At 44.9% G+C, this 68,884-nt stretch overlaps 2 protein-coding genes and 1 pseudogene across 5 annotated transcripts; 2 read left to right on the top strand and 1 right to left on the bottom strand.

Moving 5' to 3' along the window:
* Positions 1-8,462: 8,462 nt before the first annotated feature.
* Positions 8,463-28,749, top strand: SERINC3 (serine incorporator 3). Its single transcript, XM_028122053.2, has 10 exons — positions 8,463-8,615; positions 13,782-13,943; positions 14,565-14,758; positions 15,878-15,957; positions 16,642-16,779; positions 19,255-19,424; positions 20,415-20,505; positions 21,342-21,522; positions 25,155-25,382; positions 26,023-28,749. The coding sequence occupies exons 1-10, from the start codon at positions 8,577-8,579 to the stop codon at positions 26,159-26,161; spliced, it is 1,422 nt and encodes a 473-aa protein (XP_027977854.1). The 5' UTR covers positions 8,463-8,576; the 3' UTR covers positions 26,162-28,749.
* Positions 28,750-31,411: 2,662 nt separating this feature from the next.
* Positions 31,412-46,494, bottom strand: TTPAL (alpha tocopherol transfer protein like). Of its 4 annotated transcripts, XR_003612079.2 has the most exons (7): positions 46,406-46,494; positions 45,847-45,905; positions 42,556-43,015; positions 39,888-40,081; positions 37,922-38,032; positions 33,839-35,686; positions 31,412-32,572 (listed from the first exon to the last, which is right to left on the bottom strand). XR_003612079.2 is itself a non-coding variant. In XM_028121938.2 (6 exons), exons 3-6 carry the CDS (start codon positions 42,998-43,000, stop codon positions 35,408-35,410), a joined length of 1,029 nt encoding a protein of 342 aa, XP_027977739.1. In that variant the 5' UTR covers positions 43,001-43,015; positions 45,847-45,905; positions 46,406-46,494; the 3' UTR covers positions 31,412-35,407. The 4 variants fall into 4 exon arrangements, 3 of the variants coding, with proteins under 3 accessions (XP_027977739.1, XP_027977741.1, XP_027977740.1); XM_028121938.2 differs by having other exon boundaries at positions 31,412-35,686; XM_028121940.2 differs by having other exon boundaries at positions 31,412-35,686; positions 39,990-40,081.
* A 5,708-nt stretch (positions 46,495-52,202) lies between these two features.
* Positions 52,203-52,678, top strand: LOC114223164 (large ribosomal subunit protein eL28 pseudogene; annotated as a pseudogene).
* Positions 52,679-68,884: the final 16,206 nt, after the last annotated feature.

Genomic DNA, 68,884 nt, shown 5'->3' with positions numbered 1-68,884 from the left:
AGAGAGAGAATGAGAGATAGAGAGCACGAGAGGGAAGAGGGTCAGAGGGAGAAGCAGACTCCCCGCCGAGCAGGGAGCCCGACGCGGAACTCGATCCCCGGACTGCAGGATCATGACCTGAGCCGAAGGCAGTCGCCCAACCAACTGAGCCACCCAGGTGCCCTCACCTCATTCTTTTTTAATGGCTGATAGTATATATCATATGATTGCACCATAATTGAAACAGTCTGTTTTCAGCTTTTCAGATAATAAAAACATCATAGTCAATATCTTGCATATTTTCTCATTATGTCTTATGATAGACATCCGGTTTTTTTGTTTTGTTTTTGTTTTTTTACGTGCCCTGTTTCTGGTATCAATACCCTGAGTTTCCCAAACAAAAATACCTCCTCCTTATCCAAACACCCATCTGTACCCAGCGTCCTCCCTTCCAGTCACTCTTGTTCTCTATGTAGCTAGTCTGGGCACATTTATTTGAAAGTTTGTTCCCAGGTATTTATTTTTCACATTGTTATTCTCATGTCTCCTACAATTACATTTTGTGACTATTAGTGCTTATATAAAGCTATTGCTTTTTGTCTCCGTTCTACCTGCTTGTTTACTTAACCTGATTACATCTAATTATTTTTAACTTAATTCTCTTGAATCTTCTCAGCAGATCATCATACCATAGGTAGACAATCATACTGTCCACATAGTGATTAAGAGTAAAAGCTTTGGGCTCAGGCAGACCTGGATTCAAATCCTGTATGACCCGGGTTATGCATTTTACACCTCAATTTTCTCATCCATAGACTGGGAATCATAACAGAAGCTATCTCACAGGACTGTTGTCAAGATCACATTACTAATGGAGACTAGTACATGAAACGTGCTTAACACATATTAGTTCAATTGCTAACAATAATGAAAATATAACTTCCCCTCCACACTTACACCTCCTATTTATTTTTTTGTCGCTGCATTACACCAATGCACTCCTTGTGGGCAACTGCCTGGCTTCCAGAGAAGCTGTCAGACTCCTTGTGAAGGATCTGTGCTGTGGATGTCATCCACTCTTCCCTTCTCAGCAAAGTAGTGCCATTGATTTGCCCCTTTCAACTGGATTTTCTCAGCCTCTCCCCTCTCTATTGGCTCTTTACCATCAGCCTTTCAATCTGCTCACGTCTCTCTCTCTCTCTCTCTCTCTCATGCTTAAGACTTCACCTTATTCCCCAGTCGCTCTCCAGCCTTTTCTCTCTCTCTCCCTTCACAGCCAAACTCCTGTGAGCTGCCTACACTTTGTCTTTACTTTCTCACATCCCACTCTCTCCTCATCCCACTGATATATTACACTGAACTTTTGGAAGCTGCCGATATTCTAGATTCCACCCCCACCATTTCACCAAATCTGCTCAATTAGGTCCCCAGTGACCTCCATATTTATTTACCCAAAGGATACATTTTAATGTTTAACTTCTTTTACTTGAAACCTAAACAGCATCCAGCAAAATTAACCTCTTCCTTCGGCTTTCATCACTACGTTCTCCTAGTTTTCCTCCTACTTCTCAGTCATCCCTTCTTAGTATAGGCGAAATGAATTCTTCTTCCAGGAGTGTGCAACACAGTGGCCTTGAATGATCTAGGCCTTTTTTTCTTTTTCTTCTCTTTTTTAAAAATCTCTTCCAATATTAAGTTCCAGCTGTACTGGATTCATATCTGTACCCCACAAATGTACCTTGGAACATGTCTGGAATGCATGCCATGAGGGCAGGGATCTGAGTCCTTACTGCCCCCACAGTGCCTGGCACATAGCAGATGCTCGGTAAATAAATAAACAAACAAACAAATAAATATTTTAAGCAATATTTTTTGAATCGTCATAAATGAATGGCTGCAATGTGAAAAACAGATTGGAGGAATGAAGGCCAAGAGAGAACAACAAAAAAAACCCCTGATCTTTCTGAAACTATACCTCTGATTAAACACATGCAACATACACTCACTACCTGCTTAAAATCCTTTGATGGCTCCCCAATGCCCCCAAGCTAAAACCCAAACTCTTTAAAATTTACAAGGAGATACAAGGAAAGTCTTTCAGAAGGGGCACCTGCTTATCTCTCAAACATCATCTAGCCAGACCACTTCAGCTCCTTGGAATGGGTCTCTACCCAGCCTATGAGATCCTTGCAGAGGCCCAATAAGCCTGCACTCTATCCCTTGGGCTTTGCACATGCAGCTCTCTCTGCCTAGAACACTGTGCACTTCACCAGCCTCTCATCTACCCAATACACAGGCAGCCTTCATGTCTCATTTTGGAAGTCATCTTCTTCTAGAATCTCCCTTTGACCACCTTCCCTAGCTTCATTCCCTGAAATCTAGGTTAACTGCCTTCTCTATGCATTCACAGTCCCCTGTATGTCCAAAACCATAGCTCGAATCGCAATGAATTCTTACTTGTACTGTAAAACTGTGGAGTTCCCTGAGGACAGTATGTCTCATTCACTTTACCCCTGGCGATCTGCCCAGGCCCTGGCATACAATACATGCTCAATCAAGGACTTTCTTGTAGTAGTAGTAATGATAAAAGCTCCAAGATACTGAGGACTTACCTGCAAGGGTTTTAAATATAGTTTGTCTTAAGAGACAACTATTTTTATGCCCATTTAGCAGATGGGAAAACTGATGCACAATGAAGTCAATCCTCTCTGGCCCCAGGAGAGTCGCACAGACATACATTTTCTGCAGTTTTGAGTTACTCCCTAAACCCTAAACAAGAGGGGCTTTCTTTTTTTTGAAGAAACCTGCAGGTCAGGCTATGCAATGGGCCCAAAATACAGAAAGCCTAAAGCGCACTCCAAGCCAGCGCCGAGCGGGGTTAAAAAGCAGGAGGGGGCGCCGCCCCGGCGCCGGGGAGGGGATAAATGTCTGGCCCCAGCTTCCTTCCCGGGGGTGCCCCGCGCCCCAGCCCCCGACCTGCTGCGACGAGTCGACGCCGGGGCGGCGCGTTTGGGTCACGACTGCCCGCCCGGCCCTGCTCACCTGCCGACCCGCCGCCTCGCCGAGCCCGGGCCGCCGGCCCGCTGCGCCTCCGCCGGGCTGCTTGGCGCCCGCAGCGCGCAGCGGAGCGCGTTGCCTTGGCGACCGGAGCTGCCGAACTCCCGCGGCGGGCGCTACGGCGGCTCGGAAGGGACCAGGGGTGTTCGCGTCCCCTTCCGCGGCCTCCGAGCGGCTGGAGGAGGGAAAAGGAGTGGGAGTTGGGAGTCCTGAGCCGCGAGGGACCAAGGTGGGGTCTGGCAGCCTGGAACTTGGCCCCGGGAGGAGGGGAGAGGAAAGGAATGCTGGGGGTTAAAGGAGACAGTAAGGCGGGGGAGGGGCGGGGACTTGTACCTCGGAGCCTGCCTTTGCCTCAGTTTATCTCTCTGTAACCAGATACGGGGACGGTTCGAGGAGAGAACAGGGCCATAGTCAGAAGCTTGCTAGACTGGGAATATTTAAAGTCGAGAAAACTGATGTGGGAGGAGTGGCGATGCGTTTCCCTTTACTCTCAGACGGGGTCGTGTGGCAAAGAATGAATAAACTTGTTTCTTTGGGCTCAAGGTGAGAATTAGATCATCAGATTTCATTCCAATATGGCAAGTTTACTTTAACTTCTGAGCGGCAATTGTATTTCTTGAAGTAATCATGCAGATATACTGGAAGGTGAGCACAAAGGATATCCATTGCTCCCATAAAATGAATTACTACGGCAAGAATTAAGAGAGACCGAAGTAGACATAGATGTGGATATAGTTTCGATAAAGACCTATCTTCAAGCTACGCTTACGCCAGTGGTCTCCCTAACTAGTCTTTGCTTCTACTCTTACTTCCAACCTTACCCAACCCTGCCCCCATTCTGTTCTCCACCCTGCAGCCAAAATGTCCTTTTCTTTTTTTTTTAAAGATTTTTTTTTTTTCAATTTATTTGACAGAGAGAGATAGAGCAGGAACACAAGCAGGGGGAGTGGCAGAGGGAGAAGTAGGCTTCCCGCGGAGCAGGGAGCCCGATGCGGGGCTAGATCCCAGGACCCCTGGGATCATGACCTGAGCGGAAGGCAGATGCTCAAGGACTGAGCCACCGAGGCGCCAAAATGTCCTTTTTTCAAAATGTGAGCATGATCATGTCCTTCCCCCTGCTCAAAACCTTTCAACAGTCATCCCATCACATTTAAGGGTAAAATCCAGAGTTGTTACCATGTTCAGTTTCATCTCTCATCATTTTCCCTCTTGTTTATGCTCCAGCCACACTGGCCTTGTTTTTAGGTAGCATGTGTTTAAAAACAACAACAACAACAACAACAATAAAAAACAACAACACAGGCCCCAAATGGTGGCATTTAGAATTCCCAAATGGTGCTCAATACCATTTGTATAGATACCAGTGTAATCGAATCGCACTTTCAACCTCCCCCAGAAATACAGTCTTAATCAGTCAGCCAGGAATTTTTCAGTCCTCACCAAAGGGTCGGCCACCGGGGCCCTCTCCATCCCCCGGAAGAAGGACAAGATAATCTGCATGATAAGACAACTTGCTTTTCCCCTAGAAAGTGGCCTTGCCTAGAAAAATCCTTTTCTTTTGCTAATAACTTTCTTGCTCTCACTCTCCTATAAAAGCTTCCATTTTGTATAACTCCTTGCAGTGCCTCTCTACTTGCTAGATGGGTGCTACTGGATTGAAGAATCACTTAATAAAGCCAATTAGATCTTCAAATTTACTTGGTTGAATTTTGTTAACACATGCTTGTGTTTCATGGCCCTTCCTCTTGCTGTTCCATGTTAGGGCCACTCTTCCTCCAGATATCGCTGCAGCTTGCTTTCTCATTTCTTTAGTATCTCTGCTCAAATATCAGGTCTTCAAAAACACCTGCTCTGACTACTCTATTTAAAATAGCAGAGCCCCACCAACTCTGTGTTCTCCTCGCCTGTTTTATTATTTTTCTTCATAGCTCCTGTCAGTATCTGACATTTTATCTTTGCTTATTATTTGTCTCTTTTCACTATAGCAGAAGCTCTTTTAAGGGCAGGCATTTTGTTTTGTTCCCTGCTGCTTTCTCATCACTGGGAACTGCCTGGCACATAGTAAGAGTGTGGTAAATATTTATTGAATAAATGAAAGGAGTTAAGTGAAAAAAGCAATCATGCACCACTATGTGGTTGGAATGCTACCACATGTAAAAAGGGAATGACATAATACATATAATACTGGCATATGCATATATGAACTTTGGAAAGAGATCTGGGAGATGAGGGGGTAAGATGATACATTTTCACTGTATGTTCTTTTATGCAGTATTTCTAAAAACCAAGTACCTGTATTATCTTTTCAAACAATATATACGAATGTAACGAATCAGAATATGCCACTTTGGCATAAGGATTATTTTGAGCTGAAAACATCTGAGAAGTAGACACAGTAAAGTTCTCTGTTCTCGACCTTATGAATTTCTGTGTGTGAAGGTGTTGCTCCCCTCCTCTCCATCCGGAAAAGCAGAAATTAATCACAGATCACTAACTCCAGGCTTTTATCAGTGAGAGGAATCTACATACACACCTTACTAACACAATCCTTATCTTCCATTAGTTTCTCCCTTGTATTTACCTTCCCACAGTCGTCTGCTTCCCTAATAGCCTAAACTCCTTTTCATTGTCTTATCGTTTCTCTACAAATTTAAAATTTATCATCCTTTGTCAGAATACTATAAAAGCCTCCAGGCCTCCCCAGCCCCATCTCTGAACCTAGAGGGTAGAGGAAAACTTTCCCCCCTTACAGGGAAAAAAACAACCTAGTTTTGACAATCAACATGTAAAAATAGGAGGGGCTGCCTTGGTTGGCAGTGAGCTCCCCGCCCTAGAGGAGATGCTGCTGAGGGGTTCCCGCATGAGGTGGGAAACTGGAGCAAATGATCCACTTTCCCCACTTTTGCCACCTAGAGGAGGAACACTCAAACACTTAGGGTCAAAAACCCTGAGAGATGGGCAGGATCCCACAGTGATACAGACGAGAAAATGAAACTTTTTCAGCTGCCAGCTAGACCCAGTGTTCCTCACTGAACTTAAACAGCGCTCACAGGATGTAAACAAATATCAGACAAGGCCACTCTGTCGTTGGAACAAGCCAAGGACAAGGCCACTGTGGAACCACAAATAATGACAACATCCTCCTCTTCTAACATGAGTGTGTCCTGCTTCCTTCTCAATCAGAACTCTGGCCCCACTTCAATCCTCCCGCCTCCTGGGTAAAACAGTAAGATAGCTAACCACTGAATCGCCCCTGCTTCTTGACTGTATCCAATTCAAAACCGTTCCCCACTTGCTTAAACCCTCCTTACAGATACCCAGCACAAACCCAAATCCTACAATAAGCTCTTCCCAACTCTCTGTTAGCAAGATACCTCATGTTTTCTCTGATGTGAATTCTCCCTTGCTGAACGAGCTAAATAAATCTGATTCTTTTTTGAGTACAGAAATATTCCTGATGGGATTTGATCGTGGACTTTATCATAGTCTTAACCTTCTTCGACCCAGTCCAGCAGTACCCAAACAGGAAGACGTAAGGATTTTAAGGGTCATCTGGAAGGGTTACTTCCAGTGATCGCAAAGCAACCTGACTTGGGCAGGCATTTGGTGGTAGGGGTTGGGGGGTGGTGGGGTGAAGGACTCAGGTGGGAATTAGGAAAGCTTGAGTAATTCTCCTTCCTCTGCCATCAACCCTTTCTGTGGCCTGGGGTAAACCATTCCACTTCGAGCCTTTTTCCATTTCTGTAAAAAAACAGACTCAAATATATTTCTAAGGCTTCTTCCAATCTAAATATTCTAGGATTCCAAACTCTACAGGTTCTTATATTCCCAGGTAAATGTTCCCTTCTTAGTCATCTGTTTAACAATCTCATCATTGTTGCCATTATCTGCACACCACCTGCACTTTTATGTAGATATGTGAATCACTTCTCAAAACTTTTTCTTTAAATAGACCCTTAGTTTTTACTTAAATTTACAAAGTAAAATTTACATCACTTCTTAAATGGAAAACCAGCATTGCTGAAGCTGCCTTGGCCCCTCCAGCCAACCCAGTAATCTAAACTTCAGCAAACACCCTGAGCCTGAATGACTGATTAACTAACCCTTCCGTGTGTGTCTATAGATCGTGCATTCTTTCCTATAAAGAACAGCGCACTTCTGCACCTCGCAAAACAGAAACCAGACCCTCTTGCACAAACCCCGGGAACTAAGGAGCCAGACTCCTTTGCACAACCTCTGAGCACCGCATTAACGTTTGTAGCCGGCACCATGGAGTCTGCACGTAATCAAGAAATGTTGGGGCCACCGCACTCCTTTTACTGATTAACTGCCCTAAACCCCTTTATAAATCCTTGGGCCAGGCAGAAACCTCGGAGTTGGACTTTGGACAAGAGTGTGCCTTCTCTCCAGGTGGCCAGCCTCCTGAACAAAGCTCCTATTCCTTTCCAAGCATAACTCATCTCTCGAGTATCGACCTTTGGAGCGACGACGGGCAGCCCATTTTGGGGTTCAGTAACACTGCTTGGGAGAAATCAAAGAACTTCTGCAAGCACACACACAAACCCTAAAACAAAACAATGTTATTTAACGGTAGATGGGCTTACCTTTTGGAGAGATTTGGAAAATGAAGCCTTCACTCTGTCAAAAATGGAGATAAGCAAATGTTAGAAACACGTTAAGTAAAGTACTAGTCTCAAACTCTCTTTGGTTTGAAACAGGGCTTTCTGACTCTGCCGTTCAGTGCTACCTAATGCGTTCATGCACCCCGAGGCCCTTTCGTGTACCCCGAGGGGGGTGTATACCCCTCATTTTCAGAAACAACACCCATCCTTCCCCGATTAGCTTGGACTCGTCTTTCGGTTCTCAGATTAAATATAAATTCCTCAGAACACCCCTCTGGGATTACTCCCCCCGCCCCAGCTACATTATTTTCTCCTCACATAGTAAGCATTAAAGAAACTTTTATTGAAAGGATATTCCCTCATACTACTTCATGGTACTCATCACAACGTGTCGTGGTGCATGTATGTTCAGTGTCAGACTCCTTTTTTAAGTAGGTGGGAATTAGGAAATTTTTTTCTTTAAGTAGGCCGTAAATTCCTGTGCACTTCTGTACCTCAGATGTCGACACATAACGGGCTCCCAAGTGAATACAACTGAGGTGAAGGAATAAAGCCTTCACAGCTCCCGCCCCTCCCGGCCGCTTTAGCCGCATCTCCCACCTCCGCGCGGGGCCGGGCTAGTCCCGCCTCCTCCCTCCCCTCTGGGCCGGCTTAGCCCCGCCTCCCCCTTAGAGCCTGGTCGGCTTAGCTCCACCTTCTCCCTCAGCTCGATGCTGATTTAGCCCCGCCTTCTACCTTTGCCAATGACAGCGGCTCTCTTGGCAGCGGCGGCCGAGGGCGGTGGGCGGGGCCACGCAATGACGCCACCCGCGCGTTTCCGGCCTGAGAAAACGTCGCGTTTCTGAGGAGACACCTCGACTGGCAGTTACCACCGTGCTAGAAGCCTCCGGACCGGCCGCCTGCATCACCAGCGTCACCATGGGGGCCGTGCTGGGCGTCTTCTCCCTCGCCAGCTGGGTGAGTTCGGGATCTGGTTTCTCCGTCGGACGTGTCGTTTGGGCTAGGGCGATAGGGAGCCCCAAACCCAGACGCGATCGGGCCTTGGCCCGGGGCTTGGGGGGGACGGGCCCTGGGCTGCAGAGAGTATCCGGGGGCGCAGACCACAATCAGTGATGCACCCCCCCCCCGCCCTCATCGGGATCGGGCGGCTTGCCTTCCGGGTTTGTGGGGGGAACGTAGGAGGCCAGGCCGTCATTGTTTACAATTTCGATTGCCCCGCCCCCGCGAGGCTTCCTGCCTCTGGGTCCCTCTGGAGCTGGAATCTGGACCGCGGAATGAGAGTTCTGGGGCGAGCGCGCTCTGCTTCATTTCGAAGTACCTTCATTAAGGTGGCGTCATTTAATTTGGGGTGGCTTAAGTGATATTTTTATCCCATAGAATGGATTTCCCGATGCTACAGAGTATGTGGCAGAGCTGGGATTTTAACCGAGGCTTGTGTGCAGTTGTGCAAAGGAAAGAAGGCCTTGTGGATTATTATTCAAAATTGGAAGCCATGGCGTGAACATTTGGGGACCTTGTCCAAGACATTTATCTCTGGCTTCCTGTAACATAAGGCTAATCACCCCAGCATTCCTCACCTTGAGAGCTGCTGTGAGGATAAAGTGAATAAACGGGTTGAATCGCTTTGTAGATTGTAAACGCCGTATTTTAAAAAGGAAATTTTAGGATCTATGGAAGAGAATAGGTGAGTTCCCTCATATACTTGCTCCTGAAGAGCATGATTCTTTAAAATCACTTCTTGTCGCATAACTTCCTCATTTAATTGACCAAGGACTCAATCTCAGTTCGTTCCACTACCATTTCTTAGGGACAGAGTACAAAGTGTATTTTCCGTTCTTAAAGGTTGTTGATCCTAAATCAAAAGGGTGTTTGGTCATTTACAGGTTCCTTGAGAGCTGTGGCTTTCCATTTTTTTGACCTTGACCCAAAGTAAGAAATATATTTTACATGGTTGATTTAATATGCCCATTTAGACACAAGTTTTGTGACATAATTTTTACTTTTATCATCTGCTGTACAATTTTTCTATCACATTAGAACAAATCCTGGTAAGTTGAATTTTACAGTCCACAAGTGGGTCAGACTATTTGCAAAGTAGATTTAGAAAAAAATATATAGTTAAGAAGGGAATTAGTTAAGGAATGAATTTGTGGGGCGCCTGGGTGCCTCAGTCGTTGAGCGTCTGCCTTCGGCTCAGGTCATGATCCCAGGATCCTGGGATCGAGCCCCACATCGGGCTCCCTGCTCAGTGGGGAGTCTGCTTCTCCCTCTCCCTCTGCCTGCCGCTCTGCCTACTTGTGCTATCTCTCTGTCAAATAAATAAATAAATAAATAAAATCTTAAAAAAAAAAAAAGGAATGAATTTGTAATTTGAAACAAAGATGTCTGTCTTATCCTAATAACCTGAAACACATTTTGCCTTTGATGTAAGGTTAATATTTGAATTGATGCCATCAAAGCATTTTTATCTGTAAATCGCTTTTCTATTTTATTAATCCCTTTTGTCAACAGGAATAGCAAGGAATGCAGTGTACCAGAGATGGGATGAGTGAGGGGAAGAATAATAGGAAATGAAGTCAGAAAGGTAGCAGGGAGCCAAATCATGTAGATACCCATTGTATGGTCTTGTAGGCCAATTTAAGGACTTTGGCTTTTCCTCTTAAGTGATGTGGGGATCCATTATAGAAAAGAAAAGAGTGATGTGATCTGACCTGTGTTTTAACAAGGTGGTTGTTGGAGAACAGATTGTAGAAAAGAAAGGGTAAAGCAGTGTAGAGGAGAAAAAATTTTGCTTGTATCCTCTGTGGGGTTAGTGGTTAGGCCTCCTCTGTTGGGGGCCTACGAATTAAAGTGAAGAAAGATTAGCGAGAGAAAAAAGAACTGTGTACACATGCAAAACACATACTTGCAGGATGTTATTCATCATTCGGTGATGAATAACTCAAAGAGATGGTTAGAAAATAGGGCTTATTATATACCTTACTTAATAGGGGAAAAGAAAAGGGCTTCTAGTTAGGAAGAATAAAGAGGAGATAAGAAAGTTTGTGATAATCCTTGTTTATGTGGGTGCATAGGTCTTTTGTCTTTTTCATGTCCATAAAACTCTCTTGGAAAGAGAATTTACGGCAGCCTCACATCCGAGAAGTTGCTGCTTTTAAGCCAGATGAGGAAAGCTCCAAGAAGCCTTTTTTCCCTGTATCTGTTGAATCTCAAATGTCTTCATCTTAAAATAATCTTTATACCAACTCTGGGTTCTGATTGGGTGGCTACAACAGTGAGACAGGAGCCATTGTATTTAATCCAGGTGAAAGATGATAGTAGTGGCTTGGACCAACATGATAGCTAAGGATGCTAAGAAAGTGGTCAGATTCTGGATATGTTTTATTTTATTATTATATTATATTATATTATGTTATATTATATTTATTTTCTTAAAAATTAAATAGGCTCCATGCCAGACATGGGCCTTGAATTCACCACCCTGAGATCAAGAGTCATGTGCCCTACCAACTGAGCCAGCAAGGTGCCCCAGATTCTGGATATATTTTGAGGATAAAGCTGATGTGCTGACAGACTGGATGAGAGTTTTGGAAAAAGGAAAAACGTCAAGGATGACCAAGGTTTTTGGCCTGAGTAAGAATAGAATTGTTACTTACTGAGATAGGGAAGTGACGTAACATATAGTAGGACAACTCTGTTCCACAGATTGCAAGAGATATAATAGTAGGTGGTCCCTGCTAAGGGCACTTACATTTTCGTGATATTTATAAACAAGTAAGTGGTATATTCATTTGCTAGGGTAGATTAAAAAAAAAAATACCACAAACTGGGTGGCTCAAGCAACAGAAGTTTGTTGTCTCTCAGTTTCTGGAGGATAGAAATCCAAGGTTAAGCTGTCAGCAGGGTTGGCTCCTGAGGGTGATGAGGGAGAATCTGTTCCATGCTTCTTCCCCATTTCTGGTGGTTTGCTAGCAGTCTTTGATATTCCTTGCCTTTGTCTTCACTTGGTGTTCTCCCTGTGCTGCATGTCTGTGCCCAAATTTCTCCTTTTTATGACACCAGTCATTTTTAATTAGGTGCCCCCTCTTCAGTATAACATCATTTTAGCTAATTACATCTGCAGTGACCCTATTTCCAAATAAGGTCACACTCTCTGGTACTTGGGATCAAGACTTCAACATATGAATTTGTGGGGTTGGGGGGGGACACAGTTCAACCCATAACAAACAGTAGGCAGTTATTATGAGATTATTTAATAGGCCAGGAAATAAATAGCTAAAGAGTTAGGAGTGTGAGAATGCAGACAAAATAAACATGAAGCAATTACTGTCATTGTTTTTGGCTGTAAAACCTCTGTTTCTGTCTGCAGCCAGCTATAGACCTCTATTATGGTCTTTTGGCCCAGATTGTAGTTAAGAATTGGAGACTGAAGCCGGGTGATCAATTTACCATGGCTGCTGCAGTTACAGATGTTAATGGCTACCATGATATATCGAGAGCCTGTGCTGTGCCAGGTGTTATGCCAGGTGCTATAGATTCCTGACGCTGGGTTGTTCTTCACACAGTAACCGTTCAGGTGGTGTTAATGCCCATTTTTACAGATGAGAAAACTGGGCTTTTAAGAAGCTTAGCATCTTGCTCCAAATCACACAAAACCATGGTAAAGTCCACCCAAGGTACCATCTATAAAAGTAAAGACTGGGACCATACTGTGAGGCCAGCATCCCCCATTATTTACATCTGCTGCTTCTGCTGATGATTCTGACTTAGCCTGCCTTTGTAATGTCACTTAATGTCATCTGTGAAAGCAATTGAAGCACTTTCCTAGTTAAGCTTACATAAAAACAACTCAGATTATGCCTTCATCTGAAATGCTCACCAGAGAGCCAGGTTACTCTCTTTTTTCAACTGAGGTAAAATTCACATAACATAAAATTAACCATTTCTAAGTGTACAATTCAGTGGCATTTAGTACATTCACAGTGTTAGGCTGTCATTGCTGTCATCACATTTGTGTAGTTCCAGAACATTTTCATCTCCTTGAAAAGAAGCCTGATTACCATTAAGCAGTCACTCCCCATCCCGTCTCCCTCCTCCTCCAACCTTTAATGCTTTCTGCCTTGGGATTTACTTATTTTGGATATTTCACATAAATGAAATGCAATATGTGGCCTTTTGGGTCTGGCTTCTTTCACTTAGCATGATGTTTTCTAGGTTCACCCATGTTGTACCATGTATCAGTACTTAGTTCATTTTGATGACTGAATAATATTCCATTGTGTGGCTGTACCACATTTTATGTATCCATTCGTCAATTGATGGACATTTGGGTTGTTTCTACCTTTCGGCAACTATAAATATTGCTGCTTTGAACGTTCATATACAAGCTTTTGTTTGAATACCTGTTTCAGTTCTTTTGGGGAGGAATTGTTTAGGGGTCAAATGGTGATTTTAGTGTTTAACTTTTTTGAGGAATCGCCACATTACTCTTAAATTGAGCTAAACAGCTCTTTATCATCATTTGTAAAGGTTTTCATGTAATGTTGCTTGATGCTATAATACCAGATTTGGTAACTAGGATTCCTTATATGGCAAGTGGAGTTAGGTTTTTATATTGTTTTTAAATAAAATGTGCTCTTTGTGAATATAAGTGACATTTATTGGGCTCTTAGTATGTTTTAGGCACTGTGTTGAGTACTCATTTAATACAGCAATGTCTGAGGGAGGAAGATTCCGTTATTCAGTTTATTTAGCAGATGGAGAAATAAGCTTAGCTTATGTAACTTGCTGAGTTAGAGTGACACAAATATTATTGACTCCAGAACCCATGCTTTTTTTTTTTTTTTTTTAAGTCAGCTCCACACCCAGGATAGAGCCCACTGTGGGGTTTTAACTCATGACTCTGAGATCAAGACCTGAGCCAAGATCAAGAGTCAGACACTCAATTGACTGAGCCACCCGGGTGCCCCCAGAACCCATGCTTTTAACCACTTCCTCCCACCCATAACTTTCTCAGTTACAGCCGTCAAAGCCTGGTTGGCCTCATCTTCTACTCTGTGACCCTTAACGACATGAAGGAGCCCCCTGACAAGGTCTCAGATGGCTGTGGTGTGCTTCTTACAGGTTCCCTGCCTTTGCAGCGGTGCATCGTGCCTGCTGTGTAGTTGCTGCCCCAATAGTAAGAATTCCACGGTGACTCGCCTCATCTATGCTTTCATTCTCTTCCTGGGCGCTGCTGTATCCTGTATCATGCTGACAGAAGGGATGGAATCACAGCTGAAGAAGGTAAGTAGAAGGAACAGTAGCCTTAATGTATGGGTCATTTGTATTATTTTTCTGTTTTGCACAATTTTAGTTGTAATTAACATTCTTATTTCTTTACCATTGTAAAACTCAGTCGAGTTCATTGTAATTGTTGGGTTTTTTAATTACTTTTGGGTACAGTCTAGATAGAGAATATGAGAGTGTTGGTCCTTTTCCAGAAATCAAGGTACTCAGAGTGAACATGTTCAGGGTGTACTCTTAACAACTGAGAGAAAGATATTGAAAGAGTGGCACGAAAACATTGTCTTCCCACGTATGTTCCAGATTTAAACATTTGACCTAGACTAGCCCTTCACCTGCGGAAGGAATCAGTTGTAGCATGAAAATTCATGGCAAGATGGGAGATAACCTCATCAGCAAGAAAAGCAAAGAAGAGAACACTTCACTTTTATTTGCAAAATGCAGATTGTTTATATTATTTGGTGACAAGATTGTAAGCGAATGGGAAGGCAAAGAGAAAAGTCCCTCAGGATAGTCTTGCAGTTGTTGAAGTAGTCAGTTGTATAAATTCAGGCTTTCTTATGGGATAGAATCTTTGTTTAAATGTGGATATTCCCATAACATTGAAATTGCTTTTTCCAGATTCCTGGATTCTGTGAAGGGGGGTTTAAAATCAATGTGGCTGATAGAAAGGTGGATAAAGATTGTGATGTTCTGGTCGGTTATAAAGCTGTATATCGGATCAACTTTGCCATGGCCATCTTTTTCTTTGTCTTCTCTCTGCTCATGTTAAAAGTAAAAACAAGTAAAGATCCCAGAGCAGCAGTACACAATGGGTATGTAAATTTATTTTATTATTTACTTGTTATATTATGGTGTGGATCCTCCCCTTGAACAGTTAATGTTGCCATTCTGATGGAAGCAGTAGAGTATTTGAATCAGTGGCCCACATTTCTGACCTATTGTACTTGTGAAGTTGTTTCAATGTCATTTTCAGTTGGAGTTCTGTAGCACAGAGGGGGTGAAGGGGAAGAGGAGAATCTTGTCTTTTTTTTTTTAATACCTTTGTTTCAAGTTCCTAGATTTTTATCAAACACCTGCGAAACAGTTCAGGGATTGTGCTGGGCACTGCATACACACAAACATGCATACTTTTTATTGTTAAAAGATAAAACTATTCCTGATCTATTAAACAGTGTACTGAAAGATAAACTAGATATATTTGGGCCACTGATTTACAAATATATTGTTTCCCATTCCTGACTGCCCGTAGTTCCCCTTAGACATATAATTCTCATTTGAAAACTGAAGGGAGTTTGTACACTTTATGTGTATTATAATCCTCTTTTTATAGATGCAGTAACCGAATTTCAGAAAGGTTAAATAAAGTGCCTGAGATCTCTGAGCCAGTGAGAGTTGGAGTTGGGATTGAAACTCAGGTTTGTCCAGCTCCAAAGCCTGATTCTTTCCACGCTGCCATACAAGGCAGTCTTTAAAGAACATGGACTGAAAGCCAGGTTTGGTCTTAGCTTTGCCAGTGATGAACTGTGTGATTGTGGGCACAAGGCACTTATGTCTTATGTTGTGAAAGAAGGATTAGGTGATAACTTTTCCCTAGATCCAATAGTTAATTGCTTTATGTGTAGCTAACATTGTTAGTTTAGAATACTCCAGAATTGTAGAAAAATTCCTGTCTTTAATTGCTAAATGTAGGGAAATTCTTAAGTTGTATGTTTTTCTCTTATTATATCTATGAATTATTTGTTCTCTGGGCCAGTGTTTGTCCTTAAATTGTATGAAAGATTGAGTGAAGCAGCTTCATGTCAAAAGAAATAAACACAGACGATCATGTTGGGAATGCTACTGAGTCCTTATTTTTGCATTTCAGAAATTCACTTTTCTCAGTATAAGGGCAAAAATTAACATTTCATAAATGCACTTTTATATTTTAATAGGTTTTGGTTCTTCAAAATTGCTGCCATTGTTGGTATCATGGTTGGCTCTTTCTACATCCCTGGGGGCCATTTCACCACAGGTATGGCTCACTACTAAGAGGGTTAATTACAATATATACACACTCTACAAATGATGGACTTGAAGCGACATTTTCATTACTGGTTTTGCCAGAACTGACAATTAAATGAGGTGGTATTCAATTTTATGACTTTGTAATAATATTAAGGTAGTAATTAATTGATTAAAGTAATTAATTAAATTGATTAATGCCCAGGAGGCATTTAGCCCATTTTTCAGCTGTTCTGGAACGATATGTTGCCAATATTTTAATAGTTTACCTTCTCACTTGGGCAGTACTAAGTTAATCTGAGAGCTTGTCAACATAGGGACCTGTAACTCATATGTGTTCTGCTGTCCCTGCCTTAATATGCTTTCTTACCATAACATCAAGTGACATCTGTGGATTTCCACTGTGATTTTTTTCCCTTATAAAGGAAAAGGCTTGTACCATTTGGAATGTCAAATCCCAGGCTCCCCTTGGCACAAGCTAGAACAAATTTTAAAAGGTCTGAAGCCCAACAAAACACTTCTTAGAGAATGCCTTTGAGTTTAGAATTGGAATAATCTTTTGCTGTACTGCTGGAGACACAATATGTCTTTACCACCTCTCTCTTACTTCAATTGAAATTGTTTTAAAATTGGATAGTAACATTCTGAAATGTTACTCCTTTGGTAAGAATAACTTTGTTCTTTTGGTTTGTAGCCTGGTTTATTGTCGGCATGGTAGGGGCCTTTTTGTTCATCCTCATCCAGCTAGTGCTGTTAGTCGACTTTGCTCACTCTTGGAATGAATCATGGGTAAATCGAATGGAAGAAGGAAATCCAAGGTGCTGGTATGCTGGTAGGTATCTAAACTCACCTGTAAAAGCCATACTGCATTATGCTATATTAAACAGGATGTACAATAAAAATCTCCATTGATTTAAATGTGTAAACTTCCAAATTAGAGCTGACTTTTTAAAAACTCTACTTTCCCATTTGATTCAGTTCTGAATTATATGCGTTACTGGAAGGGGGGAGCACAGATCATAGAAATCATTGGCTTCTCTCAATTAATTTATTTTGAGATTTGTAATGTAACTAGATGTGTTTAGATAAGAAAAAACTGTTGTGTTTAATGATGTAGTTCTGGTTTTGATTTCCTTGTTTCCACGGACAGGGGGCTCAGGTGGATTATACATATGGGTCATGTGCCCACATCCCTCAAGCAGATAAAAGTGAACAGTCCTTACTGCTTTATTCAGAGTATGGCCCACACCCCTTGTAAAAGCTTTCTGGTGGAAAAGGGGCACTTAACATTTCTAGGGTGGAAATAGGACTCATCGCTGGTAATAATGGGGAGGGACTTTGGAATCCTCTACTTATTAGGGGCAATGACCCAGCCATACCTCATTTAAAAAAATAGTTGTTGAAATTCCTAGCCCCTGCACCCCACCCATTATAAAAGTAATAGCTACTCTTGTGTCAAGAACTTGAACAACCAAAAATTACAGAAGAAAACAAATCCCCCATTATCCAACTCTTTAGTAATTAATACTCACTGTTAACATATTAGTCTATATCTTTCCAGTCTTTTTTCTTGCATATGTATCTTCTATGTATAGAAAAAGAGTCATTGAAAACGATGTGTACTTGTATCTTACTAATTTTTTACATGTGTCATACATTTGGATAGCTTATAGTTTAACTTTTTTTAAAACCTAGAAGTAGCCTGTGAATATATGGCTACAGTGCAGCAGTAAATAACCTAATAATATATCTCTGAGCACACTTCTGCTTTTATCCTTAGAATAAATTCCTAGAAGTTGAAGAGTGGAAGGGTATGGATATTTTAAAGGCTTTTAGTACGCATTATCAAACTGTCCAGTTTTCTTTTCATGTTATTTATCTAGCTTGCTTTTTAAATAATAACAAAAGCAAAACCAAAAAAACCCCTGAAAACGAATACTATGTTCACCATAAACACAGTTGATGGAACTTAATAAAAAATAAACATGCAAATCTCCACCCACTTGCAACCCACTTTCCTCCCCAGATGTAATCACAATTACTGGATCTTTATGTATTTGTGCACATATACATGTTTTGTTATTTAAATGTAAATAGATTCATATTAGGTATTGTTCCATGACTTGCTTTTCTCACCAACTATATAATGAGTATTTTCTAACATACATCTTATAGATACATCTTATTCACTTAATGGTATACAGTTCCATGGTGTGGTATACCATAAGTTGTTTAACCATTGCCGTATTTTGTTGGCCACTTCAGTTGTGTGTAATGACTGTTGTAGCATGAGATTTAAGAAATTGTTTTATCGTGATGGATTGGAAATCCTGAAACACCTCCCCATTTCTGACTGATAAAAATTTATTTTTTATCTATTTACTTCCTTTTTATATAATTCATTTGAACCACTCAACTTTAGAAGAATTTAATAATGAGTTGCAGATTTGTTATTCTTTGGAGTAACTAAGAAGTAGAGAAATCTTGCATATTCATATGGAAAAACATTAAGAACTGTGCTAGTACTTTAACATACGTTATCATTTTATAGTGACATAATATACATCACTTAATTTTAAATATGCAGAACCCATGGAGATTTTAAGTAGAAACTGGTTTTCTTAAATAAGTGTGCCGTGAATTAAGTACAAGTTAATTGAGCTCACCATTGCTACAGTTGGTCTGAGTATACTGTTACTCTTTTATGTTTTCTAATTTTCAGAGTTACATAGCTAATTGTTGATTATCCATGTGAACAGAAAGGAATATTATTTCAGGTTTTTGAGAATAGCAAATATGCCACTTTCCCACAATGATGTGGTCTCATCAGACAGGAAGCGGGTTTATATAGCCAGTGGCTGCAGAGGACAGATGTCATAAAAGATGCCTGTCTGTTGTTTCTGCTGACACCATCCCTGGCATTTAGCTTGCTGACACTGGGCCAGTTGGAGGGCCCACAAGTTTTGCAGGTTCCTAAGAAAAGCTTATAATGCACATTGTTTAGCATACAGTTAGAGTTCACTGTAGCTGGAATGATCAAATGTCTGGTTTTTCAACCCATGGAATCAAGGTAGGTAATCTGGAAAGTGAATCCGGTTGCTTGAATTTAACACCGAGCCAGAATTTAACACCGAGCCATCTCTAACGCTGTCTGACCTTGGGTCTTCTGTAATTTCCCTGTAAAATGTTGACTCCCTTCACAGTAAAACAATGTGTCTTTATTTTTATATGGAGTAGAAGAAAATTGGTCTTCATTAGAGAAGTTTGTTACAGTTGTGAGCATTCCTGTTGTTTTCCCTCTTTCTAGCTTTGCTCTCCGTCACCAGCGTCTGCTACATTCTGTCAGTTGTCTTTGTCGGCTTGCTCTACACATACTACACCAGACCGGATGGCTGCACAGAGAACAAGTTCTTCATCAGTATTAACTTGGTCCTTTGCTTTTTGGTTTCTATTATATCCATCCATCCAAAAATTCAGGTATGGTTTGCTGCTTTTTCCTACTGTGAAAAATTTGTAATTAATCCTAAACTGATGTAAACTTTTATATGAGTTTATGTTTATCTACTTAAACATTTTCCCATATTATGATAAATTCTTCATAATTCTAATTTAGTAACTATAAAATGTGCCATTGAGTGCCTGTATCATAATTCAGTGGATGATTTCCCTATCGTTAAAAAAAAAAACTAGGTAACCTGAGAATTTTATAGCTGTTATAAAATAGTTTATGTTGTGAGAATGAGTCTTATAAATCATTAGCCAAGCTGTTTTAGGGGGATTAAACTAGAAAATCGTTGCTTTTAATATTTAAAAACAAAACTCATGCATGTGAGTTTCATCATTTAAATACAAAAATTCATGGAGGTTTTTTTTTAATTTTCTTTTTAAGATTTTATTTTTTGAGAGCGAGAGTGGGCATGAGCTGGGGGAAGGGCAGAAAGAAAGGGAGAAGCAGGCTCCCCGCTGAGCAGCAAGTGATGCCAGGCTTGATCCCAGGACCCTGGAATCATGACCTGAGCCAAAGGCAGATGCTTAACTGACTGAACCACCCAGGCGCCCCAATTCATGAAGTTTTATGTGAGAAATACGAAAAGAGTATGTAGCTATCACCTCTCCTTTCAAAAATGAGAAAACTGAAGTTCCAGAGAGATGATGGGTCACCTAGCTAGTTAGCGCTGCCATTGAACTTAGCTTCTACAACAGCAAGGGACTAGGAAATCAGCCTCTGCGGGATACGCGGGATTCCAGGGCTGTCAAATGCCTCGAGAACCAGTGGTACACGGTCCTCTTTCTTGGTTCTTTCTCAGGCTAACTCAGACTGAAAGGTTACTTGTCCTCTTTCAGCTGTCAAATAGAATCAGAAGGTTCTCCATTAATAACATTTCAGGGGGACCCAGGGGAATCCGCTGGGCTTTAGAAAGTCAGCCCTTGCAGTTCCTGGGGCTTGTTTTCTGTTTGATTCTACAGGAACACCAGCCCCGGTCTGGTCTCCTGCAGTCCTCTCTCATCACCCTCTACACCATGTACCTCACCTGGTCAGCCATGTCCAATGAACCCGGTAAGGGGATGTCAAGAGCACATTCATTTGATGGAGAGAAAGTAGGCAATTACTCCTTTGGCAGGTGCAAACACTAGAGGTAGAGCAAATGTCAAACAGGCAAACAAACAAAAAGCCTCACTTAAATGTACAGTGCTCACCGTATGGTACAGATACTCACATTTCAAGTTTTATTCTCCATGTCTGTCCGTAGCTATTCATAGCTGACAGCCTAAAGGACCACAGTCCTTAAACAGTCTAGGCTTTTCCCTGGACTAAGTCAGACTAGTTAAGAGTTGGACAAGGCAACATTGTTTTGGCCCTTTGTGGCATTGTTGTAATTGAATTTCACTTTGGTGTTACAGGCTCTAGACAAAAAAACTAAAAGAAAAAAGACTGAAATATCCTTTTATAATGACTGCATTGTGTCTCACTCAATAGGGTATTCTCTGGACTTGTTTCAAAACGGTTATTGCAGACCCTCCACCGATGACTCACTTACTGTTAGTGTACTCCTATTTAACTGTACAAACACACTAGGGAAAAATTCCCTGTGCTTAAAGCCTTTGTACAACTACAGACCCAAAAAGATGTGCCAGTTAAACTTCAAAATCAGTAAAATCAAAATTGACATTTATGAATTTGACAGATACTTTGTTGTTGTGTCTTTTCTTCTAAAACTAAGTCACTGATTGCCACACAAATATGTAACTAATTGCTAAGCTTCCAGGTTCTTTTAAGTATAACATTCCCATGTTTTACATCATGACTGAATGATGTGTGAGCACTTCCCTCACATCCTTTCTTGGAACAAGAGGAGTTCTAACTAAGGATAATAAAAAATTTTACACTTTCAGATCGTTCCTGCAACCCTGGCCTGTGGAGCATCGTTAAGCACATGACTGCACCAACCTTGGCTCCTGGAAATTCAACTGCTGTAGTCCCTACCCCTGCTCCACCCTCAAAGAGTGGGCATTTTTTAGATCTAGAGAATTTTATTGGGCTGACAGGCTTTGTTCTCTGCCTTTTGTATTCTAGGTAAGTTAAAAAATACTTGGGACAAGATTCTCATGAAGGTTAGTCGTAGAGGAAAGAAGCTATTTTGCTTTCAAAAAGCAGTGTGAGGAATTAAGAAAAACAAACTCTTCTTTATTGAAAGTCCTCGACTTTCTTCATTCCCTGGCCATGTATATTTCTTAAAGCCTAGTAAATCCTCTTATCAAATAATTCCTTCCAAACTGACATAGAGATACCTTCTCCCTGGATAGGAGGATAAAGTCTTCACCTGACCCTAGATCAGCTAGAGTAGTGGCTCTGAAAATTGGTTAGTTTCTCTTTTTTTGTAAGAAAATCTTAATTTCCTGATCATTGTAAAAAATATTTAAAGAACTACAGAATTCTATACATCTAATTTTAAAATCACTAGTTAATCCAGGGGCTCAGATAGAACCTATGTTAGCACTTTGCATTCATCCTCCTACCTGTTTTTTATTGATATTTTCTATATAATAGCATATATTACTTTAATAATTTAAAAATATGAACTAAAAATGGGCAAGGATATGTTTATATAAATTAATAATGTAAATGAGATAGTGTAAAGTGGGAAATGAAAGTATCCTCCCTCCAAATTTATCTCTTCCATGATTAAACGTTTTGGTACATATTATTTTATGCTTTTTTCCTTTGCTTATACTTAACTGTCTTATCTACAATCTATTTGTATCTATATAATTGTACATAATTTTATTTATGTCCCTTGATAATTTTTATAAATAAATTAGGAATGTACTCTGTAAATACACAGTATTCTCAAATATGAAATTGTCATAATTTGAACAGCTTCCATAGTATGTGTAAATTTACCTTTTTTTTTTTTTTTGATGATTGTTTAAAATAAGGGTTGGCAAACTACAGCCCTGGGGCTGACTGCCTGTTTTTGTAAATAGAGTTGTATTAGAACACAGCTATGCTTATGTGTTTTATATTGTCTGTGACTTTTGTTTGTTTTGCTTTTGGCCTAATATGTTTTGTTTAGTTTTTGAGATACAATTTCCATACTATACAGTTCACCCTTTTAAAGTGTACAATTCAGGGGCACCTGGGTGGCTCAGTCGTTAAGCGTCTGCCTTTGGCTCAGGTCATGATCCCAGGGTCCTGGGATCGAGCCCTGCATCAGGCTCCCTGCTCCGCAGGAAGCCTGCTTCTCCCTCTCCCACTCCCCCTGCTTGTGTTCCCTCTCTTGCTATATCTCTCTCTGTCAAATAAATAAATAAAATCTTTAAAAAAATAAAGTGTACAATTCAGGATTGTGCAACCATCACCTCAGTCCATTTTAGAAGATTTGCTTTTGCCAAAAAGAAACCTCATGTTCATTAGCAATCACCTCCCTATTCCTTCCTGCTGCAACCATTGGCAGAAACTTACCTCCTTTATCTGTGTAAATTTGCTTATTCAAATGTTTCATACATGTGGAATCATAAAATATATGATCTTTTGTGACTGGCTTCTTTCACTTAGTATGTTTTCAAGGTTCATCCATGTTATGACATATCAGTACTTAATTCCTTTTTATTGTTGGAAATGATACTCCATTGTGTTTATATATACCACATTTTTTAATCCTTCATCAGTTGATGGAAATTTGCGTTGATTCCACTGTGGAACTATCATGAATAATGCTGCTATGAATATTTGTGTACAGGTTTTTTTGTGTGGATGTACATTTTCAATTCTCTTGGATTTGTACCTAGTTGTAGAATTGCTAGGCTATGTGGTGCCTCTTTGTTTACCTTTTTTGAGAACTGCAAAAGTGTTTTCCAAAGTGGCTACATCATCTTACAATCCCACCAGCAATGTATGAAGCTTCCAGTTTCATTACCTCTTAATCATGACATCGTAATTGTCTTTTATTGTAGCCATTCTAGAGAATGTGAAGTGGCATTTCATTATGGTTTTGATTTGCACTTCCCTCATGACTGATGACGTTGAGCGTTCTTTTCATGTGCTTATTAGCCATTTGTATATCTTGAAGAAATGTCTATTTAAATCTTTTGCCTGTTTTTAAATTGGGCTGTCTTACTGTTTTTGTATATGGCTTGAGGTAAGGGGTCCAACTTAATTCCATTGTGTGTGGATTATCTAGTTGTCTCAGCACTGTTTGTTAAGAAGACTATTTTTTCCCCCATTGAGTTGTCCTGGCGCCCTTGTCGAAAACCCGTTCACCATAAATGTAATGGTTTGTTTCTGGACTCGTAACTATTTCATTGATCTGTATAGCTGTCCTTATGCCGGTGCCACACTGTTTTGATCACTGTAGCCTTGTAGTAAGTTTTGAAATCGGGAAGTATGAGTCATCCAGGTTTGTTCTTTTTCAAGATTGTTTTGGTTATTTCGAGTCCCTTGCATTTCTGTGTAATTTTTGGGTTTTGCTTGTCAGTTTAATTGAGATTTTGATAAGGATTGCATTGAATCTGTCATCTTGGAGAGTATTACTATCTTAACACTATTAAGGCTTCTGGTTCATAACATAGGATGTTTCATTTAGGTCTTCAGTTTCTTTCAGTGGTTTATAGTTATTAGTGTACAAGTCTTAAACATATTGTATTAAATTTCTAAGTGTTATTTTTGACAGTATTATAAGTGAGATTGTTTTCTTTATCTTTTAGGTTTTTCATTGTTACTGTATAGACATAGAATTTTTGTATATTGATCTTGTATTATGCAACATCATTTATTGATTTTAATAGTGTGTATATTCCTTAAGATTTTCCACGTATAAGGTCAGGTTATCTGCAGATAGAGATCATTTTACTTCTTTTCCAATCTGGATGCCTTTTATCTTTTCCTTTCCTAATTGCTCTGGCTTGAACCTCCAGTACAATTTTGAACAGAAATGGTGACTGTGGACTACTTGTCTTACGCTTGATCTCGGGGAAAGCTTTTAGTCTTTCACTATTAAGTATGATGTCAGCTCTGGGCTTTTCATAGATGCCCTTTATGTTTGAAGAAGTTCTCCTCCATTCCTAGGTTGAGTGTTTTTATCAGGAAAAAGTATTAGATTTTGGTCAAGTGTTTTTTCTGTGTATGTTGAGATGATCATGTGGTTCTTGTCCTTTAGTTGTATGTACTTTTCTATTCAGTCACTTAACAAACTTGCAGTGAGCATCTGCTGTGTGCTCGAAATGCATAGAGGACTACGGTCATTGTTGAGGAGTTCTAGGACTAGCAAGAAAGACAGGAATGGTAAGTGCTATGGCAGAGGGAAGCAGAAGGAGCTGTGGGGTTTTAAACTAGCCTAGTGATGACTTGACGTCAGAGAAGGCTTTCTAGAAGACATAGCACATAGAGAATTAGAAAATGAAGCTAGCTGGGAGAAGGCTGGTGGGTGGTCCATTCCAAGCATGGAAGAAGCTCTTGTGAAGTCATGGAAGCAGACTTTGAGAGCATGATGAAACTCAGACTCCTAAGCAGTTAACCACGTGGTAACTGATGAGCGTGCTCTCTGTCTTGTGATGACAGTCAGCAGTGGAGAACTTGAAGCAGAGCCCTTCAGAAGGCCTTCTGTCCCCAAATAGGGGCAGTTCAATAACCTGCATGTATATAGGCCAATGGCAGCAATTCATCCCGTGGCCCCTTTCTGATTTGCCTTCTTTCGGATCACTTTCCAGCATCCGCACTTCCAACAATAGCCAAGTAAGTAAGCTGACCTTGTCGGGAAGTGACAGCGTGATCCTCCGTGATACGGCTGCCAACGGTGGCAGTGATGAAGAAGATGGACAGCCTCGGCGGGCTGTGGACAACGAGAAGGAAGGAGTGCAGTACAGCTACTTCTTATTCCACTTCATGCTCTCCTTGGCTTCCTTGTACATCATGATGACCCTGACCGGCTGGTACAGGTAGGAGGCATAGACGGACCAGATGGAAGACCACTTGGCCCCCCTTGCTGCCTGTAAAATCTCCATCCATTGCTCAACCTCAGAATCCCTTTCCCTTACCCATACAATGAAGTTGTTGTGTTCGGTGCTCTTTTCTGAATTACTTTTGACTTTTTTCTCCTCTTGGATTTAAAATCCAGTTGGAATTCTTACAGATGAATCATGGAGAGAGTTCTTCCGGACTTGAGTTACTTAAGAGAGAAAATCATAACGTAAAGCAGTCAGACCCATCTCTGTTCACTAATTTTCCTCTGTGTCTAGAGATGGCCATTTAGAGTATTCTGATCAAAGTAATGGTGTGATAAAGAAGGAAAGTTTCAGGGACTCCCATCTCAATCTAGACTTTTGCCAGTATCTAGAACAGCTAGGTGTTCCTGAAGAACTTTGCCCAGCACATACAGTAGTCAGAGTTCTTCATGCTGACAAGAGAAAAGCTTCTTGAAGGCAGAGTCCCCTGTACATAAAAACTAATAATAGCAGCTTTCACACGTTCCTTCTAGAACCTTACTAGAGCGTAGTGTTAGCCAGGTTTCTTGGCTTTGGCTGGGGGGTGCTGCTGGATGCTGGTGACAGGCTCTTTTACCTTTTTCTGTTTTCTTAGCCCTGATGCAGAGTTCCAGAGCATGACCAGCAAGTGGCCAGCTGTGTGGGTCAAGATCAGCTCCAGCTGGGTCTGCCTCCTCCTCTATGTCTGGACCCTTGTGGCTCCACTTGTCCTCACCAATCGTGACTTCAGCTGAGCCTCTGAGAATTCATAAAGGTCTGCTTTGCCGAAAGCCCGTATCTGTTTTACTTTTGCTTCAACTAAAATACTAAGTGAACACTTTGCAAATGTGACTATATCCAAGTTTATATCAGAGAGCAAGATTACGTAATGCTTGATGCAGGATCTGAACTTTTCATTTATATGTATATTACGTTTATTTGTAAAGATACAGCGCGAAGGGAACATTTTGCGTTTTAAAGTGAACTACAGCTGTGCTGTGAAGAGAGTTCTTTATTAAGATCTGTAGGATCCTACAACTTTGATTTAAAATGTAAGAAAAATGTTGGTTATTTGAGGCCAATCGTTAATATATTTCTATTGCAGTCTCCTTAAAAAGCAAAAAACAAAACCCACCATTTCTATGACAGGTTTCCTCTGTGAGAGTCTTTATTTGTGTGATGCAAGCAAGCAGTGTGTTCAGCCCTTCATCCCCCACGAGGTGTGGCATTGGAGTTCTTGGGGGGAGGGGTGCGTGCCTCTGGCTCCTTCCCCAGACGGGCAGGGTGGCTGACCCGGCTAACTGCTTCTGCAGCTTGGGTTAGTTCATTCGGTGGTGGACGCTAGCGCAGTGATGCCTAAAGCAGCTCCAGCTTTGCCAGAAGTGTTCGTCTCCATAGCGCTTTGTAGGTTTGGCGAAAATGAAGTCACTTGGGAAAACAGTGCCACTTTAGTCTTTATGTCATTATCTTGTTATGAGTATGTAAAAGTAAAATGCATGTGAATTTATTATATTTGCACTATAAAGGTATTTGATTAAAATAGAGACTTAAGCTTTTAAGGCCCTTTCTTTTACAGCTTTTATGAGTTAGCAGCCATCCTATAATTTTTAGACATATGTGGGCTGTCAGGTTTATCAGGCATCGAGCAGAATGCGCCTGTCTCTTCTAAAACTTGAGGCCTGGCTAGTAAGTCAAGTCTTGAACTCATCTAAAAATTGTACTGATAATATCTTTCCTGGGTAAGACACTTGTGTAGATGAGACACAAGGCAGGCGCTGTCGGGCAACTTCTTCAGGAGAGGTAGCACACAGGGAGGTCGACTAGAACAGTTTGTTCTTTCAACACACATTTACTGAGTGTCTGTTCTGTACCAGGCCCTGTCACATTCGGGGATCCAACGTTAAACATGACAAGATACCAGCTCTGCCATCTTGGACTTAAGAGTTTAGAGGAGGGTGAAAATGAGCTGACAGGTGTACAGGCGCTGGGATGAGTGCTTGTGATTGAGGAATTGCAGAGAACCCAGGGGAGTTGCCTGGGGTCAGGGTGGGGGGTGGTCCTGGTAGGGCTTCCTGGAAAAAGTGGAGTTGGAGGCCAGGAATTGTTAGGAGTTAGCCGAGAGAGAAATGGGGTAAAGGGCCGGCATTGCTGCAGGGTAGACAAAACTTCATGTTAAAGGAAGGGAGATGCAGACTTGTTCAGGAAAGCTGGAATGGGAAGAAAAGGGCAGGGACTGGGTCACAAAGGGCTTTGCAAACCACACTGAAGAGTTTGAGCCTTACGTTGAGAGCAGCAGGGAGCATATTCATAGTGACATGAACGAACGGTCTTCAGTCACTGCAGCTGACGCGCAGAGAGGCATTTAGAGAAGAGACCAGGGCAGGCCATACACCATTTCAAACAGAGAAGTGAAAGTGAGGATGGGGAGAAACTGACAGCTGAGAGCTACTTCGTAATTAAAATTTAAAAACTGGCAATTGATTAGCTCTCAGGCAGAGGCCGATTCCTGAGTGCTGCTGGGTTTCATCACCTGAGTTGATGGGGGTTCCATTTATATGGGGAGAGACAGGGAGAGGAGCACATTGTATGGGAAGAATGGGGTTGGTCCCTTAAGAATGTCCAACAGCTAAGGACATGGGCTTGGAAGTCAAGACTGGGTTTGTATCCGCATTGCTTTTTTTGTCTGTCAAACTGGTCGGCTAATATCTCTTGAGTACATGACCTTGGGCAGATGACTATCTGTGTGACCATCTGTCTGAGCCTCAGTGTTTTCCTCGTTTGAATAAAAGATAGTACCTAGTACGTATTGTTTAAAGTTACTTTGCAAAGTGCTTAACCCGTTTTAAACACTCTGGTGGTAACTGCTAATCTCACTGTGGGCTAAAATGAGATTAGACAGTATTCAAAGGTCAGAGATGTTCAGCCACAGTCTGATGGAGGCTAGATTTGAGGTGTTCTTACAGAATTAAACAGATGGGACACAGAGGGGACAATCTCAGTTGGGATGGAGGTTGGCGGGGTTGGGGTAAGGAAGCAGGGCTTGATAAGAATCGTTGGAACCACTGTGTTTTAAACCAGTGCTTTATGTCAGGGTACAGAGATAAAGTTACAAGGGAGGTGGGGGGGCAAATAGGGGAGGTTTAGCCCCTTACTTTGCCAGTGTAAAGCAGACACCCCACTTTCCTTAATAGCAGGTAGCCAGATTAAGACCTTTAAAGGTCCTAAACTTCAGAAACAATGAAGGGGTGTGCCATCCCCCACCTTATGTAATGCAAAATAAAACAATACTAAATTGTAAAATAAGTGTAACAAAGTCCAATAAAGTGTTTATTTTTTCTCATAACTTTGATATTAATTTGAAATAACAAATTTTCTTTGAAAATTAGGGGGCAGTATCCCTGTTTGCTTGACTGTACTCTAAGTTGGCCTGTTGCTAGGAAACCCAAGATTACTCAAGACTCAAGCGAACCGTACTCGTGAGTGCTGAATTATACACAAGCATAAATAACATCAGCAGGTCGAATAAGCCCAGGATCACACTTGAAAGCAGGAGAGTATTTTGACTCATCAGATAAGTCATCTGGCGTTTCCTCCCCAGGAATGGGCCTGTCTGTCCCTCAGGATTGCAGATGGACCGCCTGGCTCCGAGGCCAGCAGTATGGCCTAGGACCTCATCAGGGGCAACAGCAGTGGCTGCACCTTTACCTGGTCGGAGCTAGCTGGGAGGAGGCTTGCAGGCCCATGTGGCCCCTGCCAGATGTTTGCTCTCTAAGACTGGTCTAGCAGGGTACTCGGTTGGGAAATAAAAGCTTCTCTTATCCAGCAAGGAGCCTGCCAAAGAATGGCCATGGATCTGGTTATTGCTGCTATTGATGTTCTGGACCAAGCCGTAAACCAGCACGTGTTTTTGTCCATTACAATTCCTTTTCCTTTTTATACATTCCAGCAAAAGCGTTCAGTAACATGAGTCATGCTTTTGAGCTCTGCAACCAGAGCTGCTTGCTCGTGTCTTTTCTCCTTTCGTGTTGTTCTATCCATCCTGTACCTTGGAGCCCAAATCAGGCGGCCTGCTCAGTGGCGTCCTCACCGCGGCTGAGTGACATGAGCTGGACACAAACCGTCTCCTCAGGTGCAGAATAGTGACCATGAAACAATGTGTGTGCCCAGCTGTGAATAGACGCTGTCCATGCACCTAGAAGGTGGGGATTCTCTCCCTTCCCCCCGACAGATCAGACTGAGGCTTAGAGAAGTTAGGGACTTGCCCACAATTAGTAAGAGGCAAAACAGAAATAAACCAGGCCTTGAGAGTTCTTTTTTCAGTTAGGCCCCATTGTCTCTTGGCATAAGGTGACAGGGCACCAAGATGACTGGAGACGGCTTAGGGACGTGCTGTCAAACTACCCATCAGCAGCAAAGGAAGATTAGGAATCCCCTGAAGATAGTAACTGACTAGGGCATTGTATCTCTAAATGGCTGGCACCTTACCAGGTAAGAGGGTGAACATTTGGTTAAAACAGTTTGCTTCCAGAAAAGTGGCAACCCTAAAGGATTTTCTTCCTCACCAGCTTTAATGCAGTAGCAGGACACATTTCTGCATCAGTTACAGGCATGCCGGACCAGTGCTATGTGAGGAAGGGGCATCGCGGAAAACAGGTATTTCAGAAAACAAACCAGAAATAACTCCCACGGCTTGTAAAAACTCTGCTGCCCTGGTTGGAGACAAGAGTCCATTTTTCCAGATGGGAGAAACGGACTGAGTTTTAGGGCCACCGCTTCCTGAGGAAGGCTGACCTCAAGAGCTGGCGTGTTGCGGTGTTAAGAACTTAACCTGCTGCATCATCAAAAGTCAGCGGTAAGTGTGTGGACGTCCTGCATGAGACAGTTTGCCAACTGACTCATCAACACACTGGACCCACCGAGGCACCTAGCTTTTGTCTCCTGTGGGGCAGACCACACGCTCCTGTATAGAAACCAACAGGGAGCAGGTAGAGAGACAGCCAAGCATGCCTGGGACCACGGTCGATCAAGCCACATCTAGTTATCCCTTAAGGAGTCTGGGTTCACTTGTGCTTCCAGAATAAAACGTTCAGTTACAGCCTGGGTCTCAGAGGTTAAGAACCTCCGCTTTGTATTTTACAAGAAGCCAGAAAACCACCTACTTTGTACACTGTTCCCCTATAAAAAAATTCTTTCCTCCTTTCCTTCTGTGTTCTGTTGGAGGGTGAATGACAGTAAAAGGCAAACAGTGTGGCTCTGACCATCAGGAGAAAGTGGGCTAGAGTCTGACTACCGGGCTTTGAAGCCCAGCTCCACATTTGACTGTGTGTCCTTGGGCAACCTGCTTAACTTCTCTGGGCCTCATTTCCCCCACAGGAGCAGGAATACTACTAAAGATTAAGTGGGTTATCATGAGAGACGATGGACTCTGAAAAACAAACAGGGTTCTAGAGGGGAGGGGGGAGGGGGGTGGGGGGATGGGTTGGCCTGGTGATGGGTATTAAGGAGGGCACGTTCTGCATGGAGCACTGGGTGTTATGCACAAACAATGAATCGTGGAACACTACATCAAAAACTAATGATGTAATGTATGGTGATTAACAGAATAATAAAAAATTTAAAGAAAAAAAAAGATTTAAGTGGGTTATCTCTGTGAAGCACCTAACATAATGGATGCCTAGCCCATACAGGCACTCGGAAATTGTTAGCTATGCGAAAGATTCAAGGCCAGTCTAGAAGGGACAGCTGGGCCTTAAGAACTGAAAAAATCTGCACATTGTCTCTACCACTGTGTATATCAAGTGCCATTCTTTGTATACACTGGTATCTTCTAATTGTGCATGATCTTCAGAGGTGGCCAGCCCCAAATCTATAGGTGCGATGTGTTGCCACAGGGCCTCTCCCTGCCCGACCTGGAGGGAGGCTCTACCTGGGCCATCATGTACCATGAATAATAAAACTTCAGAACCTTTATCTAAACGGTCACTATCACAAAAGAACTCCACACATAGCCTTACAGGACTTTTATTAAGACCCAGTCATGCATACTAAAATTACATGTTTTCACCACTTTGACGTAGAAAATGCACTAGAAAAATAAACTTTTGGTCAAAACAAACACAAGTAGATGAATCCACCACCACATGTCCATATACTCAAAGCTAAACTGAATTTCAGTTTGAAGCGAGGAATGTGACCAGTGGCTGAAATGGTGCCCCAATCTGGTCAGAAAATCAGCCTGCCTCCCACCCTGTCAGCGTGGGATCAGAGACTCCTGGCCCCTGAGAGGCCTCAGGCATCTCACCCGTAACAGGTTACCACCTGATGTGCCAAGAGGCGGAGGCATAGCCCAAGAATCCCCAACAGCAGCTGACTTCCTGCCCAACTAAATGTGCCGCCTGGTGAGCCCAAAGGAGAAGCAGTGAATTGGCAAACGGCAAGTTCATCACTAGCACCTCCACGAGTCACACCAGGCCTTCCTGTGGCACAAGCTCTGTTAGGAATATTTGACGACGCCTGTCCCTTGCATTTCAAGCAAACCAGTTTTGAGTCGGGAAAGCAGAAAGGAATTTACTTTAGATTTACAAAATTAACAGGTCCCAATACTGAGAGACATCACCAGATGGACCTCTTTCCTGAACAGTTGAGATGTTTCTGTTTGGTGTCTCCACACATCCACAGAACAGCCACATTTGCATCATTACCTTGGCTAACACTTCACTTCCTCAATGAAAGGAAGGCTTCAAAGGAAAACCTTAAAAGCTAAAGACTTTAAAATGAAGTAATAAATAATGCCACAACAGTACCACAGCTTTTGCCTACCCAAGTGAAAAAGCAATCTGAGAATCCGGTGGCATTTAAAGAAACTGCCCACCCGGAGAATTCAGAAAGGCTCGGTAGCTCACAGGAATTTGGGGGAAAATACCTCTTCCTGTCCTCTGAGTCTGGCAAAAATGTATCTTACAAGCTGAAGTGTTTGTAAACCTCTAAGAACATGTGGCTTCTTGTGAAAACGAGATGAAGTATGGGGAAGCTAAAGCCACTTCTGCCCAAAGCAGGTAAGCTTGGGAGAGGAAGCCAGATTTGCACAGTTGTTTCTGCACATTTCTTCCAGCCTCCCTCCGTGAAGGTAGAACAGGATTCCAGGAAAAGTCATAGTTTTCCAGATTCTGTAGAAGAGAAGAGGAAGAAAACCCCCATGTTACCTAAGCTTACAGATTCATTTGGGAGCTTCAGACGTCAATTCATTCAGACCTACATTTCCTATAAAGTAATCCAGATGGGGGGAAAAAGAAAAAGGCCTCTAAAAGGTAGAGTATAATGTCCCTGTGGCAGTAAAGCCAAATGATGCCTAAAACAGAGGGTTCAGAGCTCAGAATGGAGATCCCTTTTATCATGTGATTGAGGGGTGTTCAGTGGCTCATCCAAGGCCACACAGCAGTGTAAAGCCAGAACCAGACTCCTGGCAGACTCCTTTCCCTTTCCTATACCACAGTACCCTGAATTTAGGGAAAGGTTACTTTTTAGATGTTTGTGAAATAGGCCAGAACCTTTCCCTGAAGGAAAACACTCCCAGTTCTCCCTATGCTCACTTGTTTGTCCCATCAGTGTACCCTGCTCCTGAATCAGGCTCCCTTGGTCCCTTGATCATGCCCCCACCCCGCTGGGGCAGCTCTGTACAGACGCCTGGTGAAGCCGCACAGAAACTGCCTTGATTTTCACCAGGGAGGTCCTGCTTTCACAGCGTGGTTCAAATCTCCTGAGGTGTCCAAACTATTTGCTCTCTCTTTGGAACCAAAATAAAACACAGCAGCTGCAGAAGGCAGACAAATCTTGCCTCTGACTCCTTGGGCCAACCGGAAAGGCCGAGGAAACATCCCGGTCTTGCCCGGTCTTGCAGATAACTTGTCCAGGTGAGCTTACACACACGCAAGCTTTTCAAGTCAAATGGACACGGGCAAAACTGGCCAGGAACACAGCGCAGCGTGTACACTGGGAAACTCGGTGGGGCTGAACAGTTCATTTCTCCCTCTGTCTAGCTTGGGGGGGGGGTGGTTTTGTTTTCTAATCTCTCTTTCCTCTCTGAGGTTGAAGAACACCTCTAACCAATTCCCACATCCAAGCCGTGGGGTTCTGAAGCTTTGGCCCGCCTACTTGTGCTACTGAGATCTTTTCAGCCATGCTGGCCACACTGTCCTTGGCAGATGGAACTGGAGGCTGCCAGGGGGCTGCATGCTGGCACTTCCAGCTCTGCCAGGTCCTAGGGGATCCAGGGTTAGTATCCACGGGGAAGAGCCTTCCCTGGAGTTGGGCACTAATGAGATGAATCATTTTCACCACCAGCTTCTCCATGCATTTTAAACAGTGCTATGAAGATGAAGCGCTTACTGACAATAGACTGGCCTTTGCCTTTCAGAGCACTGTGCTCTTCCTACCTGAGCTGTTGTCCCCTTGCGCGGCGGCCTCATAAATGCGTGGAGAACGTACTTAGACAACACATAGTACTTGTCCATTTTTTAACGCCATAATTTTCAAGGAATGAATACGAAAGGAAATAGGTCAAAAAGCCACCAGCTGAACCACCTGGTTTGGTGGTTGGGCTAAGGCTGAAGTTTTGACAGGAAGGGTCTAAAGTGCTGAAATGGAGAACTAACATTTGGTCTCGCTGGCTAGACTCAAGTCAGTCCGCCCACACCAGAGAGAGAAGTGCAAGCGTATCTGGGAGGGCGGGGGCCCCAGAAGTAATCCAGCGATAACCCGCTCGTGCATTCGTTTCCAGAGACCAAAATTTAAGACTCCCAAGTAATTTAGCCATTCCCTGCTGCCAGGTTTCCAGTGTACCGCCGGAGCCTCGGGGACAGAAGGAATTCACGTGAACCCTGGTCATTTCACCTGCCCTTTTCCAGTTTAACCCTTCCTACAAAAAGGAAGTTGGCTGTCGCCAGGTCCCAGGAATACACCTATTACTTTCCTTAAAGGCAGGGCCAGCTGGTAACACATGCCTCTTGGGAAGGCCCAGGTGTACCACAAAAAAGCAGGATCCAACCACTTGCCTCTAGAGAGCCATTTCTCTAGGCAGAAAACCAGTGTCCAGCATTCAATAACTAAAGCAAACCCCAGAATGTCAGCAGCCAAGGCCCTAGGCGTCATTTCATCCAGCTTCGTTTTACAGATGAGAAGGCAGAGCCCAGAGGCCCAGGTCTTGTCCACAGTCGCACTTCTGGGCTGCAGCCCCGCTCTCTTGATTCCTGGGCCAGAATTCTTTCAGCTCCTCAGGCTTGGCATCTAGCGTTTTGAGTAAAATCACATACCTCTAGGATCCCGTATGATTCTGTTGAGAACCAGGGCTAAGGCTTTATGGGTTTGGGGAAAACTTCAGTTTCTATTGCAAGAGTCAGTCAGTGAATCCCAGAGGTGCTTCCAGGTCGCGGGCCCCCAAATTTGATCAGGAAGGTGCTGCTTCTGTCCTGCTGCCTCCCCGATGATTCGATTAAGGTGCTTTCCAAACCCAGTGTGGCAGCTGGGGCCTGGGCCTCAAACTAGAAACTTCCTGAGGAGCAACGCAAGTCTGTAGTTAGGGTTCAGGTGAAAGACACAAACTCCCAAAGTCTCCTGGTGTGGCCACCTTGCAGGCTCGGCCAGGTTCTTTCACAGGAGTGTGCTGACTGGCCAACCAGGCGGTTTGCTCCTGGAACGTGGAACCAAAATGACTTTGGTCCTGATTTTTCTTGTTCCAAGATCTCTATGAACCAGATAGAGCTTCCAGATTGTGGTTGCAAACTGGGATTCCCAACGTTTGGGAATCACTGGGGACATTTTCCATGTCTTCCATGGATTAATTCAAGAGTCATCAAAGGCTTACCCCATGGCTTACCCTCAGAGCTCTACAGGCTGCAGTTTAATTACCAGGAGCAAGACAGACTCCATGGCACCTCAGACTCTCCTTGCGCCTCTCCAAAGAAAAAGGAAAGGATTTAAAGATGGTGGCACTCATAGGGGACTGGCTAATAGCAGGAGTAGAGCTGCGATTTCACGGCCCTCAGAGAATCATCACACTGCACATCTGGGGTCAGCCCCTCAGGAGGCGGGGCCTGGCCCAGGATGCTGTCGCAGACAGGGACAGGTTGGCAGAACTCTCTCACGAAGTCCTCCTCCGAGGCCAGCAGCACTGCATTCCAGGCGGTGATGTCCAGTTCTCCAGCCGTGCCCCCATACTCCTTGGGGAGAATGCTTCTGGGAAGGCTTGTGTGCAGAGAGTTCAGGTTGGACCCGTGGAGGAAGAACTAAAGGGGAAACAGAAACACATGTGCCCTCAGGTTAATCAGTATCAGTCACCTGCAGGCCAGGTAGGGGCTCAACCATCTGTTGAATGAATAAAGGAACAGCTGATGGCAACGGGACCCTTCCAGTTCCTCGAAAAGCTTGAGGATCCTTAATTCCCTTCCTATACCCCATGCTCTGTTGGCTGCTCCTTCAAAAGACATCCAGGATCCAACCACTCTGCGGCCCACCTCATGGAACCCTGCCACCCCCACTTCTCCCCTGGGTTCCCACGACAGCCTCAGCCTGGTCTCCCTACTCGCAGCCTGTTCTGCAGTCTCAGCTCTTCTCGGCGCCAGTCAGATCATGCCACTCCTTGCCGCGTGGCCTGCCGATGCTCCCACCTCACGCACGCCAGAGGCCGGGGTGCTCCCACCTCACTCGCCCCAGGGGCGGAAGTCGGCACGCTGGCCCCCGCGGCTCCTCCGCCGCCCCTCCCCTCTGCTGCTGCTCCCGCCCAATGGGCTCCCACCTGGGGGCGGTGCCGCTGCTGGTTCTCCTGGCTCTCCGAGATCTGTAAGCGCTCTCCCTCACCTCTGCCAAGTCGGCTCAAAGGCCAGCTTCTCAGCGACGCCATCCCTAACCCCCCTACTGGATGCTACAACCCCTTGCCCCTGTCCTGTACTGGCCCCTTTCTCTGCTTATTTTTTCTCCACAGCACTTACCACATCTTAATACTAGATAATATACATCCACTGTCTGTATCTCTAGCATGTAAGCTCCCCGGGGGGTTGGGGGGGCGGCGGCAGAGGTTTCGGTCTATGTTGTTCTAGAACATACTTGTGCACAGTAGTTGATCGACAGATATTTTTGAAAGAATGAATGAACATATGAAGGACGAAATGAACAAGATTATGGACCACAAATAAGGTCATTTCATAGATAAAAAAGGCCCATTCCAAAGACTGCTTTGGCTTTAAAAGCAGGTTCCAAACAGGATCTCCAGGTACTAAGAGGGGTTCAAACCCAGGCAGGGATGCCACTAAATTAGCAGTTCTCCAACCTGACTGTGCATCAGAATCACATAAGATTTTAAAAGCACAAACTCTTTGGCTCCACCCCTGAACGTTCAGAGTTAAAATCTTCAGGGAGGGGTGCCTGGGTGGCTCAGTCGTTAAGTGTCTGCCTTCAGCTCAGGTCATGATCCCAGGGTCCTGGGATTGAGCCCTGCATCGGGTTCCCTGCTCCGTGGGAAGCCTGCTTCTCCCTCTCCCACTCCCCCTGCTCGTGTTCCCTCTCTCGCTGTCTCTGTCAAATAAATAAAATCTTTAAAAAAAAAAAAAAAAAAACAGCTTCAGTAGAGTGGAGGTATAGATTCTTTAAAAAAAAAAATCTTCAGGGAAAGGGCCTGGGAATCTGGATTTTATTTTATTTTAGTAAAGATTTTCAGTAATCTCGATACCCAACATGGGGCTCGGACTTACAACCCTGAGATCAAGAGTAGCACATTCCACCAACTGAGCCAGCCAGGTGCCCCCGTCTGTATTTTAAATTCCTTGCCTTGCAACTTTGAGATTCTCTCTCTGTTTCCTCTTTGAAAAAGTACAAAATTCAAGACCCAGTCTTTGGAGGGACCAGAGTGTTCCTAGGCCTAGGGAAGAAGGAGAAAAATACCACTCATCACATGCAATCACAGTACTAGCAAAGGTTGAGAAGTGGCTCTTCTGGGTCAGAGAGGAAGACCATCTTTCAAAATGCCATCTCTACTTTCTTAAACAACAGATAAGCTAAAACTCACTAATCTCATAAACCATGAATTATTCCACAAACTTGATACAGCAAGACAACAAATCAGGTAAATAGAAGGGCTTAAAATAGCATTTTTAAACCCCAAGGAGCTGTAATAAGAAATCACCATAACTTTTTAACTACCTGCCCAATACTACCCTTCTCCCTGTCCTCTCACACATGAAATACAATGTTGGTTCACCGTGCCCAGGCCAGGATATTGAAGAGTCTAAATGACTACATAGCATTTTAACTCTTTTGAGAGCTACCTCCTCTGCTCTCTCCTGTCAAATATTATATCCTATTCATTTTGTCTTTTCACAGAAAGGATTGTTCACTTATTTTATCTGTAACTCTGTGCTTTCCAAATTAATCATCCCAGGACAAAAATAATAAACCTAAGAGAAGTTTATTGATCTCACAAATAAGGGAGCAAAAAAAAAAAAAAAGTCAATAGAATCATCACTTACTCTGTTTGCTATTTTCTCCTTCAGAAATGGTTTTATGATGGCAAAAATGCCCTTAAATATTCGAGGTTCATTCACTACATGCACTGCTTTTATCCGAATGGGAAAGCCATCCTGCAGGGGAGGGGAAGGAGAGGTTAGAACATGTGGGGCACCCACAAACTGTCCACAGCTGCCTTCCTCCTTTAAATCTTCTTGAGGGCCCCAAATCAGTTTGGCCTGACTCTCATGGCCTCCTCAAAGCCAGCCCACGTGGGGGCTAACTAGGAAGACAAGCCTCAGAAAGAGAGAGTGTCTTTCTTGGGGCCTAAACTTAGGCCAACAAGTGGAGAGCTGCTCCTCTTGTGGCAAAACAAAACAAAACAAAACAAGACAAAAAAACAAAAACGAGAGCCTATGTGGATGGATCTAGCAACATCAATCCTTCAGGATCGGTGTTGCCAAAGGGTATTTCTCAGAACGGTACTAGGTGTGATGCAAAAAAAGTTCCAAGGTAGGTAAAGAATTTTGAGAATAGCACGCTATGTAGTCACATGGGTTTCCTTCACTGCAGGACTGTCGTCTGCAAATGTTCACAGTCACATTCTCAAGAAAGGGACATGCTATACCACATTTCCCAGACTTATTTAACCCTGGAACTTTCTCCCCCCTGATCACCTTAGAAGACTAGAAAACACTGATCCAAACTCCTTATCCTGGTATTTGAATCTACGCAGTATTTAGCAGGGGCATCGAAAGAAGAGTGGAAGCTAAGGGAAGCCAGAGTATTGGCTCCACATTTCTGATAATGACCAAATGTGATGCTGATGTTTAAATGATCAGCCTGGCACCCAGTTGGGGGCTCACAGGCATTGTGGGATTCACAGAGGAAACCGCTGTATTTCTGGTGCCCCACAGCTCACGAGAGACAGCACCCATGGGCTGGCCAGAGGGAATGAAGAGCCAAAATGGTTAGAGCCATAAGACTCAGGCCAGGCTACCCCTGCAAGGGCTGTGTCCCCATCCATCAAAAAGGAAAAATAATTTGTGCTCACTTCAGCAGCACATGTACTAAAAAGAAAACTTAATTTTTGCCTTGTTTATCTCAGAGGAGTCCTTGTAGGACTGAATGAGTTATAATGACTGTAAAAGCACTTTGCAAACTATTGAACATTGTGCACATATGGGAGGAATGTTCTGGTTCCCCGCACTTTTGTTCTTTTTTTTTTTTTTTTTTTTGGTGGGCAGCAAAGCAAGGTTTATTGAGCAATAGCGAAATGATAGTACAAAGCTCCCGAAGAGGGAGGAGACCTGAGAGGGTTGCCCCTCACCTGTGTTCTAAAACACAGAACACGGGGGTGCCTGGGTGGCTGAGTCAGTTGAGCATCCACCGACTCTTGATGTCGGCTCAGGTCGTGATCTCAGGATCATGAGATCAAGCCCCGCCTCGGGGCTCTGCACCGGGGATGGAGTCTCCCTGAGATTCTCTCCCTCTGCCCCACCCCCATGCACACGCGTGCACAAGTGCACTCTAAAAAACAAAAAAACAAAACAAAAAAACATAACACATGAGATGTGAAACAATAGGCTCCCCGTCCCCAGGTCCCAGAGGGCAGGACAGGATCTAGCATATTAGCCAGAAACACAAATTCTCAGTTTCATTTGTTAGAATTGCTCCTCTGTCTTCTGGAGAAAGAAAAAAAAAAAGAAGAAGAAAAGAAAAAACATGCAGAAAGCATTTTCCTGTCTGTTGGGCTCTTGCCCTAAAGCTGATCTTGCCCAGACTGAAGGGATCTCAGAAACTACGGGAGAACCTGACGAGAATAAGTGGTAAATAGGACATTTACATTTCTTCCCATAATGCTTTTGTATCTGTCGGATCGTAGAAGTGGGGTTTGTGTATCACGTGGGACTGGCGGTGAACAGACAAGTCCCCCCGGGGAAAGCCCAAACTGCCACGGAACAGGCATACGACAAACAGGGGCCATACCTGAAGGATGCCAATCACCTTTTTGGCTATAAAAGGGCCAAAGTGAGATGCTTTTGATAAGCTCACTCCTTTGTAGTCTGCAAGAATTACAATTCCATTCACCTGGGTTTCTTCAGACTGAATGAGTTTTTCTAACGTCAAGTATATGGCTCGGATGTTTTCGGTAATTGGATAGTTGCTCGGTATCCATCTGTCTGAGGTCATAAGAAATGGACAGAATGTTACAGAGGTGAATACAAACAAGTCTTCACAGGCTACGATTTATCTCCTTGCTAGAACTCTCGTTTAAAAATGGAAAAACAGATACTCTACTGGCATGACTCTATTTAGGTTAGTAAATGGGACACCTTAGCAGCAGCTGATGTTATTGCCAAAGGGAGCAAGCAGCACATTCTGAAAAGGAAATGCAACTGAGTGCTGAAGTTAAAAGCCTGAGCTCTGAAGTCAGACACACGGGGAGGGGGGGAGGTTGGAATCTTAATAGCTGTGTGAGTTACCTCCTCATTCTGAGCCCTCACCTCCTCAGAAGTAAAATGGGATAGTAATACTACCCTTAATGGACATCTGTGCCGTCTGCCAAACAGATAATGTGCCCAGATTTTCATACCAATGCCCTGAGCCACCTCTTCCCACGCTAACCTTGCGGTTTGGGTACCACTGACCTGCCTCCTGGCTGCAGGGGTGGGCGTGGCCAATGCGGGTCTTACATCCTCCTGGCCACAGTGTGTGACCCAAGCCTGATCAAACAGAGCCAAGGGGACTCAATTCTGCGACCACGGCCCTTTGGAAAGAAAAGATCCCTCTTCCCTCTTATAGTGGTGAGGCTAGGAGCCTGAGACTCAGGGGCCCCCAGGAGGCGAGGGCTGGTCTGAGAATGAAGCATGTGCCAAGGAAGACAGAGATGGAGACAGTTTTCCAGTGCTGTGCTTTGTGCCACAACCCCTTTCTGGGCCAGATGCTCCCTTAGTATTCCCCATATATTTAAGGAATCCTTCCTTTCTCTGGGAAGAAGATGGAAATGACACTTTTGACTGTAAACCGCTATTGTCAAGAAAATCCCACCAACACCTGAGGGTCCTTTTCTTAGGAAGATAAAACTCCACATGATTGCCACCACCAAGGGGATATGTAACATGCAAAATTCCTGTGAACAAAATCTTGTCCAAAAGCTGTGCCAGCTTGCTGTTGAATGTTCCTGCCAACTAAACCTGCTTCTACATAACTGGATGTCATCCTTTTCAATAACATATGTCCCCAAAGAGGAAAAGCTAATATCCAGTTGAGAACAAAACCTTCTCAGTATGCCTCCTCCTAAAGAGTTGCGTTGGTGCGGAGGGGTCTAGCTCTGCTCCAGACTTATGGGGGAAAAGTCATCTCACAAGCAAAGGGTTGAAATCGTGCAACCAAAGGGCTGAAACCACAGGCAAAGAGGTGAAATCAGTGTGCTAATCTGTTTTGTAATATCCTTATGAGTTGAGTACAGAGGAGTAGCAGAAAAAAACCTGCTGACTGGTTCCTAGGTCTCCTGGTGCTCTAAAATCTCCACTGCGTTGCTTATTTTAAATAAACAACCCTAATTTTGGAAAGGGCCTAAAACAGCAGGTAAAGCAGTTAACACTGTGCCTGGTACACAGTAGAGGCTCAAGAGGATGGTTCAGTCCCCAAAAAGGGTTTGGTAAATGACCAAAGTGATGGCGATGTGGCCTTAAAGGCAGAGGAAACGTACAGGGAGGTCACCACTCCCCATTAGGCGTCCCTTCAAGAGGACTAGGTACAAGTGAGAAGAGGGCTGCCGGCAGGCATGTTCTCCTGCTCCTGGCTTGGTTGGGAGAACACTGCAATTTTAGTTTCATATTTTGTCTCTGCTCTGGTCTGACGGAGAATGTTAAGGCCGTGGGGGTGGGAACCCATGGGTAACGCTCCTTCACTCCTCAGTTGATGGCGCATTTGGCGCCCCCGATTAAAGCTACTGCCAGGGAAATGTAAGATGTGCTGATTACCATCAGTAAGTGCTGAGACTGAAAAGTGAATCAATGGCTTAACCCAGTAGAGGAAAGGAGGGAGAGGAGAGGCACGCGGCGGACGGACACCCTTCCAATCGTCCGCCCAGCCCCCATCGATGGCTGCCTCACCGACTCACAAAGGAGGGACGGGGATAGGCCTGCTCGTACCCTACGACCAGGGCAGATTCTCAACGCTAGAACTCAGGAATTTGCACGGAGGAACTTGACTGGGTGGCCCAGGAAGCCTGGGCACTAAGGGGTATGAGATCTCTCCAGGGCCACAGAGGCAGCAAAAGCCGGTCTACAGGAAGAAGAGTGAAGAAGATAGGATAGCACAGCACAAATGTGTGGCCCAGAGAAATACATAGACTGATAGAGGCGGGGACGGAGGAATGGACTGGACTCTGGCTCTGCGGCCCAGGGCCCCAGGAAAGCGGCTACACTTTCAGCTGCCTGGCTCTGCGGGATGCTCCTGTGTCATTAGACTAACTCCTCCCCTTTTTCCTAAGCAGGGTTGAGTAGCTTTTTGTCATTTGTCATCCAAAGAGCTTTGACTAAACCGGGGAGAAGGCAAAGAGGAAAAGGTGAGGGAGAGAGGGTACGGGGCACACGCATCCCACACAGAGCAGGGCACGCAGGCATCGGCCGACCGTCTCAGGCAATACCTGGGCGCATGCAGAGGATATGGCAGCCCCGGGGGTCGGTGTGGGGCAGCACGGTGAGGAATCCAGAAGCGAGGACATCCTTTAAGGCCGAGGGCTTCAGGTTGTTGAAGACCTCGGGCCAGCTTCTCCTGCAGCTGTGGTAGTTGACCAGGAGCTGCAGGGCCCGGTCGTAATCGAACTTGCGGGCTCGGAGGAAGCGTAGCAGGAAGGCGTCGTCCAGGGAGGTGCTCAGGTTCGGGCACTCCTTCCGCACCATGTCACGGAGGGCCTGCACGTCTCGAAGTCTCCATTCTGGCTTCTCCTGCAGCTCCTCCCTGGCTTTGGTGACCAGGTCTTCCGTCAGCGAGCACACGTAGCCAGGAGGCTCGGCCGGTGGCGGCAGCTCATTTTCCGAGAGCGAGGCCACAGAGGGGCTGGTTCGCAGAGAGTCACTTTCTTCTGACATTAGCTCCCAGGATCCCTGCCAAAACACGAACCCCAAGCCCAGTGAATGAAGCCCAGCGCCGCTCATTTCAGGGCAGCACCATGTGGCGGGGGGTGCTTCTGTCAGCTTGGGGGTTCTTAGCTGGAATGAAGTGGCTCAGAACCCTGTGCCCAGGCCCCACCCCAGACTGAAAGGAGGATCCCCACCGAGGCCCCCGGACAGCCGCAGCACAACACACACAGTCCTCATCCAACACCATGGCCTTGCTTACAGATGTACGAATACTTGTTCGACCTACTCGTAATTCGAGAAATGTGAACTAGAACAACTCTGAAAGTCAGGTTGGCAAAAATACAAAATGGGCGTGGAGATGCTTGCTGTGGGTCAGAGAATAAATTGGCCTAGCCTCTTCAGGGGGCAGTTTGGCAATATCTACCAAAATTTAAAACCACACACCCTTCGGCTCAGCATCCTGCTTCGAGGACACATACTTGTGTGTGCAAAATATACACACAAGGATGATCACTTCAAGTATTGATTATGATGGGAAAAGATAGGAAAGACTTTAACTGCATACCAGTTGGAGACTAGTTAAATAATATGATCCTAAGAATGGGATACTATTCACTCATGAAAAGGAATTAGGCAGGCTTCTATGAACTGACACACTAAGGAAAAGAAAGCAAGTTGCAGAACAGTGTGCATAAAATAATCTCATATTTTTAAAAATATATACCTATATACTGAGTGCACCTAAAATTTCTGTAAGGAAATAAACTGTTACCAGTGGTTCCCTCTAGGGAAGAGTACTGGACAATAGGACATTTAAGGAGGAAGAGAGACTTTTTACTGTGCTGTTTGACTTTTTCACCATATACACACATGACTTATCATGATGGCTGTGAAACCGGGCTGATTGGCTCTCCCTCGGGGATGGAGCATAACTGATGCACGGCCCCAGCTGCTATCCCTCTGGATCCTCCATCCAGTGGATGCCACACTTTCCAGACTGTCCCCAGCCAATGACTGAGTGAAATGTAGGCCTCCTCTAACAGGCAACTTTGCCTTGAGGTTCAGCCCGAACCTTCCGGGGAACTACCCTGCAGTCCACAACTCCCTGCCCAAACCTCCTTCCCGGGGGGCTGGACTCCTCTATCATTGTCTAAAGGCTCGCCCTGACTTCTGCAGCTCCCCTCCCTTTCCTGCTTCACAGGTGCTGCCTCCAATTAATTTCTTGCATGCCTAATCTCATCCTGGTGTCTGCTTCTTGAAAGATCCGAACACACTTATTGAGTAAAAGACAAAAACAAAACAGCTGCTTTAGATATCCCAGGAATAAGGTAGCAGCAGCTGTCCAGTTCCAAAGCCCAAGCTCTTGTCTACAGACTACCACTGGTCCCTGACTCCGAGCTCAAGGAGAGCAGGGACCACCTCAGGAGTTTCTGCACGTAGCCGGTGCCCAGGTCACTCCCCCTAAATCTTAGGTCAGCCCACTCCGTTCCTTGTATTCTAACCTCCAGCCCCACCCAGCTGCTTTCACTTCCTCCCAAAGCTGTGTTTTCTTGTCTTGTTCACATCCTGTTTCCTCTGGCTAGCTTGTTCTTCCTCCAGTTCTTCACCTGATCAATACTGATTCATCCTGAAGTCCCAATTAGATGCCACTTCATGCATTCAACAAATATCTAGTACTTTACTATGTACCAGGCCCTCTTCCGGGCACTGAAGGTACATCAGTGAACAACTACAAAAAATAGTGCCTTTGTTGAACTTAGATTCTAGTGGGAGAGGCAGACTATAAGCAAGATAAACTGTATAATAATCAGCCAGATGAAAGCGCTATGGGGATGGGGCGCCTGGGTGGCTCAGTCGTTAAGCGTCTGCCTTTGGCTCAGGTCATGATCCTAGGGTCCTGGGATCGAGCCCCACATTGGGCTCCCTGCTCGGCCGGGAGCCTGCTTCTCCCTCTCCCATTCCCCCTGCTTGTGTTCCCTCTGTGTCTCTCTCTGTCAAATAAATAAGTAAAATCTTAAAAAAAAAAAAAAGTGCTATGGGGAGAAATAACGCAGGGAAAAGGGTTGAATGTACTTGGGAGTAGGGACTGCAATTTTAAATACGATGGTCAGGGATGATTTGTTCACGCAAATGACATTTGAGGAAAGATGAAGGAGATGAGGGAGCAAGCTCTGCAGACATCTGGGAGAACAAGGGCAAAGCCAGAGGCAGAAACACACCTGGCTTTTTCAAAGAACAGCGAGGAGGCCAGTATGGCTAGAGCCAAATGAACAAAATGGAGAATATTTGCAGATGAACTTATAGAGGTACCAGGGGCCCCACTGGTACAGGGCTTTGAGGGCCAGTAAGAACGCTGACTTTTACCGAGTTTGGTGGGACCCATCTGAGTAGAGTGACACGATCTGATTTCTATTTTAAAGGATTGCTCGACTGTCTAGCAAATGGATTGTAAGGGGTTAAGGACAGAAGTAAAGAGACCATTCAGAGGCTACTGCAGTAACCCAGGTAAGAGATGATGGTGCCTGAGGCAGGAAGCCTTCTCCAACCTCCAGACCAGGGTAGGAGCCTCCCTACCAGGAGCTCTTTGGCATAGCACTCTCCCTCTGTTGTAATTGTCCTTAGGCAATTTGCGAGCAACATCCGTATCTGTCTTGTTCATCACCTTAAACCCATCACCTAACAAAAGTGTCAGACACATAGTCTGCACTCCATAAATATTTGCTGAATGAGTTGAATCCGCTCGGCGGAGGAATGCTAAGTGAGGAATTAAACAACAATCACGTTCACAGGACCCACCCTGGGCTGTTTCCATGGGAGTCACCAACAGATGCCTGTAATCCCAATCCAGTGCTTACCTGGGAGACAGACTGTAGTGTCCATAGGCTATAGGCCTAGCCTGGCACATGACGGTGCTCTGTAAATATTAGCGGACGATAGGAGGTTAAGTGATGTGCCGGAGGGTACACACCTAGTCGAGGATGTGTCTAGCCCCACACTGGGCCCTACCCTCCACCTGGAGCTTCCTGTTTAATCTCCAGGGCCTCGGTAGTGTCAGGCTCAGAGGAGGACTCGGTCTCGAGAATGAAATGATGGATGGGCGTATGGATGGGTGCAAATACCGTTTGTTACCGTGGAGCCTGGACTCTTCCTCACCTGCAGCCCATCATGTTGTGACATCACTTTCCTCCCCACCCCACCAAGAGGCCAGGAAGCCATCGCTCCTGGAGCCCCAGAGACCCCACGTCCCGTCGACAACCTTCTGAGGGCCCCCACTTCCGGCTGTCACCCCTTCCCCAGGTGTCCCCATTTCCTGGGGTCTCTCTCCTTGAGTCCCTTAACTTCCGGTTATTCCTCCCTCTCAGGGGTCCCTCTCCCCGACCCCCACGACACACGGAAGAACTCGTGGGCACTCACCGGCCGGGCTACGGGGCGGAGCGCGGGTCTATCGGCGGCGGGAGCCTCGTCCGGCAGCGCGCACAGCACCGACCCGCACTCCCTGCCCGGCCGGCCCGGCCCCTCGCGCCGGAAGTGACGTCTGCGGGGCGTGGGAAGGCGAGTCGCCGCCCGTGAGTGCGCATGTGCAACATCTCGCCGCAGTGCCGGCGCTGTGTCCCCACCTAGCGGCCAAGTCTGCGCGCTGGAGGAGTCCGGCCGGCGGAGAGGCTAGTTGGGAGGGTCAGGGTGAATGAGGCCCCGGAGAAAGAAGGAAAGAAACTAGAACATGCCACCATGTACTTGGTGTTTTACATCCACTGTCTTACTGAATCCTCGGGGATTTATGGAATCCCCCTCTTTCATGGAAGGAAATTGGCAGTCAATGAGGTGTAAAGGGTTTCCAACCTAGACCTCGGGATTGGCATTCCAGGATTCTTCCCACCGCAGCTGCCATCGGGACAGGGGACTGCAAAGGGGGGAGATGCCCATCCAGCGGACATCTGTCTGTCTGTAGCTGAGTGACCGCAGGCCTCAGTTTCCTCATATGTAGCATGATTCTTGCTTTGAAAGTCCCATTGAATAATTACTTGTGTCCTGCTTTGGGGCTCATAAAGTCTCCTTCAGAAAGTGGTAGCTTGAAAAAAGGTGTTCCTGCCCCACCCCCAGTTCATTAAACCCCAGCACCATCACCCCCACCCCCACCCCAACATGGATTTCATGCAACTAAGGCTTTGAGACAAAGCTCCTTGGTCGCTGTCTCAAGCAAGAGTAAAGACACAAAACCATTTCTAGAGAGAAATTCTGTGGCCTGGGAGGACTGGGAGCCCAAAGGTGTATCCAAGAGATGACCTTAAACAATCCCTTCCTTTCCCGACCTCAGAGGCAAGAGGAGCTCTGGGAGATTGGAACTGACCCATGAGGCCCGTGAGAACATGGCAATTTCTGCCAGATCCCAGATTGTTGAGGAAAGTAGGGGAGCCTGGGAGTTGTAAGTTTTGACTCCTGCTCTGGCTCCACCACTTCTAGGATAAAATACAGAGCACTCAGTTAAATTTAAATTTCAGATAAACAACAATTTCTTTTTAAGTGTAAGTATGTCTCATGCAACATTTGGGATATATTATACTAAAAAATGTATTATATATCAGCACTTCAAATTTAACTGGACACCCTGTGTTTTGTTTGTTTGGGTTTTTTTTCCCCAAAATCTATGTATTAGTTTCCTATTGCTTCTGTAACAAATTGTTGCAAACGTGGTGACTTGAAACAACACAAATTTATTTTTTTATAGTTCTGCAGGTCGGAAGTCTAAAATCAAGGTGTTGACAGGGATGCATTGTCTCTGGGGACTTTAAGGGGGAATCTATTTTTTTTACCTTTTTAGCTTCTAGAGGCCACTTGCAATCCACAGCTCACGGCTCATGCCTCAAATCACTTCAGCCTCTTACTTTTGTTGGCACATCTACTACTGACTCTGATCCTCCTGAGTTCCTCTTTTAAATTTTTTAAAATTTTTCTTGTGGCAAGAGCACCTAACATGAGATCTACCCTCTTAACAAGTTTTTAAGTGTACAATACGTATCACTGGCTACAGATACAATGTGTCCTGCCCCCCTCTTATAAAGACTCTTGGGCCCACCCAGATAATCTAGGATTATCTCCCATCTCGAGATCCTTAACTTAATCACATCTTCAAAGTTCCTTTTATCATGTTCGATAAGATAATAACAGGCTCCGAAGATTAGGACAAGGATATGTGTGGGGTGCCATTACTCAGCCTACCACGATCTGGCAACCTTATGTGCAACCATGTGACCATAGCCAAGTCACTCAAATTTCCAAAGCCTCTAGTTCTTCATGGGCAAAAAAGCTGATTAAATAAGCTCATAAGGGGAAACACCTTGCTCCTGGCCAGGCAAACAGTGTTCTTACAAATGGCAGCTCTCATGGCAAAGGGCAAGGGATGATCCTCTCCAACCCTTGGTGTCCTAGTTACTGGAATAAACGCCTCTCCTCCTCCACCCAGACCCAGGGCCCATTGGTGGTACCGTCCAGGTTGCAATCCCAGATACTGCCAGCAGGAGGAGAAGAATACAGGTCTAGAACCTGCTCTCAAGGGCAGGGGAGGGTTGGGAGGTGATTCAGAGATGCCCTAGAAGTCCCTGCCCCATCCCTCAATTGAGGGCCATTACTTTTGGTTCCTCCTGGTGTTACATACCATGGAACCAAGATATTTTAGGATTAGAAGAGTCTCAGATAATCAGCAAAGAAAGTTTTCGTTTTTTGAGAGATTATATACACTAGGTACTATGCTAAATTGTTTGTATGATTTCAATTATACCTTACTACAACCCTGTGAACAGGAAGCTAGGATTGTCCCATGTACAGATGGGGAAACTAAAACCCAGAAAGGGAAAGTCACTTGCCTGGGGGCTCAAGATAATCAGTGAAAGAGCTGGGTTTGAGCCCAAGTCTGTATGCCAACACAGCCCCAAATTTTACTTTGCCTTGGAGGTTATGTTGCCTCTCTGTTCTTACAGGTTGGGAAGCAGGCTCAGAAGAGGAGAAGAAATTGCCTATGGTCCCATAGTAACTCCAAGATTGAGCTGGGATTTGAACTTCTGTCTTTTACTTTTCTGCATTGGACACTCAGAAGTAACACACTTGGAACTGCCCCTCGAAAGATCCATTTCCTTGGGGGTAAAGGGGGGGGTATGTGTCCCATTGTCTAGGGAGTCCTTAGAAGGATTCAGTAGAATGGCATGTGCAGAGTCCTGGTACCTTGGATCATGACATGTCTGTTAACTCATGACGGGCACCCCACTTGAGAGCAGAAAGGTCACTGGAGGGAGGGCAGCTTGTCCTGCATCTTGGTTTGGAGGGCTTCACACATCCAGCCCTCCTAGCTTCATCCAATCTCTGAAGAAAAAAATCTGGCCATTGGGTATGTTCTAAAGGAGGCCAGAAATGCCTGACCTATCACTGTTTTCTATCTTTTTTTTAAAGATTTTTTTTTTAAATTTATTTGAGACAGAGAGGGAGAGAGACAGAGCATGAGCCAGGGGGAGGGACAGAGGGAGAAGGAGAAGCAGACTCCCTGCTGAGCAAGGAGCTTGACGTGGGGTTCAATCCCAGGACCCTGAGATCATGACCTGAGCTGAAGGCAGATGCCCAACTGACTGAGCCACCCAGGCGCCCCTCTATCACTGTTTTCAGAACATGTGATTCTGACTTTGGACAATCTGCTAGAACCAGTTTTAGTATTGATTCTAAGGTAAGGCTTATTTAAGATAGCACTATGATATAGGGCATAGTTTCTCATCCACAACACTATTGGCTTTTGGGGCTGTGCAAGTCTTTTTTGAGGGGTGGGGGGTTTATGCCAACCTGTACATTGTAGGATGTTTAATGGCATTCTTGGTCTCTACCCACTAGATGACAGTAGCACCCCACACTTACGGTGGTGAAAAGCAAAAATGCCTTCAGACATTGCCAAATATGCACTAGGGAAAAAAATTGCCCCAGTTGAGAACCACTGGTATAGAAGAAAGAAAGTTGGCTTCTGGTGGGACAGACATGAGTCAGCTGGGCAACCTTGGAACAATTACTTACCTTGGCTTCTGCAACCATAAATTCTCTACTAACAGCTACCACTGATTGAATGCCTTTTTTTTTTTTTTTTTTTGGCAGTGACATGAACTCTTTGCTGGAATAATTTCATTTAATTGTCAATAACAGAATCCTGAAGGGACACTGGCTGGTGGAAGCAGGGAGGAAGAAGTAAGGGAGACAGGGAGAAAGTAGTCTGTATTATGCATCTTCTCTGTTCCATGCACGATGGCAGGTGTTTTCACATTTCGTTTATCCCTTGTCATTAGCTGTGTGATTTTGAGCAAACCACCCTGGGGCTCAGTTTCCTCATCTGTAAAATGATAGCAGCTGGGGAGTTCTGATAAGATGATGGCAGTGATGCCCAGCCCAGATTTAAATCCTCCTAAGTCCCCACATACAAACAGAAGCAAAATTCCATACCCACGTTTGCAACAAAACTAGGTGACAAGGTATTTTCAGGAACTCCACAAACAAATGAGTGAGGACAAATCAGCAACAGCTACGAGGCCTGAGTGCCACTAGGGCCTCTGTGGAGGAGGTATAAAAGGGAAGCAGCAAGGTGTCTAACAGACCTAAGAACAGGAGTCCCCAGATTGCAACATCTAGTTGTGGGAATGCCTGGCGGGGCAATTTGGAAAATAGCAGCCCAAACTGGGAAGGGTTTTGCCAGCTCCAGCTGGGGGAGTGCAAGGGGTCTGCCACGAGGCTTAAGGGCTGATAGAGTTTAATGCCCATGAATTCCAGAAATGACCACCAAGCCTTCCTTCTAGGACAGGTCCCATGCTGAGAAACACCTGGGAAGGAGATTGCAATGGAGCAGGATAGGGAAAGTAGAAATCAAGGAAAGAACTGGGCTAGATGAAAGTGGGGGAGGAGAACAGAGCCAGAAAACCTCAGAGGTAAAGCCAGATTTTTGTTAACAATAGGCAGAAACAACAAAATGGGGAGCTCTGTGAAAATACAAAAGTTTTCTTAACCAAGCCTCCTCTTAAATGTTCAGAAAAACTAATTTCACATAAAATGAGCAATGGAAAAGTTTCGAAGTCAAATCCTGGGAAAGCAAGATGGCTTAAAGAAGAAGGAAGAGGAAGAAGAGGAGAGAGAGAAAGAGAGGAGAGAGAGAGAGAGAGAGAGAGAGACTGAGACCGGGAGAGAGGAGAAGAACAGTCCTACAGACAATGAAAGCCACCCAGAAAAACATTAAAAAAAAAAAAGAGTAAAGCAAGTTAAAAACATGAACAAAATGATGTAAGACAAAAAAGAACACTATAAATCAGAACTATAGAAATTCAGAAACCAGGGACGCCTGGGTGGCTCAGTCGGTTAAGCGTCTGCCTTCGGCTCAGGTTATGATCCCAGGGTCCTGGGATCGAGTCCTGCATTGGGCTCCCCGCTCAGCAGGGAGCCTGCTTCTCCCTCTCCCTCTGCCTGCAGCTCCCCCTGCTTGTGCTTGCTCTTTCTCTCTGACAGATAAATAAATAAAGTCTTAAAAAATTTAAAAAAAAAAGAAATTCAGAAACCAGGTGCCAACTCATGAAAGAACCAGAGATAAAGGAAAAATTATCTTTAAAATGAAAAATGAACTGAATGGAATATAAGAGCAAATGAAAAAATAAAATCAACAGTTGAGATAAATAGAAAGTGAAAGGGGGGGCAATTTTTAAAAATTAAAGTTCAGTGAGGATATAAAAGAATTTGAGGGACAGGGACAAACATTGAAGTTCGGAAATGAAAATCTAACCTAGGAATAAGAGGAGTCATTGATGGGAAAAGTATGACAAAGAAACAACAAAAAACAAAAACAAAGCAAGGAATACTTCGTCGACCCAGAACAACCAATACCAAGGCACAATTTTGTAAAATTACTGGTTTTTAAAGAGAAAGAAAAAATTCTTTAGGCGCCCTAGGCATGAAGGCAAAAAAGAAATAAAATGAGATTCTCATCAGACTCTTCAACAGCAATGCTTTAAGGCAGAAGAAAATGGTATAATATGGTATGATATTCAAAGAAAGTACGAACCAAGAATTTATATCCAGCAAAACTGACCTTCTATAAAGACCCATTATTACCTTGCAAACACTCAGTATTTTTTCCATGAGCCCTTCCTGAGGAGTCTACTGAGATCAAGCTCCAGCCCAACAACATGTTTGGAGAGACATTGCCATGAGGACTGGTGGTAAGCCCTCGGTATGTATTTACTTGGAGAAGTAACACTAAAAGAGAGTTAAAAGAGGAACAAGCAGACCTACAGCACTGAGCCCAACAACCTGAAGGCTTGCAACTCGTTCCGCTACAAACGGGCTGATTCACCGCAAGACCGTGGGCGTGGAGCCGGCGGCCGACGGTAAAGGCGTGGTGGTGGTCGTGAAGCAGAGATCCGGCCAGCGGAAACCCGCCACCTCCTACGTTTGAACCACCATTAACAAGAATGCCCGGGCCACTCTCAGCAGCATCCGGCACATGATCCGCAAGAACAAGTACCGCCCAGATCTGCGCATGGCTGCCATTCGCAGAGCCAGCGCCATCCTGCGCAGCCAGGAGCCTGTGATGGTGAAGAGGAAGCGGGCCCGCCCCACCAAGAGCTCCTGAGCACCTGCCCCTGCCTCTAAAGCAATAAAGATGTCAGCCTCCTCAAAAAAAAAAAAAAAAAAAGAGAGAGAGAGAAATGAAGTTTATAGTGCCTACATGCTTTAACAGTGTAGCTATATAGTACAGTCCCCCAAAGTGGTGGGGAAGGGGCACAGTGGATGCAAACATTTTTGTATCCATTTTCAGTATTCTAGTCGGTAGCGGCAATTTTACCATTGTTATTCTGAGACTGTTGCATGTATAAAGTGGCAAATCAGTTATTGTAGAACCTTTCAAGTTTTTCATCTCCTGTGTCGAAAACTAAAGTTATATGTGAGGTATACATATATATACTCTGTAATCTATATTAATAAATACATAATAAAATCTATGTATTTATATAAAATACCTAATTCTATTCACTAATAAGGCCTAGAAACAATGATCATCTAGTAACAGGGAGCATACATAACACTCAGTTTATGAGTGTTGAAATGCCCTTTTCTATTTAAGAAAATAGAAGGACCTCTTGGAGAAATTGATGATTCTAGAGGTGTGACAGGAAATATACAAGATGAGCCTGGAATATCTTGTCATACCAGATAACAAGGAAGCCTTCAAGGCTATCCAGTGGACTTAGAAACCAACCTAATGCTGGTACCATTTCAGCCGCAGCCAAGATTATACTTGCAATCGATTGAAATGCGTCAAATATGTTTCAGTAAGTTCATAATGATACTCAGCAAAAACACTAACTGATCACCTTCTGAAGATAGTTTAGAAACAAATTATACTCTTAAAAAACTACGTAAATAAAACAGAAGAATCGAATATTTGTTCCACCTTTCCTATATGAACTGTACCACTGGGTGACCAAATAATAGATTAAGAAAACATCTTCTTATAAAATTATTACAACTGATACAGGAAAACAAAATGATACAATATTGCCATTTTGCAACCTACTATGAGTTAGTGTATGTAACCATTGTACACAATAGCTGCTAATATCGAAGAAGGGCAAACTGTAGCCACGTATGTGCTTCTTGATAAAAGAACACAGAACCACCTATAATCATGCCAGAGGGATGGAAACTGGGTGACTGAGCTGCTAATACGCAGGGAAATGCAGAGGGCAAGGGCCATGTTGAATATTGGACTGTGAGGATGCAATAGACAAAATCCAGACTTTGAGAAACTCTATGGGTCAAACAGGAGAACAGATAAACCACAAGGAAAAGAAAGAGATTGGGGGTGGGGATATATGGCTTAAAACATATATTAAGTTTTTTTTTAAATGGGCAAAATGGAAATATAATGTCTAGGGATGCACATTCAAATGATTAAGCAAGGAAATAATTGCTATGAAAGTCAGGTTAGTAATTACTTTTGGGGGAGGGGCTATGATTGAGAGGGGGTACATGGAGGGGCTTCTGGGGTCACTGGCAAAGTTTTATTTCTTCACCTGGGTGGTGGTTACCAGGATGTTTGCCCCCCAAATAATCACTAAGCTGCAAATTTAATTTGTATGATTTTCCACATCTGTGATTTGTTTTATAATATAAAGTTTTTAAAAGATGAAAACAGAACTACCTACTTCACAGTGTGTGTGTGTGTGTGTGTGTGTGTGTGTGTGTGTGTGCATATACACATGTTTGAATATCTGGCTTCTGGTGCATAGTAGGTCCAACAGCCTTACTGGTGTGATTTCAGCACCATTGCTAACATTACTAACTTGTGTGACTAATCAAAAATAGTTAATACTCGGGATGTTTGGGTGGCTCAGTCAGTTGGGTGACTGCCTTCGGTTCAGGTCATGATCCTGGAGTCGCAGGATCGAGTCCCACGTCGGGCTCCCTGCTCGGTGGAGAGTCTGCTTTTCCCCCTGACCCATCCCCCTCTCATGCGCTCTCTCTCTCTCTCTCAAAGAAATAAATAAAACCTCTAAAAAAATAGTTAATACTCATTAAGTGATTATTATGTGCCAGGCACCATTCCCAGTACATCTGATCTAACAGCATCCTCATAATTCTATTATTATTATTCCCATTTTACAGAGAAGAAAACTGAGAGTTGGAGAGGTCACCTGTGGCCACACAGCAGGTGGTAAAGCAGCCTGGTTTTGAACCCAGGCAGTCTGCCTCCACAGTCCATACTTGCGCCCACTGCATATATAACTTACTGGTTTTCATTTGGTGTCCAGTGGCCTTGTTTGCAGGCATAACTTTCCCCTACCGTGTGCCTGCCAGTGTGTGTGCCATCTCTTGACACTCATTACCTGAATCTCACAACAACCCTGGTGGGTGGAGGTGCTTGTTAGTTTGCATTTGACAGATGGGAAAACCGGAGCCAGAGAGGCAAAGGAACTTGCCCAAAGCAAATGGCAGTTGGTGTTGGGGGGGTGGTAAATTGTGGATGGGAAGGGTTCATACTCTTTGGCCCTCGGGATTCGAAAGAACAAAATGTTCCATACTCTTAAACAGATTCTCATCTGATGGATCTGACCCAGTCTGAGGTCATGGGTTGCCCAACCAGCCGTCCGGAGCCTGACTTGGCTTGAGAAGTGTCCAGACTAGGGCTGGGAGAAGTCAAGGGCTTGGCAAGCACCAGACATGCCTGACCCCAACCAGGGGATCATGCGAAGCTTGTGACCCATGGGCCTGGCGTGCCTCAAGGAGCCAGAGACTTCTGTTAGTCTCTGTGCCAGCCTTTTTGCTCATAAGCCTTGGAGTCAGGCGGGCTGGCCACATCTCTGAGCTTGAGATAAAGAGGTGAGTGGGGCTGGCTCTGTGGATTTCCCGTAAGAGGCGAGAGCCCAGCTGTGTTTTTCTGGTCACATATTGATTGATTTTTAAATCTGAGTCAGCATGACCGTTTGGAGGTACAGGGTGTCCTCTCTGTTTCCAGGGGCCCTAGATCCCAGCTGGGCTGAAGCATTTCCAAAACAGGGCCTGGAATGGTAGGGGACCAAGAGGGGTGGAGGCTCCACACTCCCTGCCCTGCCAATACCAGCAAAAAAGCCCACCCAGACCACCCTCCACTGTATTAGTAACATGCGGCAGTACTGAATCCTTACCAGATGCTGGGCACTGTGCCACACACTTTATATATACTCACCCCACCAACCTTGTGGAGATGCTCTCAGGTAGGGGCTCTTATGAGTGCCACTGGACAGGTGGGAAAACTGAAATCAGCAGGGGAAAATCACCTGTCAGTGGTCACACAGGGATGGAATTGCAGGTCTGTGATTGTGGGATCCTAGAGAGTCAGTATCTGGTAACACTCTATATATGTCACTCAGCCCTCACAGTGACCCCATGGTGTAGGTATTGTCACCTTCATGAAGATATGAGAAAACGGAGGCTCGGGGAGGTGGATGGGACTTGTACAGTGTTGCTCTAAAGCTCTGCTGTGACAGCCAGCGAAAACTTTTCAAGAGCACAGTCCAAAGCCCACAAGTGCTAAAATTTGGCCATGACCACTTAAAACCCCGATATGTATTATTACCCCTCCATTCACCCACAGTTCTCCTATGGTAGGGAGAGGGGGCAACAATCCTTCGGTGGCCATCTTCTTGGAAGAGTGGAATGGAATGGTGGGGGCTCTTGGGGGGGGGACAATTTGAAGAGCTTAATGTGGGCAGGGATGTCTGGAGGTTGGGAGAAATGGGCTGCCCAGCTGCGCTGGTGAAGGAGCTAGAGCGTGTGGGTGTGCTGAGGTCAGCCTACACTCCCATGTGCTCCAAGGCAAAGGCTGCCGCGGTGTTTCCCATGGACCAGCATGAGCAGAGAGCACCTACAAGGGGTCCAAGCTTACCCCTTGGTCAGTTGGGACAGTGCAGTCGTGTCCCACAGGATCTTGTGGAGGGACAGAGGGGTGGTAGCAGCAAAAAGGTAGAGTTGGATGTCAAATTCCTAGGGCTGAGAAAGGAGTTGCTAGAGACCCCTTGGAAGAGAGGTGCATCCATCAAGGTCAAGGGTGAGAAGGGCCTGTGGCATTGGCCATCTCCATGAGCCCACAACAGTGTCCCATGACAGAAAGGGGCAGCTTAAATCGGGTACTAGAGAGCTCAAAACCAGCCAGCATGGTGGCAGGTCAAGTGAGACCCTTCCTCTCTCCTCTCCATCTCTACCCAGCCCCCTCAGCCCCACCTCTGGGGAAGGGGAGGAGAAAGAGAGGAGCTTCCTACACCACCTCCCCACCGCAGCAGGCTGCCAACCTGAAGCAGGACCAAGCTGGCCCAGGGGAGAAGCTTTAAATGCAAATCAAGCTGGGAGTTGTGATCAGTAGCTTTACTGGACATTCTAATTTCTAAATCGATACTGTGTGTGTGACCTAGAGTAATTATAGAATTGTCTGTTTCTGGAGAATAAGCAGAAAAGTAACGGGGATGCGTTTTCACCTAGTGGCAGAGAAAATGTCTCTCCACTGAATAAATTTTAAAAGGGACGCTGGGAGACAAAAATAAAGGTGTGTTTAGATTACGTCATTAGTTGGGTTTGTTCAACATGCTGGTTGCAGCAGGATGGATGATTCTCTAAGACTAGCCTGGAGGTGAATATTCCCGAATGCCCTAGAGCTTGCTTCCTGAGGCAGGCAAGAAGTGTGGGTGCCTCTGGGGACCTCAAGTCCTTCCTTTATGGGACCAGCGCCCCCTCCCGCCCCCCAGATGCTTCAGTGGTTGGCGTCTGATGTCTTATTGTGTCTCCTTCTCCTGAGCACTGTGACCTCGGAAGTCACCTCACCCAAGAGGTGATCCTCCTCATCCACAGGTGGTTCACAGCCAACGACCTGGAAGAGATACCAAAGGCCAGCCCCCTTGCCGGACTTTACCTGAGAGCAAGTCTCTGCTTGGTCCTGTCCCATCCTGCTTTCCTCCCTCCCTATGGGTTCCACCCTTAATAAATCACATGTGCTCCATCCCTGCCTCAGGTTCTGTTTCAAGGGAACCCGACCGAAGACAGCCCTGAGCCCCAGGAGGCATTCTATGACTGGGCCATTTACTTCATTAGCAATTCTCCTGGATCCCAAATCAGACAGAGGGACCTAGGTTCAAATCCCAGTACAATCCCTTAACTGCTGTGTGACCATGGCCAATGTCTGCTTACCCCACCTCGGTTTTCCCATGTGTAAAAGAGAGGAAAAAAAAAAAACAAAAAACAAAAAACCAACCACTCCCCTCAAGTCTTTATAAGGATGAACCATTCACACCCCCTGAGCACAGTGCCTGTAACAATCACTGCTTCTCTTATTCCTCCGGGCTAGGAGCGCTGACTTCACACGAAGGAGGCAGCTTTTACCATCTGGTTTGAAGGTGTGTGCTGGGGTAAGGCCCCAGACCATGGGATGGCAGGGGGTCAAGCGTAATCAAACAGCCATCTCTTAGAGACACCTACAATCTGCTTGTCCTGATATTCTGGGTTGTCTGTGTGCTAGCTCACTGTGTCTTCACTACCTTTCAAAGCTGTTATGGTTATTTCCACTCTACGCAGGAGAAAACTGGGCTCCAGAGGGGCTAAGGGACCCCGGTGGGGGTCACAGGTGAAGAGACGCTAGTGCATCTAGCTGGAATGGTTAAAATTAAAAAGACTCACCCTAGGGGACTGGGACTCTTGGTATACTGCTGCTGGGGACTCAAGATAGCACAGCTGGTTTGGAGAGCGGTTTGCAGTGGCTTTTGAAAAAGTTAAACATACACTTACGTGACTCAGCAAAGCCACTCCTCGGCACTTGCCCTCGGGTAACGGGAGTGTCTGTCCACTCGGAGACGTGCGCAAGAATGTTCTTAGCAGTTGTATTTATAATGATCCCAAACTGGGGAAAACAATGTCCAACCCCAGGGGAATGTGATACATGAACTGATATACGTATAATAAATAAAAGGGCAATAAAAAGGATCGAACTGTTGGTAGGTACAAAAACCTGGGTGAATCTCACAATAATTATGCCCAATGAAAGAAGCCAAACAAAAAGGGTACATCTTGTACGATTCCATTTCTATAAAATTCCAGAAATGTTGAAGTAATCTATAGTGAAAAGAAAGTACCCAAAGTGACCGTGGCGGCATGGGAATGGGAATGGGTGTGATGAGGAGATGGCTTACACCGTGGCACCGGGAAACTTTCGGAGTGATGGAGACATTCATCATCTTGATTGTGGTGATGGGTTCATAGGTATGCACACATGTCAAAACCCATCAAATTATGCAATCTAAATAGGAATTGTTCATTGTACATCAATTATGCCTCAATAATGCTGTTTTTTTGTTTTGTTTTGTTTTTAAACTGGAGAGTGGCACAATTAGTATTTGAAGTCATGTGAATCTGATGTGAAACCACGTGGGAGCTGGTGAGTTATTAAAAGCCCCACTTTCTTGGCTGGAGACATAAAGTCAGCCCAAATGACATCACCTCCAGGAAGGCTTCCATCCCCTCCATGGTAAACTACGGCTTTTCAGAAATTGCCTCTCCCATGGCCTGGGTCCACACTGCCCTTCTACCTGCCTTTGGGATTTTGTCAGTGGCTCTTTGCTCCACTTGGGGACCTTCCCTTGCATTCTCCCCCATATTGTCCTTCAAACGTGCCGGTGGAGAGCCCAGGACCAGAATCAGACCCACCTGGGTTTGAATCCCAGCCGTGCCATTTACACCAGCTGTCTGTCTGACCTTGGATGGCTCCTTTACTTCTTTGAGCTTCAAATTCTCTGAATAATAATAGAAGCTACCTCGAGATTGCCTCAAGGATCAAATGAGAGATAGTTCGAGTTAACCAATTAGCATAGGGCCTGGTGTGTAATAAAGCACTCAATAAATGTTAACTATTATTGATCTTCACCTGGGCAGTGGCTGCTGACTGTTTCAGTTTCTCAGCCTTTGAATCAAGTACTCACCGCCCCAGCTATATTTATTGACATGGAAGGATGCCCAAAGCATACTCTTGGGGCAGGGGGTGAGAAGCAGGCTACAAACAATATATACCTCACAGGTCATTTTAAGGATTAAAAGGGGGAAAAAAGGACATGTATCTCTTCGCCTGGTGTGTGACACACAGGAAGCACTCACTGAAAGCTAGCTGAGACTGTTGTTGATGTGAAAGCATTTTGTAGCCTGTCCAATGCCACTTTCAAATATAATCATGTGAGTTCCTAGGAACAAGATGTTTGCGATTGTGCTGGGACAGCGAAACACAGAGACCTTCTGCCTGCCTTCTCACGAACTTCAGGGGGCTACTGTGGGCAGGGCTAGCGTTGGACTTGGGACCCATTAGTCTGATGTGGATTTGGGTACTTTCTTCTGTGTCCTGGAGCAAAAGAAAAGCAAAGCACTGCCCTTTAGCATTGAGACTCAGAGCTTGGATAAAGGGTATTCTTTGCAGTAACTGAGGTGCTATGACAAAATGTAGACACTTGAGGGCACTCCAAGCAATCTGCAATAGAGAAAATCACAAAAGAGGGTGATAATAATAATAATATGAACACTGTGGTTACATTTAACAGTGGCTTTCCTTTATTGAGTTCTTACTATGAGCTCCTCAAATGTGCTAAGAGACCCACAACCTTTATCTTATTTTATCCCTTTGAGCACCCTGTCAGATACTATTTACTTAAGATTTTATAGATAGAGTGTATTGCTCTTTAGAATTTTTAAACATTTTTTTTAAGGAGTCACAATTCACAGATCTTGTAAAGTGGGCAAATATTAGGCGTACAGCTTGGAGAATTGTTACAAGTGTGTATACACACGTAACCCTGCATCCAGATCAAGATATATGACTTTTCTTGAAGCCTTTCCACACACCCCACCCCCCCAACCCCCGGCAACTGCTATCCTAACTTCTATCGTCATTTATTCCTTTTGCTTGCTTTTGAACTTTGTATGAATGGAACCATACATATATAATACTTAGGGTTGCCAGCTTTAGCACATAATGAATTTGAATTTCATCTGGGAAATATTTATGCTAAAAAAAATTTCACTGTTTATCTGAAATTCAAATTCACCTGAACACCTTGTATTTTACCTGGGAACTCTAGTGTCTTTCGCACCTGGCTCCTTTCAACATAATTGTGAGATTCACCCATGTCATTATAGTTATTGGTAATTTACTCTTTCTTCATTACTATTTGGTATTCCACTCTACAAATATACCTCAATATATATACTACTTCTACTGTTGATGGGGAAGGGAAGGTTAGTCCTAGAGTCTTATTAAGCAGGTGCACTCTGTGGTGCATCAGAGGCCTGGGGGATTTGAATTCCAACCTCACCTCTTAACTAGTGAGATGTTAGCCAGGTGACAATCGCCCTGTGCCTCGGCTAGTTTAACCTTAACATGGGCTAATAATAGTACCTCAAAGGGTGTTGTAATGTTTAAAGGAGACATTACCATTGGGAGATATAAACCACTTAGAACAGGGCCCAGCACACAGGTGGTGCTCAATCAATGTTGCCAGTGTCATTATACCCATTAGGCCCAGGAGAAAACTGAAGTTCAGAGGGACCTAGAGAATTGCTCAAAGTCACATACCTAGGAACAGAGCCCTTTTGTCACTGATATCGGTGAAATTGGAGTCATTTATTCGTGCAACAATTTTCGTTGAGCATCTACCATGCACCCGGCACTGTTTTAGACCTTGAAGTGAAACAATGAGCAAAACAACCAAAGCCCCCCAACCCCTTATGAAATGTACATTCCAGAAGAGCTAATATTGCAAACAGCAATATTACCTTTGCTTATTAGTTAAATGAAATACTGTCTGGAAAGTACTTAACATGGAGCCACGCACGCATTACCGTTCCAGAAACAGCGGCGATTAGCCAGATCAGAGCAATCTCTGTGGCAATGCTGTGTGATGGGTATCAGCAGTCCCATTTTACAGATGAGAAAACTGAGGCTTGGGGAGGTTAAGGCACTGGCCCAAGGTGACACAACTCGTACTGGCAGAAGAGGAATTCAAAGTCACGTCCACCTGACTCCAAGCCCTCTTGAATTTCTCAGTGCTTGTTTCTCAGTCTTGAGCTCTGCCTCTGGAATCCAGATGTTAGAGGCTCAAGTCGCAGCTTTGTGACCCCGGTTTAAGTGACTTGCTGTCTGTGAGCCCTAGTTTCAGCACTGCTGCACCGGATTGCCTTGGGGATCTGTGGAGAGCTCCCGGTGCAGATACAGGCGGAAAATAAACAGCCTCGAGAGGATGCAAGTGTGGGGAGGGGGCTCCTGCCTGTGGGAGCTGCTCGGCCCTTAAATTAAGACCTTACTTACATAAACGAGCTTATAGACATGGAAAGGTGCCTAGCATATCTTGTTGGGTATTTTTAAAAATCAGGTTCTAAAACTGCAAGCAGGTGTAGCGCTCATGTGCGGAACCGTGAGGGTGCTGTTCTAAGTGCTCTGTAAGTAGTTAGCTCAGTTAGTGCTCCTCACAGCCCTGGGAGCCAGGTGCTGCCATGGGACAGTTTTGCCGGTTGGAGAAACTGAGGCAGAGGAGAGTTGATAGCTAGCTTGTGACGTTTTGACTTCAGCACTTGAGCGCTTACTAAGCTCCTTTAACCTCTGCTAAGGGTGGTTTTCCTCTGGGTGGTAAAATTTCGGTGTTTTGAACTTCGAATTTCTCTGTGTTATTTGAGCTTTTGTGATATGTAGGTTTTGTTTTTATAAAAAACAACAATACACAGGGTCTTAAGGAGGGTTTTTGATGTCCTTAAGAATCAGCTGTGAACACTTACAGGGATAAGCCACTCCCAATCTTTTTCTGTGGTGGGGAGACCATAGTCCTTGGAGTTGGAGACCCAGGGTCCAGCTCTTACATCCTCCCACCCCAGGGTTGGGGGTCCACCAGGGAAGCAAGGCCCCTGGCACAGGGTAGGCCCTCAGCATGTGTCCACTGGCTACAGGGGGATGAATCGCTGTGCCTGGTCTTGCTCTCTACCTCTACCACCCAGATCTGCACCCTGCCTTCCCCTGGGGCCCTGAGAATTAATGAATGAACCAAATCACCATAACTTGCTAATGTTTACAGGTTTTTAGAAGTGGCAAGAGACACGAGACCCAAGAGAGGGGTGATGAATGGTGGCCCATTGGGCTGGGAGGGCATGGCAATCTGAGAGCCCCGAAATCCCAGCCCAGGCTGGTAGGATAGGAAGGGGCCGCTGGGAGTTTTCTGCCCGTGACCTCACTCATGACCCTGGCTCCTATCGCCCCAGCCTCTCTAAAAGACCGGGCCCACAGGGCCATAAATTCCTGCTGTCGTTAGTTAGTATCTCTATAGCCCAGTCTTTGCCAGGAGCCCTATGATTATTTTTATCACGTACAAGTCCTGTAATTATGTTTTATCGCTTTTTTTCTCATAGCAGTCTCGCAAGTAGGGCTAGTTTTGCTCTCTTTTGGTCTGGAGTTAGGGGAACCCAGGTCCTGGAAGGTTTCAGAGAATTTTCTGGCTCTGCCCCAAACTCCAGGGAGGGTCAATGTTTAAACCCACAGCCCCTCTGTGTCCAGGCTGGAACTTTGTGTGAGGCCAGAGGCGGGGGGGGGGGGGGGGAGGGTGAGACCTGAGGGGTGGAAACTGGGAACCGTTGGGAGCCAGGGAAAGGCCTGAGGCTTGGCTACTTGTAAGCCCTATGACCTAGGGCAAGTCATTCAACTCTCTGTGCTTCAGTTTCTTCATCAGTCAAATAAGGATGTAATATAGTGCCCATCTCATAAGTTAGTGCATTTAGGTGCTCAGTAACTGTGAGGTTCTATTTAACCTTGAGTTGGGACCTGGATTCTAAACTCAAATCCTTGCCTACTGGATGACTTGGGTGAGTCTCTTGCCCTTTCTGAGCCTCAGATTCCTCAACTGTAAAATGGGTATAATCTCGCCTGCCTCACACCGTGGCTTTCTTGTCCCTGGTCCCATCAGCCTGGTCTTCCTGAAGCCCTCAAACTGCCAACTCTTCCCCCTGCTTGGAGCTAAGCCCAACCCTCCCATCCCCAGCTTTGCGGGGTAACTCTCCGTTATCAACTCAGACACCCTTCCATCCCCCCCCCCCCCCGCCGCCACTTCTTTTCGTCACCGGGTCAATAAATATTTATTGAGCACCTACTATGTGCCAGGACTGTAATAGGTGGTAGGTAGGACAGGGTAAAGTCCATGTCCTCATGAAGGGGAGATAGACAATGAACTAAAAAGAGATTAAAAATAAAACAAAACAAAAAATCCCAAGGCAATTGCAGACTATATCATATACTTCATAAGGGAAAATTATAAGAGGAAGTAAGCGGGGAAGGTCGCTTTCCAGAAAGGCCTCTCCAAGGAGACACTTGTGTTTGAACTAACAATTTATTGAATAGGCACATGGCACAAAATTCAGGCAGTACACATCACCCAGCCAAAGAGGCCCCTGTGTTGCCAGTTTCTTGGGGGGTGGGTGACATTTGTGGCAATATCTGAATCATGAGAAACAGCAGCTGTTTGAATGTGCGGGAGAGGAGTCAGCCAGAGGGAAGGGCTAGAGCAAAGGCCCTGAGGCAGGAGCCGCAAGACTGGAGAGAGGGAGAAAGGAGAGCCGAGGTGATCAGGGCCCACGTAGGGCCGGAGGGCCGTGGAATGTGACTCTGCGGCAGGGGTGTAACTCTCGAGTTAGGGGTAGGGTACGGGTGAGGTCTTCTGATTTGTATTTTATAAACACACCATGGAGAGTGGATTTAGGGATCCGAATGGGACAGGGAGACCGGCGAGCTGGTGACTGTGGGGCTGGGGATGGTGAAGAGCAAGCCAGGGTGGCTGAGGAGGGCCGTGAGAAGGGGTGGGTTTGCGTGGTTTGGGAGGCAGGGTGGAGACCAGTGAGGGTCCCTGGCCCTGTGCCCCTGTGACTTGCCACTGTTGGTAGTTCTGTCTTTGTGATTATTGGATGAACGTTACACCCTGTAACCTGGCACAGAGTGGGTGCCTGGACTTGTTTGCTGAAGAGGTGACTAAAGATGAAAAGGCCCTTTGTAAACAGAGACACGCCCTTCGAGAAGTGGCTACAGTGGCTCCTGGGTGCTCGCCCGTCCCCCAGGAGCGGTCACTCCCCTGCCACCCATCCCCGCGGTGAGTCACCCCCAAACCCATCCTGCCATGTGGGGCCTGCTTCTCAGAGGCAGAATTTTAGAACCTTAAAGTTCTCACATTCTAAATTTTAGCCACGAAACCCTTTTCCCATGAAAGCCTGATTGATAAAACATATAGAAAGTTCTTTTTTTTATAACTTCAAATACCTGAGAACTTGGGTAAACGAGGTGAACAAAACAGACAGGCTTCTCAACATAGATATTCTTATACAAAGAAATCATAGAGAAAAATGGAAGCTGTTTTATCAAACACCTCAGTTTCAAATCAGGGCATACCCGACAATTGCTTGATTTGCATCTATCCATCAAAGAGCCATCAGTCACTTCCTGCAGGGAAGCCAGACTCCAAATTCCAATTATTTCAGTATCTGCTTTCCTTCACATCCAAATGTAATCCTGCTTCATCCAGAGAAATATTTCCAAATGGCAACAATCCGTGTGTATGTGTGCTTGGAAAGTTTTATATAATTTTAAAAATATACACTTTAAAAATGCACAAAGCCTAAGTGGACAGCTCAATAATCAGCACAGAGAGAACACCATCACCACCGTGTCAGGGGCACCCAGATGAAGAACTAGCAGCCAGCCAGCCCCCCTAGAAACCCTGCTTGTGTAATACCTGTAAATATTTGAGTCTTCTACTCCAGCTATAATTCAGTAGAGGTGGCCCTTTATTCTGAGGTCTTCACACTAGCTAGATCTGGTAGCCCAAGTTAGAAAATAAGCTGTTTCCACTGGGTTAAACTTTGGAATGAATATCTGAGTGCTCAAAAAACATATTATCATTATGACTATTTCAAAAAATGTTTTAAAAGTATATTTCCACCACCACCATCATCATCATTATTACTATTACTGTTACCATTATCATCTCAAAGTTTCTTTTAAAATATATTCATATGTATCATAGAGGTCATGGTTAAATATGGGTACTCTGGACCCAGACAACCTGGAATCAAATCATGACTCTATTACTCGGGAGCTGTGTAGCCTCAGGCAATTATAGAACCTCTCTGTGCCACTGTACAAAGAGGGATGTTAATAATATTTATCTCACTGGGTTCTTATGAAGATTAAATAAGATAATACTTATAGGGTCATTAGAAAAGCACCTAGCACAGAATAAGTATTCAATATATGTTAGCTACTTATTATTTTAAAAATCACATAGGCCGACTGATCATCTGGCCTGCTAGGGTAACCCACCATCTCAGTCTGCCCAAGACCGAGGGGATTTTCAGAACACAGGACTTTCACTGCTAAAACTGGTAAAGTCCCAGGCAAAACAGATGAATTGGTCACTTTAAGCCTGCCTGACAGTTATATCTCACTGTAACTTAACAGACTGGGCCTTTTATTTTTGTTCAATTATAGATTTGATTTTTTTAAAAATAGTATTTGAATCACATGTTGTGGAGCTCCTAAAGCATCCCTTATGATATTGGTTCTGCAAAGCACTAATCTTGCCTACATTTTGCCCATTTTACAGATGCCCAGAGAAGCAAAGGAGCCCCCTCTTCACGTCAGAGCTTCTCCCTAGCCCCCAGCTCGATGATTCTCCTCCATCACTTCCTCCAGATAACTGATAGATACCGTTTCTTTTGTGCTCACCAGGCACTAAGTAACATACGAAGTGCTTTCCCTTAATTTTATTCTGACAGTAATCCTAGGAGGTGGGTTCTATTATGACACCCATTTAAGAGATGAGACACCTTCTGGCCTTCTTGCTTTCCATCCTACCCACCCACCCATATCTCCGGGACTATCATTCATTCATGCCTTATTCATTCTGTATGTATTTGCCTAACTGTGGTTTCCCTGAAATTTCTGTCACAGGGGGGAAAAAAAAAACAAAAACAAAAACAAAAAACCCCACCCAGGTTCCCTGGGTCTTGTTTAGTCACTGAGTCTAGACCCTTGTCTGCTGTAGCCTCTTTTAAGACATTGTGGAAGGATTATTTGATTCAATCAGCAAATGTCTCGTACCATTGGGGCTATGTGGTGAATGACACGGAGACCCTGCCCTCAAGGGCTCGAGTCTGGTGAGGGACCAAGCTCCCCAGATTCTCTCCCCACTGTACAGGGGGTAGCTTGAGGACAAAGACTGGGTCTCTTCATCTCTTTGCCATTCAGAGCAGACCAACGGCTGGCCTGTCGAGTAGGTCACAGTGCAGCGAGGGCAGTGGGTGTCCAGAACCCCCAGCCGGGAACTCTCAGGCTCCAAGCAGGGAGCGGTTAACATCTCAAGGGTGTAAATCAGGGTTTCTCAACTCGGCACCATTAACATTGGGGGCAAAACAATCCTCTGTTGTGGGGGGCTGTCCTGCGCACTGTAGGATGTTTAGCAGCATCCCTGGTCTCCACCCACTAAGAGGCCAATAGTAACACCCCCACGCTAGCAATGACAGCCAAAGATGTCTCCAGACATTGCCACCTGTCCCCTGAGGGGCGAAATTATTCCAGATAGGAACCCACAGCTTAACTGAAGCAAAGTTAATGAAGGAAGTATTTACAGAGATATGGGCAGGCTAAGGGAAACTTTAAGGGATATCGAGGCACCCAGGGACTAGAAACAGTGGGGAGCTGTTATCACCCCAAAGGCTTGAAGGGGAGAGAGAGAGGGAACAGTGTTGGTGCTCCCGGGGAGAGCCGAAACCATGGAAGCGAGGCCAAGACAAGAGTGCAGTTCTTGGAGAAATGTAACCCCCGTGAAGATGAAGGCAAAACCGGCAGGTGATGGGTCTCGTCAACACCCCCACTTCTTTCTCATCCTGCCCTTTCATCTACCACCAACTCCTCCCTCTGCCGGGGTCTAGTGAGAAGTCAGAAGGTGTGGGTGCCTCCCGGGGCTCGGAGCGGGGCAGATGAGGGCGTGCGGAGGTGGTGGGCAAATGAAGATAACCATCGAGGGGAGGTGGCAGCAGGCCCCAGACACTGGGCATCTGAGCTCAGTCTTGTAACTTGTGCAGTTTTCCGGATGGGGCAGACCAGGAAAGGGCATTTCCACCAGAAGGAACAGCACGTACAAAGGCACGGAGTTACAAAAGAGCCTGGCTCACTTAATTGTTTAATTATGATTGTTTGTTTGATTGATTAACTCTGATCTATGAGCACTGGGTGAAAATAAAACATTCAAATGGTACAAAAGGGCATAAAAGGAAAAGTAGGTCTTCCTCCCACCCCTGACCCCAGCTACACAGCTCACCTCCCCAGAGGCCACCTTTCTCTCCAGTCTCTTATTGCCTTCTAGAAAGAGTCAAGGCAAATGCTAGCTGGGAAATGTACAAACTCCTAATTTGACCTAATTTCACTGTCCGTGGAACCCCTACTGTGTGCAAAGAAATGGACTGGGAGTTCGGGCTTTGGATTCTAAGCTCAACCCTTCACCAAACACTGTGTGGTTTCCCATTCCCACTTCCTCGCAGCAAGGAGTGAGTCTCCAAGGATCCTGCCGGCCCTGTGGGGTTTGCCCACAGTTGTGTTGTTCAACTGATGTTTTGTGGATTAAACTGAATGAAAGCTGAACCACTGGCGAGAAGCACATTGTAACACAGGAGGCCTAGGGTGTGGTTCCAGAGACCCCATGTGGTTGTTTTGGGGAGACAAGTGAGGTTTCTGTCGCCAAAGATATGCTGTTGTTTGTGTCAACAGACGAGTTGCCTAAGAAGGGAATACTGTAGTATGGCCTCGAGGGTGGGCTGGGTTGGAAGCAGGCTGAGTGGTGCCTGGCCTGGCTCAGACCTGCCCAGGGAAGGCCAGATCCTACTTGGCTACCCCCAGCTGGTGTCTGCAGCCCTGGAGGTGGGGGATGGGGTTAGTTTAGGACCAGAAAGAGACGCTGGGAGGGCCAGCAGGCTGCAGATATGGGGAGTCCCACAGCCAACTGGTATACGAGCAAATAACCAAATCTGGGAAACAGGTGCCCAGCCAGATGCCCAACCAGAAGCCCAGAAGCCAGAGCAACCCAGGTGACCAGGAGCAGATGAAAACAGGGCTCTTCCTTACCTCTGTTCTTCCATTCTGATCTCTCTTGTTCTCTCCAGACCCCCTTCTTTCCTGGCAATGCCTGTATGTCAAGCACTTAGGGCAAGCATGCCTCCCACGGACCAAATGCCTGCTTCGTGCAGGTGTGGACCACACACCAGCTCTCACTTCCCCGGCTGCTCGGCAAGGAAGGTGTTGGTGAT

The sequence above is a fragment of the Eumetopias jubatus genome, unplaced genomic scaffold (genome assembly GCF_037043125.1).
Source record: "Eumetopias jubatus isolate StellerSeaLion01/CBP00866 unplaced genomic scaffold, mEumJub1_p1.0 scaffold_9, whole genome shotgun sequence".
NCBI lineage: Eukaryota > Metazoa > Chordata > Mammalia > Carnivora > Otariidae > Eumetopias > Eumetopias jubatus.
The sequence above is the reverse complement of the archived record's forward strand: the minus strand, read 5'-3'. Positions and strand labels throughout refer to the sequence as shown.

Bases quoted from the DNA above. Each gene is read 5' to 3' on its own strand.
- SERINC3 (XM_028122053.2), top strand. From the start codon at position 8,577: ATGGGGGCCGTGCTGGGCGTCTTCTCCCTCGCCAGCTGG. The intron at 15,958-16,641 runs GTATGGCTCACT...TTTGGTTTGTAG, and splicing joins TGGGGGCCATTTCACCACAG to CCTGGTTTATTGTCGGCATG. The intron at 21,523-25,154 runs GTAAGTTAAAAA...ATCACTTTCCAG, and splicing joins CTCTGCCTTTTGTATTCTAG to CATCCGCACTTCCAACAATA.
- TTPAL (XM_028121938.2), bottom strand. From the start codon at position 43,000: ATGTCAGAAGAAAGTGACTCTCTGCGAACCAGCCCCTCTGTGGCCTCG. The intron at 40,082-42,555 runs GTATTGCCTGAG...TTATGACCTCAG, and splicing joins TATCCTCTGCATGCGCCCAG to ACAGATGGATACCGAGCAAC. The intron at 35,687-37,921 runs GTAAGTGATGAT...TTTCCCCTTTAG, and splicing joins AGGAGAAAATAGCAAACAGA to TTCTTCCTCCACGGGTCCAA.